The sequence below is a fragment of the Apteryx mantelli genome, chromosome 6 (genome assembly GCF_036417845.1).
Source record: "Apteryx mantelli isolate bAptMan1 chromosome 6, bAptMan1.hap1, whole genome shotgun sequence".
Taxonomy (NCBI): Eukaryota; Metazoa; Chordata; class Aves; order Apterygiformes; family Apterygidae; genus Apteryx; species Apteryx mantelli.
Window position 1 is genome coordinate 19,267,069 of NC_089983.1, and position 72,089 is coordinate 19,339,157.

General features: G+C 38.9%; 2 protein-coding genes across 6 annotated transcripts in view; one reads left to right on the forward strand and one right to left on the reverse strand.

The window, feature by feature from the left end:
• The first annotated feature begins 10,192 nt into the window (after window positions 1-10,192).
• Window positions 10,193-57,445, forward strand: HIBCH (3-hydroxyisobutyryl-CoA hydrolase). The gene is made up of 14 exons (XM_067298946.1): window positions 10,193-10,266; window positions 11,405-11,447; window positions 12,180-12,320; window positions 13,751-13,835; window positions 14,761-14,841; window positions 16,757-16,809; window positions 34,391-34,469; window positions 38,965-39,110; window positions 40,140-40,226; window positions 41,821-41,879; window positions 42,668-42,749; window positions 48,993-49,112; window positions 50,281-50,314; window positions 55,318-57,445. Exons 1-14 carry the CDS (start codon window positions 10,235-10,237, stop codon window positions 55,431-55,433), a joined length of 1,158 nt encoding a protein of 385 aa, XP_067155047.1. The 5' UTR covers window positions 10,193-10,234; the 3' UTR covers window positions 55,434-57,445.
• A 3,186-nt stretch (window positions 57,446-60,631) lies between these two features.
• The window catches only part of LOC106492437 (uncharacterized), a 12,200-nt gene continuing 742 nt past the window's right edge, over window positions 60,632-72,089 (reverse strand). The window contains exons 1-6 of one of the 5 annotated variants that reach the window (XR_010884545.1): window positions 71,950-72,010; window positions 70,877-71,071; window positions 67,373-67,400; window positions 65,074-65,140; window positions 64,311-64,387; window positions 60,632-60,802 (exon numbers count right to left, since the gene is read on the reverse strand). Coding sequence is in view for 2 of the 5 variants with exons in the window: in XM_067298947.1 (XP_067155048.1) it covers window positions 60,657-60,802; window positions 65,074-65,140; window positions 67,373-67,400; window positions 70,877-71,071 (436 nt within the window). In the remaining 3 variants the exon portion in view is untranslated. Of the gene's footprint in view, window positions 60,803-64,310; window positions 64,388-65,073; window positions 65,141-67,372; window positions 67,401-70,876; window positions 71,072-71,663; window positions 71,710-71,842; window positions 71,928-71,949; window positions 72,011-72,089 lie in introns of those variants that run through there. The other 4 variants (XR_010884546.1, XR_010884544.1, XM_067298948.1 and 1 more) reach the window with 4 other exon arrangements.

Consider the following 72,089-nt stretch of genomic DNA (forward strand, 5'->3'; position numbering starts at 1 on the left):
AGTGGTGCCCAGCGACAGGACGCGAGGCAATGGGCACAAACTGAAACACAGACAATTCCATCTGAACATGAGGAAAAACTTCTTCACTGTGAGGGTGACAGAGCACTGGAACAGGTTGCCCAGAGAGGTTGTGGAGTCTCCTTCTCTGGAGATATTTAAAACTCGCCTGGACGTGATCCTGTGCAACGTGCTCTAGGTGACCCTGCTTGAGCAGGGGGGTTGGACTAGATGATCTCCAGAGGTCCCTTCCAAGCTCAACCATTCTGTGATTCTGTGATTGTAGAGGCTAGTTGAGAATCAGGCTTCCTGACACCTGCAACACCTTCAGACAACACTCTCAGAAATAAGACTCTTAATCTTGAAAATTCTCAGATAAGCTGGATCATTTATAATTTCCTTTGTTCAAAACGAAAATGTTTACGGACATGAATGCATTGTACATGACATACAGGTTACCTATATACCCTCCACGTCTCTTATACTTTCTAAATTAATAATATAAGCATAAAATACCACTTCAAATAGTAATAATGGAGAAAAATTTTAAAGACCTTAAACTGCAACGTATTTTAGTATCTTTGACCTAACAGCACTGAATTTTAAATAAATTTAGTATCACTAAAATAAATTGCAATTGGTTTACAAATCCTGTTTTATCTTACACACCTTTAGATTTATTAGCTAAACAAAACTGGTAAACCTTTGGACTCTGAGCTGGGTGGAGGTGATCTCCTTGCAACAATAGGGGCTGAACAAATGGAGCACATTTATACATGAGAAGCTTAAAAGGAGGAAATAGTTATTGGAAAGCTGACTACTAATTACTGAGGCCTATCTGAGAAAAGGAGAGCGGTGGAAAGTGAAATACAGTTTCAGCTTCTGGAGAGTTGAATTTACATTTTTGCTATTTTCAGGCCTGCACTTTACAAACATAGCTGAGTTATTATTTTTATGAGGTAGGTCAATATTGCATACATTTTCCTTTTTAGACAGATGAAAAATAAGGTGTGAAAAATTATAGCACAAGAAAGGTGATGGTTATACAGCATGGGTCATCAACATCTCTGATATAAAATTTGCAGGTAGTTAAGCTAAAGTGACATCTTCTAGAGAGGATGTTTTCCTTCACCTTTTAAAAATAACTCAACAGATTCCTCAGAGATTTGCCTCCGATTGTTATTATGCAGTGACAATACTTTGTCGCAGTCATTTTGTAGTGAAGAATTATGTTACCTACAAGCATTATGACCTCTTACTGTGAATAAGCATCAAGAGCAAATGACTTACTGCAAAAGAGAACTGACTGTTTGTGCAAATACCCTACAAACTTGCATAAATTTGCATACTGGATGACCTTAAAGAATTCTGGGCTTTTTAATTCTGTAAATACTAGGCTTATTCACTCTTAAGTGAAGAAGGTGAGAAACTCTTAGATTGGTGGGAAATTTCCTCAGAAGAAGAAAGAATTGATAAACTCCTGAGGAAGGGAGAGAGGGGCCGAGTGAGTGCATGCTTAATACAGCATGGATTTGTTTCTCCATTGCTAAAAGACGTTCTCATTTCCTTCTGCAGAGTTGGTTAACAGCTGACAGATGGCAGCATTACAAGCTTGTATGTGGAGAACTGGTCAAATTATTTATTTAGAAATAAAAAAAGCATGCATTCTTTCTAATATAGGTAAAAGACTGTGATTGGATATCTGTTTTTAACAGTTTATAGACCAGATTGTCTTTTCTTTTTTTTCATTTTTTTTAAAGGAAGGGGAAAATATATTCCATGTGTTGATTTGTAAAACAACACAAATATTCACAGCATGTGTTTTCTGAATCCTCTTCCTCTGGATCCCAGAATCCTAGGTCATTGTGCTATATGGCATTTTATGATATATGAGCTGCAAACGTATAAACAAACAATACTTACCCTTTTGTTCAGTAACAGATCTCATTTAGGCAATGACAAAATGCCAAACAAGATGCCGTTTGTAATCACTGGTATATAGCATCTAACTATTTCAACCCTAGTGAGTTAATCCTGATAATACGAGAACAGCAGGTGTTACTCTCTTCACTTCATAGATGTGAAAACTAAAGCAGAATAGTGAAATGGCTTGCCTAAACCCAAATAACTGAGGTTAATTAATTTATGGCTATAATGTGTCTATGAATCTCAGCGGCTAATCTATCTTAATAGCCTATTTACTAGCTTCTAGATTACATGAAACCAGGTGTTACTGTGAACTTTTTGCTTTTTCTTGTAGATTAATTAAAACTTTCAAGTAATGCAATGAGTCTTAAAAATAAGACTATCAACAAATACTTGTCTTTTCCATGGAGCGGCTTAAGAAGCTAAAAATTTACTTCTCAATGTCTGCCTTCTCTGACGATTTAAAGAGTGCTGATAATTGTATCTGTCTATTGTAATTCAGATGGTAGACTGTTGTATCTGCAAAATTCAGCTGGCTTCTACTAGGAAGAAACTAGTCTGTTGTGACTGTTCCAAAAGTCTCACAAGGCTCCAAGGATGCTTGTGGTGGCCCAGGAAAGGTAAAACACAGTCCAAATATGTTTCATGATTCTCTTGCTCAGTTATGGAAAAAAAATATTTCCATTAAAGTTTCAGATTGAAAATGAAAATTTTTTTTAATTAATCTTTTTGCAAAAAGTCTCTGCTTCCCTAGAAAATTGTTTAATTTTATCAGAAAACAAATAAAAGGCATTTTTTCTTGGCGTTGGCCAGAATTTTCTCCTCTTTTGTTTGAAAATTTTAGGCTGAAAGTATCAATAAAATCAGTCCTTAAAGTGTGTTAATTTTGCTCCCCAAAATGTCCCCAACTAATTCTACATGCTGCTACCTCTCCTGGGTGGAAGTGCAGCCTTTAATTCTATCTTTGCAGGTCCCAGATTGAAAACCTGCTGTTAACTCCTGCAGTTAACCATACAATACAGCAGCTTCTCACCCCCTGAGCCTGTGCTCTTAGCAACAGTTTTATAAGGTAGAGTCTGCATATTTCTTGGCAGACAGAGGTGTGTCAAAGTATGACTAAATCACACTGTGTAGCATGTTATTTCTGAAATAATTACATATTCCCATATACTGCTCTTAGCAATGCGAACATCCATCCCAGCCACCAAGTATTCTCTTCCTCTCACCTCCATTGCAAGCAGTTTGTTTATGAACCAGGATGATCATATTTCTTTAAAAAAATAGCTTCCCTTCTGGCATGCTACACATCCTTTCCACGAGGTTAATAATTATGCATAGTTGTAGAGAGCTGGCAAATCAGGTTGCATTGAAACTAGTATTTGCGCACAATAACCCCACAGTGGAGGCTGGTAATTTAGTCTTAGAACAAAATATATCTGCAGGAATGAATGATATATGCCTACTTTTTAATGGCTTCAAGACTTCTATTTTTTCTGCTGATCTATTTTATTCCTCATTTTTAAATTCTCCAGTCTGCTCTGCTCTGTTCTTTCCATCATTTGTGGCATCAGATGAGATATCTTTCCCCTAAGCAATGTTCTTCAGATGCATTATTTTATATAACAATTTTAGTTGTACTCTGGAATTAAAAAAATAGAAAGAAATTTTAAAAAATATTGTTAATATTGACTTTTTAAATCAAATGTAGAACTTTTCAAGTGAAAAAGGTGTCAGATGAGTAACTTAGAAAGGTTTGAATACACACACATTCACTTAATAAGATACTGACTGTCAAGCTGTCAGCCAGACTGCCCTGCTGGAGAGACTCACTTTGATTTAGAGCAACAAACTCTTAGAAGAAACATCTGAGACACTTTCTGTACTCATCAAATTCCTGGACTGTCAAAAAGCTACTAATTAGCATCAGCACTTTTGTGCTTAGATCATCACAATTTTGATTGAAACCAAATAAGTTATTTAGTTGTTCACTAGCAACTATGACCCTTGAGAAGAAACTGCCTATGGGACAACTCAATACCAAAGCACACAATGTTCCAACTGAACAGCAGATGTAACAGTGAGGTCAATAAGAATTTTACATACAAAACAGAATTTAAAAAAATTGTATTTTCTAAAATAGATTTTAAATTATTCTAAATGTTTTTTTCCTGCTTCTTGAGTAATATAATTCCATCACAACTGATCATATGAGGAAAAATCCAGGCTAACAGTAGTTGGCAAGAGAAGCATATAATCTGCATTTAAAATTTAACATACAATCATTGATATAAAAGGTGTCATAAGCACTGCCTTTAAAGTTAACTGAACCCATGCTAAATGCAGGATAGAATTCTAAGTGGGCCAGTAGTGCTTCAAAAAAATGCTACTGACAAAGGAATTACTGCAATGTTTTGAAGGAAATGAGTTGCGTGACATGAACTTACTATTTAGAATATTTTTCCTCCTCTGTGTGGGTATGCAATTCCAGTAGATTATAATTACGAGTTACACAAGAATTGGTGGAAGGTTATAAGGATATATTTAAAATATTAATCATCAAAGTCATTCAGAAATAAGACTTTTAAAACATCAAGGTAATTAGTTCCATTAAGGTTATATCTCCATTGATTCTCTTTCTCTAGCTCTTGATAACATAAGTCCATCAACTGATCTTTGTTTGTCATGTGCAAATGTGTTAGAGTTATTCATAATTTCCTTTGTTTCTGAGCTAATCAGTGGAAGAATTATGCCTACATTTTTCATTCTACTTTGGGCAAAATCTCCCGAACTACAGCAAATGACAAGCTTTGGTTGGAGGTATTGAAGTCAGCGAGCCCAGTCCTCTACTGTATTGAATCTGTGCAGTCAAGGTCTGTTTGATGGGCCTGGAATACCACCATGTCCTGCCTGGAAAGTAAGTTGCCTTTTGATAGGATTGTGCACCCAAACGTGCACTTCATTTCCATGACAGCAACTTACTTCACAGGGCACCAACCATACAAAATCAGGCTTGAGGCTCCTAGTCACTAGGAGTAGATTAAGATGCCCTGTGGAATATTTTTGAAAAATCTGCTATACTTTGAAAGTGTCATTTCTTGAAATTCATTAGTTGCCTGTTACATATTGTTTTCACCTCTTCAAGTCATTACAGACTACATCTTGATATAAGATTCTGCATCAGTAATATTTTTTTGGCAAGTCTGACATTGGTGAGAAATCTAGTTGTAATAAATGTATCAGCAGAGTTCTGGATTGAGAAGAATTCATGTGACTAACCCAAAGTTAGGAAAAAATTGATTAGGATTATGTATTGTAAAAGCTTTACTCTAGATAAATCAAACTGAGTCTAAACCCAAAAGCTGTTCTGTACCCTTGGTTCTTGTAGTCTACTTGTGATATTTCTTAAGAAACAGTGATACCATTTTGCACTGTATACCACTGGTCTTACAAGCTCTGCTTTGCTATACTAGTTTCACTATTTTCGTGTAATACAAACAAAGAATCTCAAATAACATCCTGTTAACATAAATAATCTTGAATTTAATTCCTTACAGAACCACAAATTTGGAGTAAATCTTGAATCAACTGATACTCTGATAGTGCTATTTCCAGAGGTCCAGCAGGGATGATATTTTGAAATACAGACCCACAGTGTGTGAAAAACACATGCCTTTTTCTCTCCCTACCTGCAGGCAGCTCTGACTCCCACCGATCAAGCCCATACATTGTAAGCAGAACAGGAGACACGATGACACGGAGGGATGCACAACAAATACCACTCGCCGGGCAGGCTCCTGAAGCCTCGCAGGCAAGCTGCCCTGAGTGAGGGGTGCAGGCTGCCACTGCATCATCACTTGGACTACCAGGGGAAAAAAAACAGTTTCTTTTTTTCCAGACCTGAGAAACTCAACCTTAAGAACTAATTATATACCCAAAGGCACCCTCTGCAATAAGAGACTCTTGCTTTTTCTTTTTTTTCCTGGTCTACTAGAAGTAACTGTCCTACCAACAGAAAATTCACTTTCCTTGGGCCCCATTCCCACACACACTCCCTACAGCTATTTCCACCCACGCTACAGCTCTTTTTAACTGTGTTCAAAAAGCAGAAAGAGAGAAAAATGTGCTGCTGCTGCTGCTGCTGCTCCTCCTCAGGTGGGCGGGTTGGGAGCTGGTCAGTTTTCTGCAGCATTTCTCAGTGCCGGGTTGCGTGGGAGGCTGCGAGCGGGAGGGGAAGGGAAGGGAAGGCAGCAGCCCTCTCAGGAAGGGAGGCATAGCTGAGCAAGTGGGAGGCAAATCGCCCCTTCCCACCTGCGTATGTATAATTACATGCAAATGAAAAACTACCACAATAGACCTGCAAATAGAGCTTTCAAAGCTCTGATTGCAAAAGGCACTGAACGCCTTCAGTCTCAAATCCACGCTCAGGGATGACCAGCTCTCCAGGAAGATGGCATTTTTCTTCTGCTAACAAGAAGAGACATGTGGGGTGTGAAGGAGGGAGGGAAGAGGGTGCTCCTTACAGTAACGCGTTGGTACGTAGGTGGAGAGTGGTTTGAAGGGAGGAGTGACAGATTGCTTCTGGCAGCGGAGAAAAAAGACGTAGGAGGAAGTTTGACCGGGGTACCGCCTAACCTCAGGGTGCCAGCAGGGCTGCTGCAGGGAGGGCGAGTGCGCCAGTGGGGATGGTGAGGGGAGCAACGCACTGGTGGAGGACCCTCCCTGCCGAGGAGCCGCTCTCCAGCAGCGGCAGCCACCCGGCAGCATCTGCTGCAGCATGCAGCCACCTCTACATCTTCTCCTGCTTCCTCTGAGGCCAAACCAAAATGGAAACTACTTCATCCGCATGGTTTCATTATGGCTTCGCTTTCATCTTTTTCCAAACTTTTCTATTTCCCCACTGATAAGATGCAGATTAATTGGTTTAAAAAAAAAAAGTTTTTTTTTTTTCTCTCTCACACTCCTCCTTGCTATAGGAGAAATTCACTACTCAACACCATTAGCTATGGCCCCCATCCCAAATCTCTGACTTCAAATGGTATATGGATGCATTATCTAAAAAGTATCTGACTAAAAGCCCTGGGGAATGCAGTCTGTTCCCATGGGATTAGCCACAGTACAGACAAAAGCAAAAACTTGCTTCTCCACATTGTACATACTCTTATGTTTCAGTCCTTCCCTAGCTGGTCTATTTTTAGAGGGTGGAAGGACAGATTAGTTTTCTGCTTATTTAAATCTATTCCTACTGTCACTGAAGCCAATGGAAGATTATCCATTGCAGATCTGAGCCTTTAGTACTTGGTGTCCATGCTGAAGCAACCAAATTTGAGCCTGTGTCATCTGTGGAGGTGTTTTATAGTATTGTCAATTGGGATTGGCCCGGGAAGAAAAAAAAAAAATCAATTTGAAGGCCTCTTGTCAGTACAGTAATAACCAGTTATCTGGAATGAAATGAAAGTCTTGCCATTCTGTTCCTCAGGCCTTCATGCAAACTTGTTTTTCTTTGCCTTCATACACTGCAGGGATGCACTTCCTTACCCACACTATCCACACCTGGAGAAATCAGATGCTAGCTCTTAGACCAGTGGAGGAAAAGGTTAAACTTGCAGCAAGCCAAGACACAGGAGCACAGGACAGCATTAACTGCTTGTACCGTTATTATCTTGTCTTGGTGAACTATACTAGGAGCCTTTAGAGGCAAGTGAGAGAGATACAAATTAATCATTAATTAGGGGCATACATAAATAGGTGGCATACAGCATGCAGCTGCTCTTGGAATCCCTCTTGTGAGCAAGAGCTCCCACATCCCAATGCTGAAGTTACATTTTTTCTGGAAGAAAAAACAAAAACAAAACCCAAAACATCTGTTCAACTCTAAAGTCCTCCTACAGTCTGCAATTTATTTTCTCTTTACAAACCTGCTGAACAGACTGTCAGGAAATTTCTCCAAGGGGGAGGAATTACAACCTGCCTATCCTTCTGGCTGCTGCAGTTGTATTCCCTGAATTCCTGACTTGTTTACTAGGGATGCTGCTCACCCCAAAATATCCAGTCTCCTGCAGCCATCTTTGCTTATAGCAATATCATCCATAAACTCACAGGTTAAAGGTCATGTCACTCAGTTTATTCTTATGTAACTTGATTATTTTCATTCTTTTTCCTATTTCTACATGTATGAGTCTTTTATTTGCTTTCTAAAATCATTTTCACTTTGATATTTCTCTCTGCAGAAAAGGAGTTTTGCAGAAGGACTATTAAAAACAAAGATGTTAGCTGAGTTACTGTTTGGACCTGGCTTTGGACTGGCTTGCACTCACTAAATGGGAGGTCTGTGAGGAAATTGTAGTTTTCTACCACCTATAAAAAAAAAAAAAAGTCTATTCACAGGTAAGTGCAAACCATCACTGTCATGTTTGAAAATAAAGTAGAACACTAGGCCTAAGAAAGATGGTTCTTCTGTCACGATCCCTTCTTCCTGAATCCAGTGGAAAAAGAAAGGGAAAGAAAGAAAATAAAGAAAACATTATGTGTGCATTCAGTGCCAGCACCTTGGAAAGAAATCAGTAGCTGTTTCAAGAGAATGCTTTGTGTTACAGCATTGTTTGCAAGTGAGCAGGCTCCAGATCAGACACAGCTGGGAGATGAGAAAGAAAGGCTCTACATCATTATTTACGCTGAAGGCAGTGGGGGAAAATTCAACAAAAATCAGGATAAGTAAAAGGTGAATCAGAGCACTGACTTCTGTTCCGGACTCCAGACTCAAACATCCAGTGCAATCATGTCCCGGTCACAGCCATGCCCTTGGTGTGCAGGAGGGAGCCCCGAAAGGGTTTTCAGGATTTCCAAGGAGCCTCCTCCTGCTCTTACCAGAGGCTAGTCTCCAAGCACCAACGACTTAATTTCTACAATGACACTAGCAAAAAATTTCACCTATGCAAAGGTACTGTTCCTATTTGTCTGTGAATTGTACAGAGACTTTCAGATATAAGGCATAAAGTACAAAAATGTTATCTGCGTATCAAACTCCCCATAACCTGGTTATGCCTGAATGAGAGACGCAGAGCCATCTCATCATCGAAAACTATAATTTTTAAAATATGAATCTAAATAAGGGTTCAGATTTTGTCCACCATGGTAATTTGGTGTCATTTAGGCTGATTTAGATTTAACTGTATGGTATTTTCTGTAAAACAGCATATGCAGTTGCATATGCTCAAGGTGACATTAACAGGCTGCATCTTTGACGATCGTGTAATCCATGACAAAAAGTTAGATTAGTCTGAATGGCCTAATGAATTCTGCAATTAATTAGCTTTCAGTAGGCAGTCTCCCAATGCCTGCAAAAGCACTTCAGGTCAGTGCTCTCCATCATTTTTGTTCACCAGGCACAAGACTGAAAACCTCGACTGCATAATGCAGAAATGCTCCATGTCTTTTTTTGTGTCCATTTGGTTTGATTAAGATGTTTACCCTGAAAGTTATTGCAACGGAAATGCCAGTAGAGAGGACACTGTTGTGAGCAGGGGCCCAAACCATTTCTCAAAATGAAGAGCAAGGTCGCCCTCTGGGGACTTCTCTAGCAGCGTTTGAGAGCTGGGATTTTTTGTCTCAGTGATATAATTTTGCTGTAAGGTTCTATTTATTTTTTTAATATGAATGTGAATCAAGAACAGCCAGCGTTGAACTTGCTACATCAAAAGATGTCAAAGTTACATTTCTACTTAATGCACTGCATTTTCCTTTACTCCATGGTTCATCACACTTCCCACTATCAACCTCATGCTGGTATGTATCAGCCTAAAAATCTGCCAAAGAACAGTCTGCTGTAGTTACTAAAATATAAGTGAACTTATTATTCTGGGCTATCAGGACGGTGTCCGTGCATTTCTCAAACGTCTCGTATACAGGGCTGCTGAGAACTTCACGTTAACAGCGGGACAGAAGAAAACATCCAACCTGCGTCATGACTACAGCCCTACACTTGACTGAAAACGGAATTATAGCTGACTGTTGATACGGTAAAACTTTTGAAACCGGTTAGTTAGTAACGTCCCTGCCCGGCTGCAGGCAGAGGAACGACCTCGCGCCCGCAGCGGCCGTTGGGGCGGGGGGGGAGGGGCCGATCCCGCCCCGCCCCCAGCGCAGTCCCCCGCCGAGCCGGCGGGCGGCGCTCGCCGCTGTAGCGACCGTTGGGAGGGGGGGAGGGGAAGAGGCGACGCTCTGGCGTCGGTGCCGCTCTCCGCGGCTTCCGCCCCGCCGCTTCCGGTGCCGGGCCGCACGGCGGTGACGTCGTTGGAGGGGGCCGGTGGCCGCCATGGCGGCGCGGGTGCTGCGGCGGCTCCCCAGGTAACGCGGAGCGGCAGCGCCGGCGCCGGCGCCCTGCCCTCGCCCCGAGCAGCGTCCTCGGGCCCTTCCCGGTGCGGGACCACCTTCCGCGGCGCCCCGGGAGGCCACGCTCGCGTTGCCAGCTTGGGCTGAGCACACGCGCGCTGCCTGCAGAGAGCATTCGCGGTGCTGTGCCCGGACATCGAGATAGGAGCGGCTTGTTCGCAGTAGTCTAACCAAGGCTCGGGTGCTAGAAACTAACCCATAAGTTGTTACAAAATACAGCTTGGGCCTAGATTTCTGCACCTGGACCCCGTTCTAAGACAAGGCCTATATTTAAAGATTGGCGTGCATAGGACACCAGGGCATTAGCATGAGCTACAACTGCAGTATGTCAATTAACCGTACAGCAACAACAGCAAAACCCACCCTACACACTCAAGTAGCTGAAGGATAAAGTTGCATGTTAACATTGACATAACCCTGCCATCTGAGGTCTAAGGTCCAACAAATGCCATTTTTTTGTCTTCCTCAATAAGTAGAGTATCATGACAGAAATAGCTATCTATTATTTAAATTAACATGTTCACAATACTGTTTTTACAGACAGTGCAGCATGACTAGGTATGAAATCCTCCTTTCAGCTACACAGGTATAGGCTGTATTCAAGCTGTTAGATGAACCTCCTGAAATTTACATGTATGCCTGGAGGTGAGAGCAGGTTTGGGAGTTTTAGAACATCGTAAATTTTTGATAGAAACCATTTTTTAAAATATTAGCATTTCAAGGTCCAAAAAGTGACTGTAAGTCTTTAAAAGACATACACTGCTAGTGTTGTACATATCCCCCAGACTCTTACTTTGGCATACTAGAGCCGGGACCTCCTTCTAACTTGAAATTATTTAAATACATTTGGCATTGGTACCTGCCATCTATTTACTACTTGTATGCAAAGAAGTTTCTGACTGTTTTGATACCAAAATAGAACTGTAATTGTAGTTTATTTTTAAAAAAAGTGTAGAATGTAAAACAATTGTGTTTAAAACTTTCTGACAAAGCTTTGCTTAATTCAGTGGGTTTTTTTGTATTTTGTGTGTTGTGGTAATGGATAGCTGTTTTATGCCTTTAACTGTCTTTAAACATAGTGTTTCTTTTTCAGACTGAAGCCACTCAACAGATTGCAAGTAATATTGCAACATTTGGTAAGAACAGCATCTTGTTTGACCGAGTCAGAAGCTGTTGGGACTCCAGCTCCCCTGAGATGGAGAACACATAAAACCTCCAATGTGTCTATTCATAACGAGTCTGAATTCTATCATTTATTGCTCGGGCATAGTGTTGCCCATGCCTTTGAGCACTTTGCTATAAGTTTTTCTTATACTATAAATTAATGCTGAATTATAACCTACTTTTGCAGTTAGTTTTATGTTATCTTCCTTATATTCCTTAAATATCATTCAACTTTGAGTTTGAAATTAATTATGGAAATAGTTTAGTGATTTGTTCTCTACTGTGAGAAGTTACTTATAGACAAAGCTGTTTGTATGTTTGGGTTTGCAGCATCAAACTGCAAGTAGGGATATACAGAACTATCTGTTATAAACGTTGTGGGTACCTTCGGAATGTCAGTCTTAAGAGACCATGGTTTTTTTTTTTTTTATGATCTCAAATATCATCTAAGAACATATGCCTCAAAAGCTTGTCTGATGTTTATTACTTTGAAGGACTAATGTAATGTGGTTTCAAAAGAACCATTTGAGAAATACAAATACATCTTGAAGTGGAGTGGGAAAGCCTTAGTGTAAAAGTCCAAAACACACATTTTATAAAGTTAAATGGTTTTGGGAATGTATAAACACTCTTGTAAGCATTTTACTTAAGATATCTAACTAACATCATTTGCTTTATTTATTTGTTAATTTCTGCATATACAGAAAATGTCTAAGCATACAGATTCTACAGCTGAAGTACTGTTGGAAAGGAGAGGAGGTGCAGGAATAATAACTTTGAATAGACCCAAGGCTCTCAATGCACTAAATCTTTCTATGATCCGACAGATTTATCCACAAATAAAGGTTAGTAGGTCTTCTCTTACCCAGCCAACACACATACATTATCTACAAGTAATATTAAAATTCAGTCTGACATTTTTTTAGTCTGCTGATTTAAGGAATTAAGTCTGCGTGAGCACATTGGTCAATGAGTTCAGATTTATAGGATAGAAAGGAATAGACAGTTTCAAGCAAATTTAAAGGAGGAGAACATATGTCCAGGAAATAAGCTGTCTCACAAAAAGTGACATTTATCCTCTGGGTAGATAAGAGACCCACATTAACACCACAACTGAACTAAAGGCAAGCAGCACTCACCATTTTTACATTCCTTTTGACAGCATCCATCTGGTCAGTTAGCATGCACGTATTCTGAGCTCTACAGCAGTGTGACCACTTGGTTGGATGCATGTTTCATGGGGAGGTTGGGTGCCTGAGGCAAAGGATATAAATCATTAGAGTACAAGATGCTGTTAGTTTCATTCCTTAAAGAACAACTTTATGGAGTCACAGGCCTTGTTTCTACAGGGTACTAAAGTATGTGAAATTTTAAGTGTGCAAACAGTCCTTTTTAATTTAATGTTATTATCATATGCATACATTCAAACTTATTAAATATCAGTATTTGTTGGATAGTTGCCTGCCTTTTGGTATTTTGGTTGCAAGATTATGCAATCTTTGAAGAATATTTAAAGAAATAAATACTTAATTAGCAGTACTGGGCTTTATTTGAAAAAAGCCATAAAGCCATAAAAACTTGTAGGTATAGTTTCTGGTACATAGAAATATCTTATCTCTTCTTTATCTGGATGCACTTACTTGATTAAGTGACAGAAATATAAGTATAGTTTAAGGGAAAAAACTCCTATATAAGGCATCTTTTTTTTTTTCTTGATACTGTTGCATCACTGCTGAAGTCTTGTATCAGTATATTTAGTTCAGAAAAAAATCTAGCCTTTCTACCTGGCAAAAACATCTGCAGGCACTGATTCTAGTCACTTTGACAAAATCTATCAATTACTTGAATGCTGTTTTTCCTGCCTTGCATCTTAGATTCACACAGCTTTCATCATCTGGCCTGAAACATAGTTAATAGATTTTCCATATTCCCAGCTTTCTGCCCCAGCATTGAGCTCCCATGGACGTTATAGGGCCCTGTTTTAAAGGGAGCTACCTTTCATCAGGGACTGGGAGCACCATATAGGCATTCTTCTGAAACACAAGGCAGCTCTGCTGATCCCTGATGTCAAGGTTGAATAGGAGCGATGAAGTCAGGGTGTCAGTCAGAAATTCCCAAACACATGCATCTCAGACTAGTTTGTTTGTAACTGAAGTTTAAGTATGGTGCGATTTGCTTTTTTGAAGAGGTGAAAGAAGAATTATAGGCAGTATATGGAGAAAGAATTTGTTGCACAGACTTTAGTCTTATGTGGAAATGTTTTACTTCTTTTTAGACTTGGGAGCAAGATCCTGAAACTTTTCTAATAATTATAAAGGGAACGGGAGGAAAAGCTTTTTGTGCTGGGGGTGACATCAGAGGTAAGGACTGTAATTATTTAAGTATTTGACATAGCTTTCCCAGTTATCTATTTAGTATTGATTGATTTCCTTTATTTAGCGTGACTCAGGTGAATGGGGCTTGCTGCACAATAGTAAAATATTAGTTACACTGACTTCTTATGACACCTTGATGTGCAGATTATATACAAGTTACTTGTCATGAGACAGCAGGTAGAATGTTGTATAAAAGAGCAAAAATTGATTTGTTTATGAATAGCTGGGTAATGGGAACCAGCCATCCCAGGGAAGAGCAGATTCTTGCCTCCACCTTACCTTCCCAGATTTTCGTTACTGACAGCTTCTTTGCATGAAATTTGAAGGGTCCCAATAGGCAGCTCTAGTACTATTGAATAATTTTATCTGTTGTTTAACTCTGAGCTGTTTAGATACAGAGCTGACCACAGTGATCCATGTATTCATGATTATTCCGTAGCTATGAACTGTAGTAAATCTCCAAACTTGGAAAGCGAGCAGTTTTAAATCCTAGGCAAACAAGTAGCCCAGGTTATTGTTAAATTACATCCTGCTCTTTCTGGCTTCTCATTTTTAGTATTCAAAGTCTTCAGTATAATCATTTGTAAATAGCTATTCCAGATCTTGATAGAGACTGTTTTAACCAAGACTACCAGCCAGTGGGAAGGGGTCCATGAGAGTAGAAAATGAACTGCACCTTCACAAGAAATAAGTATATGACAAAGTCTCCAACATGATGAAAGTGACTCGAATTTGGAACTTTGCTGTCGTGTTTGATAAAGCTGTTTGCTCACATAAAATACAATAGGATTAAGTTAGTGTTTGACTGCAGTAGGGAAAAAAATTGTTATCATGCGATACTGATTTTCATACTTTTTTTTTTTCCCCCTGTTAAGCTTATGGTTATCTTTAGCATTTTAATTTCTCTTAGCCATCACAGATGCAGGAAAAGTTGGAGATAGACTGGCACAAGATTTCTTCAGAGAAGAATATCGCCTGAACAATGCCATTGGTATGTTTAATAACAAATTCTAAAGCAGTATGTTTTTCATAATAGTGACTTTCAGCGTGAATTCACTTTCTCTCTTCGCTAATCTATAAAAGATTGAAATAATGAAATAGAAGTAGTAATTTTTTTGACCAAGTTCAATATTAGGAATGTAACATATCTCATTTTTGTACCTTGCATGCAGTATTTGTTTCTTGTGTTTAACATATTATGATAGCTACCTCCTCCCATCCCAGGATTCTTGGTAGTTGCATTTCAGTTATGGGTGAAGTAAATCTTAGATACAGCCAATACTGTTATGCCCTAAGTATTGTTGATCCACTTCAAGACATGAGATAAAAATAAATGCATGCAGAAGGCAGTAATATTCAGTCAGATAGCAGAAGACCAAATTATGTTAAAGCTGGGGAAAAGGATATAAATTATTATTCTTTAGGGTGAAAGTCAAGAGTTGAATATTTTGGTCAGAAGACACTTCTCAGAACACTGAATACAGTTCAGGTTTTAGGCATTCACCTGAAGTATCTAGTATTAGTCACTATAGGAGAAGAGGTGAAGATGTTGCATAACAACCCAGAAATTGTGAGAAGAGCATAGAATAAGAGCAATTTCTGAAAAGTTATGTTTCCTTGGTTTGGCAGAGTTCACAGTTTTAGCATGTTTGTTATGTACCTTTCTTGCCTTCAGCAATGAAAATACTTTAAGTTTTCATGTACTTGAAAAAACTTAGTATTAGCGTGGCAAACATTACAAGGGTACGTGCCTTAAAAGCTTTCGAAGTGATTAGGGTATTTAACATTTCTAATGCATATAATTAATTACAAGGCATAAGTTCCAGAAAAATTTGATATGCTTGTATTCATTTAGGATTAAGATTTTTGTGAAAAAGATTAATTTATATTTTGTATTTTACAACTTTAAATTTACAGAGGAGCTGCTTGCACTGCATTTACTATTGGAAAGGCATGCCTCTGTGGAAATTTGGTACAAAGACTAGCATCCAGAGCCCGTGCACTAGTTCATATGTTCATGTAGGAGAGTAAAGTTAAAAAGTGCAATGCTTCTGTTTTCTAACTACTAATTTAGTCAGCATGAAGGATTTAACTGTGTTTTAAAATAGTTTATTTTTTTAAGCAAGGTTCTATAGTTGCTGTAGAAATCCTAACAACATTATTACAGCAGATACCAGTATCAGCAATTTGTTTGGAATTGAAGTCTGACTTGAAAATACTGAATAAGAGGCAGTGGTTTCATTCAGGGTAAACTTCTGAATCTTTCCTTGAACAGTAATTGAAAGCATCAGGTCTCCAGTTTCATACCTCCTAAAAGCTCCAAGAGCTAAAGTTGACAGATATAACTAGTACTTTAAGATATTACCATCTCTACCTGTCTGCCCTGTCCCTCTCTCAGCCCTGTGAAGTGTAACAGAGGTGGCAAGACAGAACATGTTCACATTGCAGTAGTTCATGGTCACATTTTGGCTGAAACCTGCTAATGAATCTGGTTTTGTACTAAAGTACTGGAGTGCTGGTTAACACACTCTGTGCTGTTAATCCAGGCTGTGAGATAGGGGGAAAGGGAAACTGTTGTGTCTGACATACTACAAAGTTATTTATAATAGCAAGATGTGGCTGGGTTGTCAGGTACTCACATAGCAAACACCCTGCCATTTGACAGTTTAATGTTTGCTTAAGATGCTCTAGGAATGCAGTAAGTCAGTAACTAATCTTTCTTTCCATTGGTTAGGAATTACTTGAAGTACCTTCTTGATAGGTTGATATTTTATTTTCCTCTTCATTTTCCTGTTTCTTTCATAGAAGTTGTTCTGTTGAAATAAGACCTGGGGAAGTGTGCCATATATACAGTTAGTCACAGTCCACTCTTTTCAAAAATGTGCAATTGTTTGCATTTCTTCTAGGCACTTGCAAGAAGCCATATGTGGCACTTATTGATGGCATTACAATGGGAGGGGTAAGTAAAGTACCCTGGTGTGATGTCTGATATCGTTTGTCTTAAAGTAATATATTATTCTGTATTCCAGTTGAATGAAGTGCACACATGGTATTTCAGACATTCTAATTCAATAACAAACATCTTAACCTGAACTTTCTCTATGTAGCTTGTTAGAGTAGATTGCTGCTCTTTTACTGCTTCTGCTGTTCTTTGATAGCTAGCACAACTACTGCCAGATCCTCAGAGGAAGCAGTCTGGAGAAAAACAGCAGGATCCTGTCACTTTAGCAAACACCATTCGGAGAGTTTTTAAGACTTAAGCGTCAGCTTGTAGATGATAAAGAGCTGACAATAATTTTGCACTCAAAGTGTATAAAGAAATAGAACTATAATAGTACAATTAAGGGGGAGTCTGAAAATGGAAAAGTCTCATTCTAAGCTGTAGTTTGACAGAAGTTCAATCTTGATTAAACGTTCAAAACACGAGTTCTATGTTTTTCTATCAAATGATCTAGAAATGCATCTACTGTCTCACCTCTACAGTATTCCTAGAACACAAGTAAGAAAATCCTTCCCCTCCCTGCCCCAGGCCACAATTTATTTCTAAAGATAAGACTAAAGAAAACTCCATTACATTGCTCACTGGTAATTGTTGTTTTAGCAATTGGATCTAAATACCATGAGTAGGTAGTTAGATGGCAGTACCATGCTTTTCTTCATACTGACATGTTTGTTCTCTTCAGTTTGACATCTGTTGGATATGTTTATGTCATAGCAGGGAATCATATATGATACAATCATTTTGAGTTATTCTGAGCAATGAGTTTGACAGTGAAGTCTGTTTGCATGCCATATTGTCATTGAGCTTTATGGGTGATCACGAGTATTCCTGCACTGCTAATTAGGACTGCTTCAAAACTGCTCTTAAACAGGTACTCTCCTTTCACCACTGAAAGCAAAGATTTAAAGGAACTATGTAATACAGAACATCAATAGTTATGGTGGAAAGCTGCTTAAAGGCTTGTGCTGTCAGCTTGTTCAGTCAGTGGAGCTTTTAAGATTTGTCTTTAGTTTGAACATATCTGCTTATGATATGAAGTTGATGGTATTTATTGCCAGACTTACACAGCCTGAATATATGAGAATGAATTTCTTACCTCTTAGCTAGGACATTTGAAACATGACATAGATGTTAAGATGTTATGCAGATAATCAGAAATTTAGAGGACCTTCTGCTCTAGAACCTGGTGATTAGAGATGTATGGTATCCTGCTGGGAGAGATGAGGTCAGGCTAGTTGATCAGATGAGTCATCTCCAAGATACCACCTCTCCTGAGAGCTACTCTTCAATTTTTTTTTTTTTTTTAAACCCCTTTTCTACACCCTGGCTTCTGTTCTACCCCATTCCTTCTTAATTTTTTAAGGGATAATACTGTCAAGTGTTTGCATTAGGCAAAGTTTAGCACAAGTAGAGACATGGGCATGCAAGACCTCTAAAGCTTTATAAAAAGTGCTTTCCTCCTGCCTAATACCAGTATTTTCTATTTCAGTGCAACAGTCTATAACAGTATGTTTAGAGAAGTATTTTGCTTTTTCTTGCCTTGTGCTTTCTGAAAAGAAAAAAAATGCAACAAGCATATGGCTCCAAAGCCTCTATGCTTTAGCAGTCATTAAATGCTGTCATTTGGAGAGAAAGCATGCTGTATTCAGACTTCTGTGTTGCTCACTCTTTGGCTGGGTCTGATAGGCAGGGTTTTGTTTCTTTTGTGTTGCACTTAAATCCTTGTGGTGCCATCAAGGCCCCAGGCTGAGGCTATTGTTGTCTTTCATGTCAGTACAATATGAGCACATAGTCTATTCACATTAAGTTCGTCAAAGACAAGATGAAAGAAGTGGAACACTACATGGTCCTTCACTTGTCCTGACTGTTCCCTTTCCATCTTTCCTTGCATATTGTTTTGTCTATTTTGGCTATAAGCTTTTCAGCTTGTGATCAAAACACTAGGCAACAGCTCTCTTCCCCTTTGCTTCTCCCCTACCAAGCCTCAAAGATCTCAGCTAGACAGCCTTTTCCCCTCCACTCCAATCCAGTATACACAAATTACTTGTTTCTTGCACAAAGGGGACTAGCCTTACAGTTCTTTTTGCGGAAAAGACTTTTATCAAAGATACAAGTCCTGGAAATTTGTGGATAAGAGATAGGGAGTCCATTTATTGCATGGAGTTTTGAATAATGGCATTAGTTGCTATGAAAGAGCAAAACTACCCGAAAGCTGATGCATTTTTAAAGGCTCTATAGATTGTGCATTATGATTGTAGCCTTAGCAGGAATAGAAGTTCGTCCTTTGAAAGGACATTTTTTTTTTTGATTAAAAAAGAGCATAGTGGAGTCAAATGATCAGGATTGCTAAGATTGTTAGTTCCCTTTCTTTTAAAGGGAACATGAAGCTTTTAAGAGACAGCATTTAGTGTGAAGCATAAGATACCTAAAAACATGTGCATTTCACTGAATCCTTTGCAGATTTTAGTGGCAATTAGGGTTTGAATGACAACCTACTTGCTTATCCTCAGTTTGATGTTACTAGTGGCAGTTATCCTCATTTCAGGGAGGGGAGTAGATTTTGACTGAGCAAGTATGTAATTTAATTTAGGGGAAGCAGCAGCTAAGTCTTGAGTTGCAGACCACTTAATTTTTTTTAATAGATTTTCTTGATTGCTCTTTAATTTGGACTTGTTACAGCTACAGTTTACTCTGAAATGATGTCCCTCCTACAAGAGTGCATGTTTTCAATCAATATACATTTTTTCATTTGCAATACATGGAAGCATATACTGATGGTTTAACTATTGAGGGCAACAGCAGTATTTTTCAATGCTGATTATTTTTTGTGCATGTGATTTGTGTTAGTTTTGACCTGTCTTCTACCCTTTTCCTTTCAATCTCCTCTTCCCCTGTTTGTAAGATTAGTTTGATTCCTTTGATTGGACCAGAGGATGATCCAGTGAGTAAGATGAGAAAGTGGGTTAGCTCCCAAAGTTATTCTTCCCTCTCTTTCCCTACCCTTTTGTTTGTACCACCTACTGTGGTACAAATAGGTTCACTGCAGTGAGATTTTATAGACTGAAACCCACCAAAATAGACCTTGAACTTGCCATGGTCATACTGTTATTTTGTTCTGCTTGCTGTGTGTATATACTCTATGCCATTGTAATTATTCACTAGAACTGCATTCATATGCAGGAGTCATTCTATTCACAATATAATTAGATGCTTTCTTTTAGATCAGTCTTTGAGATGCTAGGGACCTACAATTGGATCATTTTTCATCTATTTCATATGTCAAGATCTCACTATCTTAGTCCCTAGAAGTGAATAGGAGCCACAAGCATTTGTCACTTATGAACCACAATGAAAGACTTCCCACCCCTCCTTTTGGTACAAAAATCCTTAGCTTTAGAAGTATTTTAAGCTTGGGCTTAAAGATCAGGGGCCACCTATTACATGCTGCAATTTTGCTTTTTGCTTTAGACCATTTATCTGTGAATAAAAATAGAAGCAGGTCTGTTTCTGTGGTGTTTGAAGTATCAAAATGAGGAAGCCTGAACACAGCTTAAAAATTGAGGTACTCCTTTACAGCACTCTGCATATGGAGTGTACTGTTGTTCTAATTTGAAATCAGTTAAAAGTCAAATAGTGCATTAGAAACTCAGTTATACATTTAGGTAGTAAACATTGCTACCAGTGCACAAGCGTCTTAGGTTTTTGATGATAAAACTTGGAATTTTATCCAAAAAATGAACTAGTTTTGTTTCAGCATTATTGCCTAGAGGTTGGTAGATGGCTTTCTTGAGAACTTAATTAGCCAATAGATGGGGTTGTGGAGCTTGTTTTCCACAGCTGCTGTTCCTATAGATCTTCAATTTTTGATGAACTAGGTAAATGTGAATCCCCCCGCCCATCTTTTTTCATTTATTCAGCTTCATGGCAATAGGTTCAAACAACAGGAATGTCTGATGAAGCAGGGATGATGGCATGCCATTAAAGAACAGTGGAATAAGTTAAAAATACCTGTTTTAAAGGATACACACTGGGCATATACCATCATGTTACTGAAAAACAGTTTTCAGATTATTTCAGTTGACTGCTGTCCATAGCTATTTTATTTCCTTGAAAATGAAATATCCAACTAGTAGACAAGAAATGCAGTGTATTTAAACATACAGTTTTATTATCTGTAAAGTAGGTACAAACTGAACTTGTGCTTCTTGATTCTTGGAAGTTTCAACTTAATCTTTTCCCCAGTTATTTGCAATTGAAGTGTTGCTTTATAAGGTCAGTCTAAATCCATGTTTTTAAATATTTAGGGTTTTGGCACAAAATGAATTACTGTGTTGGATACTTTATCTAGCAGACTGACCCTTGGAAAGGTCAAAAAAATTATTTTTAACCTCTGAGTGGATTAGCTGTCTACCTTATGAGCTATGGTACAACAGAAATTACAGCTACAAGTACACTTTTAACTTTTGCTTGTATCTTACATGTTGAAAGCCAAGCCAAATAAAGTGAGATTTGAATGGTGGCTTTCAGATGACTGGGCTTAGAGTTCAAGGGGAATATTTGAAAGCAAATGCTTAGTTTTCAGCTAAGAAAGTTGAGTAAGAGGTAATTGTGATGGTAGAAGTATTTGATGATATTTTCAAACTGGTGATGGCTTAAGCGTAAAAGACCGCTTTAAGTAACATATACACTTTTGGTAAATGCTTTTGCTAAGTACTTGATGCTTGATTAATGAAGTAAGATTTCATGTTGCACTGGTATTGGTATTCCCAAGTTGGGTATGGTCCAGCATTTCTGAGAAAAGAGAGACTAATACAGCTATCTGCACATTTAAAATGTTAAGTAAAAGCATGCAGCTATTTTAGTGCAGCCTAGAATGAATGTTCTGATAACAGCTTAGCGTGATACATATGCTGTTTGAAAACTGTTAGTGTCAGTACAAGATTTGGCTATTGCTTGCTGGGAGATATTAACAGGACAAAAAACCTCATCTACTTTTCATTAGTTTACTGAAAATGTTGCTAACCCATAACCTACAGGGATTAGTTTTATGATCTCTGGGGGAATTGGTCCCTTTATTGAGGCATTTCAGTTTGATTATGCAATCTCAGCATTGTTTTGTCTGTATGGAAGTGACTTAGTTGTATCTGTTTAGTAGTCATTTGTATTAAAAGAATTCTTCATCTTTAGAGCTCACTGGGCTAACTTTATATAAAGCATACTTAAACTTTACTGGCATACTGTCATATCAGAAGTTTGTCATGTTCAGGAGCCAAAGGCCATTAACGTGCTTAGGGAGGAATCTGACAAGGCACATGCAAAGCACTCTCTTCCTCACTATGCTCTTCTAGAGCACGCACCGTTTAGAAGCTTCCTGAGCTAGCAGTTTTTCAGAATCCTAGTGTTAAATAGCCACCAGCAGTCTTGTTTATCTTTGTATTTATTTAGTCTTTTTTGACATTAAGTAGGTTTGGTCTCCAGAGAGCAACTGTGGCAATCTCAGCTTCACAGTTGAATTATGTGCTTTGTGAAAGCCTATTTGCTGCTGTTTATCAGGCCAATTGCTTAGTATTATTGAATGCATGTGTGTAATTATTAATTAGGCCAAAACAGGCCCTGAAATAGTTATATTGGTGAGTAAAGGCTGTTCTACAAAATTAGGTATTCTTGTCTTTGGAAAGCTAGATACAGGATTTAAACCCTTAGTCTGACCTGTTACACAGTATAACAATTACTAAGTTTCTGTTAGCAAGTTACTGATTTATGAGAGTAGTTATGTTACACTTCTTACTTTAACTATTAATACTTTGAGTTTTAGGATGAGAAAATATCTTCCTGCAGGGCAAGTAGATTTAAACTTAATACTGTGAATGTGTTACATTTTCAGTATAGAAATGGAGTTTGGTACAGTTGCCAGCTCTCTTAAATCCTTTGTACAGACCTGTTCTTAGCATTACTCTGAGAATCTTATCATCTAATCTTCATGTTTAGAAAAAGTAATAGGAAGTTGCGACTTGCATGTAACTCATAATTTAAAAAGATAATGTTCTCCTAACCTTATTCCCTCCCCTGCCCCCAAGTTTTTAGGGTCCGGTTTGTGAGAGCGATAGCAGTATGCAGTGCTGACTGCTTTATTCTCTCCTCAGTAGACAATCACCTGAGGGATACTTAACTGAATTTCAGAAGACAACCGGTTAACTGGGTCTTTGGGTTCATCAATAGCTTTTTATTAGTTTTAGGCATTTAAACTTGACACACTTAGCAGTATGGTTGCTTAGAGAAAAGCTTTTACTTAAACTGGGAGTCTAAATTTAAGTTACTTATATAGAGCAACCCTAAGGCGACTATTAGAGTAGAATTGTTTAAATTACTATTTGAGTCTGTTCCAGTCACTTGGGTAAACAGTCAAGTCTGTTAAGCTGTAGACTATACAGAAGCATAGAGCTGAAAGGAACCTCTAGATTATTCTTCTACCTTTGAAGTAGAATTAGTTATAGCTAAATGATCCTCAGCAGAGTTTCACCTAATCAGTTCTCAGAACTCTCCCACATCAGGAATTCCAGTGTTTCCAAGTGTCCTGCTCCAGTGCTTAATTATTCTTACAAGTTAAAATTCCCTAATGGCTAATCTAAGTCTTTAGTATGTGTAATCAATATATTCCTGTCTTAATCACAGCATAGTAAGAGTATTTCAAGATACTTTCATTTCTTTCTCCTAGCCATCTCTTTTTAACAGGGACAAGGGTAGTTATTCAGCCTTTACCATAGGTTACATTTAAGTTTCTTGGCCTTCTTGTAATCTTCTGGACTCTTTCCAGTTTATGTGCTTTCCAGTTCATTACCAGAGACCAGATAATTTTTCAGCTGGGGCCTCATCAGCACCAAGCAGAGCAGAATGATTATCCTCCCCACCCATACATTACAGACAATATTCTGTCACAACTAGCTCATGCAAACAGCAGCCTCCCAAAGTATCAACTGCTGTGAAGCCACCTCTTCTGGTTGGTCTTAAACCTACTACTTTTGCCTCTTTCTCCTTACATAATGTAAATTTTTATCACAGTACATTTCATCCCTTACCTTTTACCAGTTCTCAGTCCTTCTTCCTGGAACAGAACTCGTATGTCAAAGAGTCAGTCATGCTGAGCAACCCTTTTTAACAGGGACCACCTAAAGAAAATAACACCCAATTTCTCCAGAAACCCTGACAATCACTTTGGCTGGTGTTGCCTTTTATAGCTGCACCACACCAGGCTGATGAGGCTTCCCAGATGTAGAGAATCTAGGCTGAGTGGGTGCATTTTAGTCCTTTTGGGCCTGTTGGTAGAGAGTCTGCTGTATCACAATATCTTAAGTAGCTCTTTTTGCAGCAGCATCGCATGATTAAATTTTATTAAATTCATGGTTGCTCTAACTCCTGAAAATCTCTAGGCATTTGTTCCATTGAAAACATACTTGTAATCTCTGTGTTTGATTTTGTTTTCTTAATGTGTAGTTCTTTTCATTTCATTAGTTTCTATTTCTTTTTGCACTGTTTCTCCAAAGTGAGACGGTTTTGAGTTCTGATCTTGCCCTTCAAAGTGTTTGCCTTCCAAAAATGTAATCTGGAAATTACATAAATCCTTATCATTTCATCATCCAAGTAGCTAATGAAAATCTCAAATAAAAGTGTATTAATGATTGGTTTCTGTGTGACCTCAACTGAGGTGCTCTTTTAGTTTGATAGTGAACTGCTGGTAACTCTTCTTTTAATACATTTTCAGGTGATTGTGCCCTCCATTTCTTAGTGATACCATCTAGGCTCTGTTTCTTTAGTTCGCTTGTGAGAACAAATTATGCTGCATAGTGGGGAAGCATCAGAAACTTTGCAGTCCAGAATTTAAAACATTTTCAGAGTGCTACTTATTAAGTGACAACATTTTAATTTAAATCATAGGATTATTTAGAGGTTTCAGAGAGTAAGATGCAGGCAAATTTCTGAACCTGCTCTACAGTTTCTCCATGAATTGGAAAAAAATTCTCCTGTACATCTGCCCATCCTTCCCTTCTGAACTACAGATTCAGAATTACTCCTTTTTTTTTTTTTCGGTGTTGTAGTAGAAAGAGTGAACTGAGTACCTACTTTTTAGCTCTTTTTTCCTGTGTTGGTGACATTTGATTTGATCAGCAAAAGATTCTAGTAGCTTATAAAGACTTTCATTGTAAATACCCAGATCTCTTCCTGATGTGTAGATTTTTTTAGGCAGAAATTTGCTTAGCCGAAGTTTGTATCTTTGCTCTGTAATTATTCTCTGGTATCATTTAAAGTCCATTTGTCTTGGTGAGGACTTCAGAAGAGTTTGATTTTGGGAAGAATCATATCTGTCCTAAAAATTCAGTGGTCAACAACCTTAATCTGCTCACTACTATAAACAGCTTCCTGTGGTGTAAAAGTGGCAGAGAAGGCTCTGCCCTTGCTCTCTCTGCGCCATTTGCAGGTATGGCTATCTAGCCACACATTGTGCAAACACGAACAAATTCTTTTGTTCTGAGCAAACAGCCTGGCATTAGCACTGTGTATCTTTTGCAGACTAGTGAATCAAAATCACAGTGTACATAAAACTTGATGTTTGCCTGTTGTTTTCCATTAAAGGTATTTGAATAAAAGTTGTGAGTCTGTGTCTAAAACCAAGGCTTGTAAACCACCAAATATTGGAATTTCAGTATGCAAATGTTTAGCTGAAGTGACCGAAGAGTGGAAGAGGAAGGTGGGAAGTGTTAAGACAACGGATTGCTTTACTTCAGCATGATCTCACTTGGACTATGAACTGTTAATAGAGAATCTTTAGAGAAAGAAGCCAGACAAGTATTACGAGCTACTTCCATTGCAGCTGCTATGTAAATGTTTACTTGCAAGTTAGGCATCTTTTGATATTCTCAGGCACATAAAATACAACAGGCAAAACAATAAACAAAGCTCCCCCACTTCTCTTCATATTATAATATGTCTTGTCATCTGCTTTTTGCATTTGCTTTTAGAATGTATTAATTTAAGTCATGTACGTACAGCTTTTATACAGAGGCAGAGAGACCAGAGTTTGAGATGTATTCAAAGCTAGAAAATATCAGAAGTAACCATATCTGTAAAAACCTCAATTTTTTGCCCACCTGTAATACAATCTTTAATTAGAACAGTATGCTTTTATGAAGTCCATTCGTGGATATTACAGATCAAACAGCTATTTATTTATTGTTTGCATGGTGCACAAACAATAAATGCATCCTATTTAAATTTTGCTTATTATTATTAATAATATACATATCAAGTTTTTCATGAACTTCTTTGAGTGGCTTATAACTGTAGCACCTAAATGTTCATGAAAAATAATTATTTTTCTTAGCATAGCACTTCTATCATGTAATGGACTTTATTCTTTTAACCCTTTTTATGGCTAGGAAACTGGAACTCATAGATGTCATTGTTAAATATGCTCACTACTTCTTGGCCTGATTCAGCTTTTCCTTCCTTTTTATTAAATACCTCAGGCTTTTTTTCAGTCATCACTCACTGAAGCTCAAACATCCTTGGTTTTGTTTTAATTTATGCTCTAAAATCTGTCCTTGCACAAAAGTAATTGTCATACTAAATCTAGATAAGCTGCTTTCTGATTCTCTCCCCCTCCCTCCCTCCCTTTTCCCCCCTTCTCTCCCTGTCTCCTCTCAAAACTCATGCATGTGTACCACATAGAAGCTATGCCTCAAAGCTGAAGGTAGCTTTTACTGTAAAAATAGAATACAGATTTTGCAAATAGTTATCTATCTATTGTACTTAGAAACCAGTCTTTGTTAGACTGACTTGTATACCACTTCGCTTTTGTAATACAAGATGTTGAAAACAATGTTGAAGCAAGACGAAAAAAGGATTCACTCTTTACTGATCTTGCAGTGTATTTACCATCTGGCATGTTGGTCTGCCTGCTAAGCTCCTGCATATGATCCTAGGGAGAAATACCACACTTCATTTTGTAGTTAATCGGACTATAATATAAACAGCTCTTAACATCTATTAAAAAAAAAACCTGCTGAATGTTCTAGGATTTGTGTGTGATGTTTTTCCCCAAAGGGCTCATCATAAAGCACCATCTTGAGAACAAGTATTTTAAAACAGAGGTTTGACAACTGTACTGATAGAGTAAATAAAACTTCTCTCCCCTCACTCTATAACATTTCTCCCCTCTGAAACTACAATGACTGTCTTGTTTGATGTAGAGTATGAAAAGACATGGATACCACTATTTTCCACCTAGAAAAGAAAGATGGACTTCCTGTACATAAATCACACAGATGTTGGTATTATATAATGGTACTGCACTTACTTATTATATTAGAATCACAGATTACATGTTCTTTGCATTCCTGCACAAAGCAATGAGAAAGAGAGAGACCACCTCATAGAGCAAATATCAATTGTCTACTCAGACTGAAGTTGAGGTTTTAAGCTGTGCTTTCTAGATTATTTTTTATGAAGCTTGTATGTATTTAAAAGAGGTTTTATTTGTGGCTTCATGGAAAGCTTTTCTATCCCTGCACAGCTGTGTGTCATTGCAGAGATTGTGCAGGCTTCCTTGCAGATTTGTTCTTTCTGTCTAACACCAAATTCTGTCTTGCTAAGAGTCCCACTATTTTTCTCTAATTCTGTGCCTCCGTGTAGATGTCTGTATTGAGAGTTTTCTCATCCCATTATTTCCTTCTCCATCCCTTTATTAGAGATCAAGGAAAAAAGTTCTGAAGAGAATTATCTTTGCCTACATCCTCCATCCTCTCATATTCCTGTTAATTTTTCTCATTTCCAGGAGAATGTGAATACTCATTTTCTCCTTGGGTTTTAATATTTAGCTGTCTCCTTTCTTCTACTTTTTATGCATTCTTTTCCCTAAGAAATAAAACATCATGACAGAATCCCCTCAGTTCACCCCTGTCATCCCAAGTAACTATGCCTCTGTTTAAATAAAGTTCTGTAGCATGTGCCTGTATTTAAGAACAAGAATTTTCTCTTCAGTTTTTAGAGAAAAACTTAAAAGCCTAGTTATGTGTTGATGCACCTTGCTGAAACCTCTGCCCCCGCCTGCATTCCCTGCACACATTAAGATGTGGTGAGATGGACATGTATTGCCTTAGTAGCTAGATTTTTAGGTGTTACACAGGGACAAAGAGCCAGAGCTGGTCTCCCAGCGTTTGATTTTCTTTTCCTGTTCATACTTGTGGATGCAGGTGCTCTTTCTCATTTCCTAAACTTCATCTATATTTTGTTTTGTCCAAAGTTCTCCCTCTTGCCTTCCCTGTCCTCTCCTCCTCTCCCATAAGAACAGATTGGAGGACACGAAAAAAGGGAAGTTCTTTAGGCTTACTGGTCTCCCTGTAGTGCCAAATGCTGCAGGGAAAAAATGGGAAATAAATTTTACAGTTCAGCTGAATTCAGAAAGCTGCAGAGAACTGTCCATAGAGCATTTTTTTAGCTTTATATAAGCATTATTTTGAAAGGCAGCAAATGTGTCATACAATAAATGGCAGAAACCAGTCAATATTGTTTTGAGAATTTGATTCACTGTTGGTACTTTATATTGTCAATAATCTGATCATGTCAAAAATTGTACTGGAATGGAATAATAAAAAAAAATACCATTTACTATGTTTTTCTTAACATACATGACCAGTTATGTAAGCATGTTGGGGAGAAAGAATGTTTTCAAATTTAGCATTAGAAAAAAGAATGTCACTAGCTAGTAAAATAATAAAATTAATTAATTTTTGCTTTAGGCTTTTCAGATCTAAATCCCCCTTTACTTTTTTTCTTTCTGTTGCACCAGACATCTGTGTCTGACAAAGGTTTTGCTTCCTCTGACATGAAAGAATATTTTTTAACAGATATAGCTGACTGTTGATGCCAGGAAGCTTTGTAGACTTACTAAAGATAAATCTTAGAAAGTAATGTACAGTGGTGAAAAAGGAGCAAGGAAAATGTTTCTAATTCTGAAAATAAGTTATTCCAGAAAACTCTCGAGCATTCAGAAGCTATTCTTGGTAAGATATTTTTGTGTCATGGTTGTCCAGCAGTGGTGTATGTAGACCAGACTGGACCATGAGACCACACTGTCCAACGTGTGTCTTTTTTGGAAAGGGGCAATGTGAAACTGCAGGCAATCAGATATTCAGAAATCAGGGCCTTTTTAGTATTATGCTTGAATCTATGGCCAAGATAAAAGTAAACTTTTGAAAATATATGACTGGAATGTCCTGTGTCATCGGTTTGTGCCACGAAGCATCAGGATATTCAAGTGTTGGTTATTAACCATGGCACAAGCTTTCTTGCATTTTTGGCATTAGGCATTTAAGGAAAATAAGACTAAAAAGTTAGTTATTATTGCAGATAGTATATCTCAAGTCCGTTGGTTCTTATTCTCTAGGTCTGTAGAAATTTGGACTGAGAAGCTCTAATACATAATTAGCATTGCTGAAATCTCAAGAACATTTTTTCTAAGCCTTCCATGTGAAAATTATTATTTTATATAGGAAAATACCAGCCTAAATGACTGAAAATTTTCCGCCAAAAGCTCTGTTCTTTAATGATTTTTTTTTTAATTGTATAATGTTGATTTATATGTCATCAGTCAAATAATGTGATATTCTTAGTCGGGATTGATCCATGGTGCTATATAGATCTGGTACACTAATTCATCTTGTCTGTTAGTATCTACGGATAACATTGGAGTGTGCTCTCTGGACTGGTCCATAGTATTAAGGATGAAAAGTCTAAGATTAATATTGATTCTGTTTAAGATTTGCTGGTGTCTGGATGCAGGAGGTAATGCTCTTACACCAGTGACAGAACTTTTGGTCCAACATAACTGTAAGTCCCTGGTGCTGCCTGAAACAATTGGCTCATTTGCTTCGCCTTTTGAACTAATGCTTTTGAAAACTTGTCCACAGAAGAAGATTGCTGCACGTTGGCTTTTTTTACACATCCATGTTCAGCCGTGTAACCAGTAAGGGTAACTTTTGTTGTGTTATGCCGGGTTTGTTTGCTTCATTGCCACACCTCTTTTGTGGTTCAAGCCCTGCCAGGAACCCTATACTCATTCAGTTTCTTGCCAGTATTAAGGTAAATGGTCTTGATTGATTAAAAAACAAGCCTTCTTCACCATGAAAATATACTACCTGGGGAAAAGTCTGAAGGAAGAAACTAGCTTTACTATGTATTTGAAGTTCATGAAACACAGGATTCTGACATTGCAGGATATAGTGCATTTTAATAAAGACATTATAGCATTTAGACCTGTATATGGAAATGCTGGGACTATTTAGTGATTGTAGCTGTTTTAATAGTGCAAAGGGCCTCCTAGGTGGGACTCTGACTGTGTAAGATTTCACAGTTCAAAAAAAAAGTCATATGCAGAAATGAAAGACATTTAGACTTCTGACTGAAGGTGCTTGTTCTTTACACAGAATACTATTACATTAATATGCAGCTATCTCTGTATTGGATGGAGATGGTTAAACACATACAGTGTGCTAAAAAAACATTTGGGAAGTTGCAAATAATCATACAAAACCATTTGGTCATCAGTTTAATAATTTGCTTTGTACCCTTAAACATGTAACTCATCTTTCTTTCCTAATTTTATGTTAGTGTTGCATTATTTAGGAATGATCTTCAAAGTAGTAAGGATATACTTGTGCCATTTGCTTTACAATATATAGGAAGAAAATACAGTTGTAGTCAGTCTTTTAAATGTACTTTGGAAATTAAGCTCTTATCTATACTACAAAATTTGAAGGCTATGTAGGAAAAAAATCCAGTTATGGTTTAAGTGCTTGAGAAAGTGAAATCTGATTTAATTAAAATTACCTTTTTCAACTTTTTTACTATTAAAAACTCTACAGTTATTTTTATCATTCTACACCCCCCCCCCCCCAAACTTGGAAGAGAACCTCTCTTCATGGAGTTAGCACTCCATCTTCATTACTTAATACTCAGGCTGAAAGTTTGAGACTTTCTTTGTATACAAACTTCTGATTGTGTAGAAAAAAGCCAGAAAATTGCTTTATGATGAACATTATTTGCATTCTAAGATATAAAATGAAAAAAAAATTAAGCATCAGAACAAGCAAAGGGGGCTTTTTATTTCAAGTTTTCTGTATAAAAAGCTGGTTGTTATTGCTGAACATGCATAAAAATAACAGCAAAGTATCTTACTTTATCTTGCTGTAGAAAAAGCTTTAACCAGGGCAATGAAAATACACTGTTGTGATCTAATACAGAGTTGAAGATATGTTGACGTTATGTTTCCACTTTATTTAAGAACTACAGAGCTTTTTTATGAGGCAATGGAATTTTGTCACATAACTTTACATTTACAAGAGAACTAAATAGAGGGCCACTGCCTTTTCTGCTGCTCAAGTGAGATCTACAACCTTTGACCAGAGCATTTGGGTATAGTCCTCAAATGAAAGGGCTGAAGGACACATAAGGGATGAGACATAAGATTGTTCCATAGGCAAATGAGTTTCAGATATTTGTTCAAAACTCATTTTCCTCCTTAAATCTTTAGTACTTCATGTGTACAGATTTGGCTTAGTCTCTGGATATAAAATCAAGTATGACAACCAAAAATCTGAAATGTCTATTTCTCAGAAAATTAAACTGGTATATTTAAAACTTAATGTATTTATATTAAAAATTGATATATGTGGGTATTCATTTTACAGAAAAAAACTGAAGATATTTTCAAATCTAATCATGTATCACCCTAATGGAATAAGCAGTGATAATGATTTCATGCTGGGCAGAATTTTAAGAGGCCAGAGGAGAACACATGAGGATGGATGCCATTTTTATTAGAAATAACTTTTTAAAATTTTAATACAAAAACCACCCAAAGATATCTGTTGATAAGCAAAATGAAAAGATGTTCTACTTTCTCCCTAAAAGCCTATCAAACATAATGCTGGTCAATGGAGGCATCACCCAGTTAATGCCACTGTTTCTGATGGAGAGTATGAAATATTGTGAAGACACTTTTGACAACTAGTAATCTTAGTAGGGTAGGGCACTATCTTTCTAATATCTAAAAATTAGAAATGTTACTTAAAAATCTGTCACAGAATCACAGAATGGTTGAGGTTGGAAGGGACCTCTGGAGATCATCTAGTCCAACCCCCCTGCTCAAGCAGGGTCACCTAGAGCACATTGCACAGCATTGCATCCAGGCGCGTTTTGAATATCTCCAGAGAAGGAGACTCCACCGCCTCTCTGGGCAACCTGTTCCAGTGCTCTGTCACCCTCACAGTGAAGAAGTTTTTCCTCATGTTCAGATGGAAGTGTCTGTGTTTCAGTTTGTGCCCATTGCCTCGCGTTCTGTCGCTCGGCACCACTGAAAAGAGTCTGGTCCCATCCTCTCGACACCCTCCCTTCAGATACTTGTACACGTTGATAAGATCTCCTCTCAGCCTTCTCTTCTCCAGGCTAAACAGGCCCAGCTCTCTCAGCCTTTCCTCATAAGAGAGATGCTCCAGTCCCCTAATCGTCTCTGTAGCCCTTCGCTGGACTTGCTCCAGTAGTGCCACATCCCTCTTGTACTGGGGAGCCCAGAACTGGACGCAGTACTCCAGATGTGGCCTCACCAGGGCTGAGTAGAGGGGGAGAATCACCTCCCTCGACCTGCTGGCAACACTCTTCCTGATGCACCCCAGCATACCATTGGCCTTCTTGGCCACAAGGGCACATTGCTGCCTCATGCTTAACTTGGTGTCCACCAGCACTCCCAGGTCCTTCTCGGCAGAGCTGCTTTCCAGCAGGTCAACCCCCAACCTGTACTGGTGCATGGGGTTATTCCTCCCCAGGTGCAGGACCCTGCACTTGCCTTTGTTGAACTTCAGGAGGTTCCTCTCCGCCCAGCTCTCCAGCCTGTCCAGGTCTCTTTGAATGGCAGCACAGCCCTCTGGCGTATCCGCCACTCCTCCCAGGTTTGTATCGTCAGCAAACTTGCTGAGGGTGCACTCTGTGCCTTCATCCAGGTCATTGATGAAGAAGTTGAACAAGACTGGACCCAGTCCTGACCCTTGGGGGACACCGCTAGCTGCAGGCCTCCAACTAGACTCTGCACCGCTGATCACAACCCTCTGAGCTCTGCCATTCAGCCAGTTCTCCATCCACCTCACTGTCCACTCATCTTAGCCTGCGCTTCCTGAGCTTGTCTGTGAGGATGTTATGGGAGACAGTGTCAAAAGCCTTGCTGAAGTCAAGGTAGACAATATCCACTGCTCTCCCCTCATCTACCCAGCCAGTCATTCCATCATAGAAGGCTGTCAGATTAGTTAAGCATGATCCATCTTCACTAGACATTGACTTATTTTCAGCAAAGTTTCTAAAATGTATTTAGTTTAAATAGGAGAATGGAATGGATAGGAGAACTAAGCAAATGAACATTTAACAGTTAGGAAAGGAAGTAAGCTGAAGCAGTGGAAAGGAAGAGAAAGAAAATATTTATACAGAGCGGCTTCTTGTGAAATATTCAATAGAGGGTATTTGTAACCAGCTAGGCTCTAACACACATTTTTATTGTTATGTATCATGTAGATAAGCTTTAAAAAGTGAGGCTCTTTTTCCCATATGTTATGGTTGTGCCTAGTAATCCAAATACTCTTGCTCAAAGTGACCTAAGTAGCAATAATTTTGTCAGATAACCCTTTCTCTTCACATCCATCAGTTTGCCTATTAAACATTCAGTTTGTGTGAAATAAAAAAATGTTTTTTTTTCTTGGCCCTTGCTGCTGTTCACTGCTTAAAAAATATCAGAAAACATGATATGCAAAAATAGGAGAAGTTCTGGTCTTGAAGAAAGTGTCTCCTCAGGAAAGATTGCTACAAAAGAGGGCTAGAAACCTAGCAAGGTGGATTCCATTTCTGACTTGGAGAGCCAGAGTTGCCAGGTTAAGTAAAACTGACTTTCAAACCACATACCTTGAATTTTAATGAATAAAGCTGAAGGCTTTTCCTTTTTTAATACTTTTATATTGATATAGCTGGTAATTATCACATTATAAGAATAGTTTAATATTCTTTTGAAAATATAATTACAACTTCATGGAATTCATGTATAATCTGTAGGTATTAGTTTTTTTCTGTTGGCGGCTGGATGTACAAAAGTCATAGACAAAATGACATTAGCAAGATGTTGTCACCTCCCTTAGTAGTTTAAAGGAGAAAGTGGAGTCACTTGTTCCTGTCCTTGCTTTCACTAATGGGCTTTTTGAAGTTAATCTCTGTATGACTCTGCAAATTGTTAAAGCATTGAATTCTTTTAATCAAATCATAAAGGTAGTATGATGCTTTATTAGTGTTTGAACCATAAAAGGCCTTTTAATGTTTTTGAGAGGTGTGCATGATAAATCTAATATTGTTTAATTTCAGAGTGAAGCAGGAGGTGTGTTATTTAGGATTATGGTTATGAATATTTTTACTTGCCATTTTATAACAGTTTCTTTGGTTTGTGCTCCACTCATAGGGAGTTGGCCTCTCAGTTCATGGACATTTCCGAGTTGCTACAGAAAAGACACTTTTTGCAATGCCAGAAACAGCAATAGGTAAGTATTCAACATATTATCACGTGTTAATGTGTTTCAAGTTCCATTGTTCGTTTAATTGGGATAAGATGTGTTTGCCTGAAAGTAGTGGAGGTAATGAAGTATTTTAAAATGGAATTAGAGATGACCATATATTAAAATTATTTTCTATTAAATTAATAGTTTCTTGTCTCTGTATTCTGGGAAGTTGATCATTGAGATTCTCAAACCAGGGCTTACTGTCTATACTTACTGACATAAAGACTATCAGGATACAATTTTTTTCAAAATGGAAATCAATGCGAGGAACTAGCAGTCTTTGCTACAGTTTAGACTGATAAAGTCTGGGGACTGCAGTGCAAGTGTGCAAACCCACTTTCCATTTTGAACTCATTCTGTTACGAGACAAATTAACTGTACTGCAAGCTGATAAGCAACATTAAGGAGACAAATGTTGATAAATTACAACTTTACCCTGTAGGTTATTAATGTAGACCCCCTGAAGTTGTGCACAGATTGTGTGCAGGCAAGATCAGAGGTGTTTTTTGTTTTTTTGTTTTTAAACAGCAACATTTACCTTGTGCTTTCTAATGTTTGATCCTAGAACTCCTTTGTCAACTCTCAGAGAGCTATGATAGAAAATGTTATGTCTCTGAGCTATATAAAGATAGTGGTATGTCTCAAGAAAAGTCAGAGTATAGTGAACCCTCCTATGAAATCATTCACGTTTCCCTTGTAGATGATCATGGTACCAGTGTGATATGCCACATTGGTCTTACTATTGTCTGTAAAAGGCATATATACTCCTCTTTGCAACCATTAATTTTTTTCTCCATGCCCAGAGCCCTCCTCCCTAGTTGCTGACAATGTTTGAGGAGTGCTCAAAACCTATAATATATCCTGCATTTTTCTCCTTCAAATTTTCTAGTTTCTACATCTTTTAAAGGCAAAGCAACTGAAGGATTGTTCCAGTTGTTCCAATCTTTAGGTCCTTTAAATGGGAGAATGAGGCAGGTCTGTATCACGTGGCTTTGTTGAACATATTTATTCAGAATAGAGAACCTTACCTTGTGCTTAGAATAACCCATATGTACCTATGATGGGTTCTATCTTGGTATCACTTCAAAGAATTAATAGTGAGAAGTAGTGACCATTATTTCCTAGTAAGGAATTTCCAAACAGTCTTATAATATTAAGACTAAGAAATCATAGAACAAAATTAGGAAGCAGTGCTGAAAAGAGATAGAAGTTACAATATTCTGCTTTGTTGAGAATGTTTTTAATATAACCATGTCATTACAGCTGAAGTTAATGCATGCTCAGCTAATGATTAGATTTTGGTAGTATCTGTTAATGCTTAGCAGATACAATGTTTTTCATATTTTTAAAAGATATTTTACACATTTTATCTGTTTATTGATATCCAGTCTGTACGAAGCATTTCGTAAGACTCATTCTGAAATTCTTAATATACTAAATGAACTGTGAGGGTCCAGCAAACCCCCCACAATTCTCCCCCCCCCATAACCAAGTTCATTAGCATTATAACTCCTGAAAAAATTATAGAGCAGTTTCCTGCTAGCAGATAGTGTCATGTAATTTTTCTGAACAAGTAAGTTTAGGATGAGGGGGAAAAAAAAAATCTATTGTGGTCTTCCAAGTGTGTGTCTCTGCTAAAGGACAACTTAGTAATAGTTCAAGTGTTAATGCTACATGAATTTGCTAAACTTGTGAGATTCATAATCAGTTGTTCTACAACAAAAGTGAAACTAAATTTTTTTTTAAAATGTAAACTGAGAAATTGATTCACATGTAAAATTATTCTAACAATAAAGATAGTTGTTTTCTTGTTCAATGGTAAGGATTTGGATAATCCTATGTTACCAAAGATGATGTATTTTACATACATTTCTTATGTTTACAGGGACTTGTTTAAACAAAAATAAACTGTGAAGATATCTGGAGGAAAAGCTTAGAAATTGCTTAGGGAAGAAAGTAATTAAACCCTTTCAGGATCAATTAGAAGCCAAAACACTGAAATCTATCTGGATTTAAGGGCTTAGCTGTGTTTTGATCTCTATGATGTACATTTAAAACATCTAGTTGTCTAGCTATTGTATTAATTGATCTTTTTCATATGTTCACTTATTTCGGTAGGCATCGCACCTTTTCTGTGAAAACAAAACATTCATTCAGCTGCTGTGTTTTCATGCAGTTATTTATGCACTTACTTATACACCACCATAAATACAGAGTGATGTATGTATGCCACTTTGCAAGTAAAAATAGAAGACGGAGTTCCAGTTTGTAGGAGTTTAAAACTAACATAGATCAGATAAAACATAGAAAAGCATCTCATACGTAGGAGGGTGTGGAAAGACCATGGATTGGAAGACCAAAATCTAAAAGTATGTTGTAAGAAGTGAACCGTAAGGTGCAGTTATAATAATAATTGACACTTTTTTGTATAGCCCTCTAAACTTTCAGGTTTCTATAAATCATTTACTATAAAATCTCCAGCTACCTCTGCAAGATAAGGTAGAAATGTAGCAGTAGTACCTTTATCTTACACTGGGCAACAGCAGAGACAGTTTTACAATTGGGACCAGCGTGAAGCTTATTCCATCTGTCACAGAATTTAGACTGCAAGTCACAGTTCCAGACACACGCTTTTAAGCTTGGTCAGTCCAACAGACATTCAGGTCTTTGCTTATTTAAGCAGGGATTTGAGAAATAATTGGTAAACACTGCCAAAAGGAAAAATTTTCAAGTATGTGAAATACGATAAGAGAAAGATGATAAGAGAAACTAGGTATCAAGTAGAAAGATGTGGGAAGCCATACTGAGAGAATTAAGAGGAATTTATGGAACAGGAGCAGGAGGAGGAATATTGTAAGAGGAAAGGAAGACAAGGACCTTCAATAGGAGATGGTAGAAGCTATAGTGGACTTGCTTATGCAGCAGAGTAAGTTTAAAGTGGATTAGCTGCACCTTCATTTACCCTATTTGTAAGATTCTTAAGATTTAAAGGACCTTCGTTCAGTTTAGTTTTATTTACCTCTATAAATCAAACTAAGTGAAACTAATCAACTTTGTAGTTTATATAGAATTTATTTTCTTGTGTATTGCCCTGTGGAAGGGCCCTATAAAATACCAACATGAAGATTGCTATTTAGAATCTGAGGGAGCTTACTGGAGGATAGGGAGAGAAGTACTTTAGCATCAGTATTTAAATTACAGCAAAGAAGAAAAGGTTGTTAAAATTGCAGCCCGGGTGGACAGGGAGAATAATGTAATTGTCATTTTTGCTTTGGAGAGCATTTGTAAGAGAAGTTTCATTTTGAAATGAGAGGATTTGTTGCAGGAGTAGGAAATCCAGGAGGAGACAGATGAATAGAAACATAAAACTAAAAGACAGTCTTGGCATCAACATTATGTATACGATGGCTCAAACTGAGAAGGTGCAATGTGCAGTAAACTGTGCAGCAAGTGACTACAGATGAAAAAGAGGGTAAGTGATGAGCTGGGGATAATGCAGCTTAGAGCTTTTGAAAGGTGCTAACAAGACTTTCAGCATTTTAGAAGAGCTGTATGTCTCAGCAGCCTATGGGATAAGGAATAAATCAGTTAATGGCAACACACACATCAGTTGGAATGAGAATAGAATAGTACAACTATAACTGGTAGGAAGTGGCTCCTAAAAACACTTGCATGTGTATGAGAGGCAGCAGAACTTAGGGAGAATCAAAAGGGAGGCAGAGGAGGAGAGGCTAAGAGATGACTGAGAACATAAGGCAGTGATGAACTTTTAGGGGTTACAGAGAGGAGGAAAACACTGAAGAGAAGCTGTTTTAAGGAAACCTTTCCTTGATTACATCCAAAGGAGAGGAATATTCAGAGGACACTAATTACCCACATCTTAAAACATTTTAGTGAACGTTTATATAACATATACAATGACTCTTTTGTGACCTAAGGCAACTACTTGTAAGTGAAACACTGCTGATTCATTAATGAACCCTCAGACCAAATATTTGTTCAAGCTTTGCTGTGCCAGAGGTACGTGCAATTTCATCATTTGAGATTATTATCATAATAGAAGATTTCAGAGAAAAAGCAGCTTCCATTTTGAATTTGCACAAATTATTTCACAGTTCTTTGTGTCAGTTCTGTTATTTGCTGGGAGCATGCATGTATTCTTCAGACATCTGAAAATGTTTCAAGAAGAGGTTATAGGCAAATAGATTGTTGGAATGATCGTTGTTGTCTGGCATACATTGGTAAATTATGTGCCAGTGGAAAGGATATAATTTGGAAGGTGTTTTTCAAGAGTTTGCTTTTAGAAAGGATTTAGATGATGGAGAAATGTCAAACTAAGTCAAGGAGAAACTTCAGGCAAGAGACCCACGCATAAGTCATGGAGACAAAAGTGAGACAAGAATAAATAGCTACTGAGTTACATTTATGATTAGGATAACAGATTCTCCCTTCACTTGTTTTGTTTTGTTCGTTACAGGCCTTTTTCCTGATGTAGGTGGAGGATATTTCTTGCCAAGACTTTCAGGAAAGATTGGCTATTACCTTGCACTAACAGGATTTAGGCTAAAAGGAAGAGATGTGCAAAAAGCAGGCATCGCTACACATTTTGTAGAATCAGAAAAGGTAAACTGCTAGCCAGTATGAGTGAGGGCTTAGCCTACTACCGTAGTGACAAGCTGAGTTGTTTCAGCACACCAATATACACTTACCAGCCTACCTGTATGCAGATGCACAGGTATCTTAGCTGCCCTGTGTTGTGGATGGGGACCATAAGGTGCTCTCGTGCTGTCATTATGACACCTGCCAGCTAGTGACAGCTTGGCAGAAGGAGCCAGTGATGCTCTGTTAAGATGATTCCACCGTTTATAAACAAGGCACAATTGAAGTTACTTGATGAAAAATTGCATGCTCTGGCTTCACCCTATCTTGCCACTCTACCATGTCTTTTGTTTGTTTTGTGAACACAATTTAGGCAACAGCGTCTGAAAGGAGAGGTTATTTATACAACTGCAAAATTTCTAGTTTAGATAATACCCTGTTAATATGTTCTTTATCATTCTCTGTAACAGCTATCCTATCTGTTTCTTGTAGTGGCTGGAGGAGAAGGTAGAATTAGCCTATTTGATAAAACCAGAGGGGACAGTGTTCTTGTACCATGAAGGAGAGGCAGCCTTCCTTCTCTAAAGACCAGGCTTAATGACACTGTGAACAACATTACAGAGTTAACAACTGATGCTACATTTCCAGATTTGGGGGGCAGTGCAAGAGGCAGTGACTGTCACTGTTTCTGCGCTACTGGAGCTGGTTAGACATGTAGGTTAACAAATACTGTTTGAGCATCGTGCAGTTGCCAGGCTCTTGCTGTTTTTTCTTGGACTATCGTAGGCTGGCTTTGCTGTTCTTTGCTGTTCACTGCAGGCATAATTAAACCAGATGTTTCAATACATCTGAAAAGTGAACTCCTGCTCCTTCTATTGCCTGCTTGGTACCCCTTATATCTGGCCAAAAAGTCTTTTTTGTCTGTAATAGTTCTTTATATAGTTTTAGTATCCAAATATATATATAAAACTATATAAAATATAGTAGCAAAACATATTAATAATAATCCAAGTGCATTGTTTTACCTATTTTTAATTATTATTTTTTTAATAGCTACCTGCCTTAGAGGAAGGCTTGATTGCACTTAAATCTCCTTCAACAGAAAGTATTGCAGACTTACTGAACTCTTACCATGTGAAGGTAATCTGGTTAATTACTGTCCCAAACTGAAATCAAGGAGAATTGTTAATTAAGAATGTGTAAATACAGGTTTTTTTTTCATGTTACTGATCATTTGTTTTATGGTTACAAAAGTAATGGATTTCCAACTTATCCGAACTCAATAAAATACTGATTTGTAGCACTAATGCCTACAGTGTCAAAATAAAATGTAGAGGTCTATTTCTTTCTTTACTTTCTACCTTTTATTCATTTTGAACTCCCCAAAGCTCTCTCCTTCTCTGTGTGTATATATATAAATTCTCAGCCAGTAGCATGATGATGCTAAAAGTACAAAACTATGTATCGCTGGTTACTATAGTCATTCACCCTGAGTATTATTCCCCAGTTGTTTGGTTTTAAAATGAGCAGTGTCTACTTGAGTTATTTGTTTTAGAATTACTAAGTTCTCATATGAAGATTAATTAGAAAAATAAATGGGGTAAGCTAATTTACAGAGTGGTACTGATTATTTTGACAAAATGGAAAGCTACAAAATAGGACTGATTATATGTTGCAGTATACTGCTTTACAAGATGACTTTTAATGGAAAAGGAAGCTGCATATTTTTGGTTAGAGCTGGAATAACAGGGAACCTATTTCTCAGCTTCAGCTGCTGCTAGCAAAACATCTTTTTATGTCCTAACCCCCTTAATGCCAGCAGGTCTAAAACATTTGTCATACTTTCCACTTAAATCCATCAAATCTTTCGGTTTTTTTAGTTGTCCATCAAGATCAGGAGTCAGTGAAAAACGGTTAATACAAAAATGTTATATACTTAATGGCACTGTGTAAATGTTGCCTATTTAATTGTAAGAGTAAATATTGCATTAGTATTAAAGGAAACTAGAAGGAGAAATAAAAAACCCTAAGCCGCAGCATTTGTCTGCAAATCAAGGTGGATTATAAATTATAACTTATATGTTAGAAATATTCGAAAACACTATAACTGTGAATCAAAATTAGACTCTTGAAATTAATATATAAATCCAAAAAACCAAGAAAACACAAAAATAGGAAATATTGCTAAGAATAAGATTCTAAACAAAAAGCACATGTTCTAGATAATTTTAAACTAAATAAATGGATATAAATGGAGTGAGGGAAAAAAGAGATTCATTCTTTCTGTTCTGTCCTTTTTTTCCCATATATAGAAAACTATGGTTATAATTAAGAAAAAAAGAGAATCAGATGTGTTCTGTATTGGAAGTCTATTTCCCTTCCTTTTACATTCTCAGGTTTTCTGGGATTTATCTACAGCAGCTTTCTAAGTGTATTTGATGCAGAGATGTATTGATAGAACAGTTGTGATTTACGTACAAGATACCGCTCAAATACACACACAGTCTAGCTCGAAGGCTGTGCTGCATCATGAGATGACTCCTTTAACATTCAAAACATGAAATGACAAATTCACTTATGCATGCTGTAAAATTGTATATCGTTAAAAATGGTGGTCTTATGAACATCAAATGATGTACCTGTGATATTTCTGCAAATCACTGAAATTTTTCAGTGCTGACTTTTCAGATGGTCGAAAATAACGAAGTAAAATACATATTTGCTTTTTAAATAGAGCAAAATTGATCAAGAAAAGCAGTTTGTACTTGATGAACATATGGAGAAGATTAACAGGTATTCTGGAATTTTTCTTCTTTTTTATTCTTTTGAAGAGAAAATGTGAAGTTAAATCCAATAACAATATCAGCGCCCAACAGATAAAGTGATAGAAATGATGTTGAAGGTAGTCCTTTAAACATTTCTTTTTAGGGTGCTTTACTTGAAACTTATTAGATGTTACACTTATCACGGTATTAATTCAGCATTTTGCCTGATTCGTACATCGTTCTTACAAGCAACCGCCCTATAGCACATTAAAAGAAACATTTTCTATGGAAATTGGACAGAGAATTTTGTGAGACTAACTGGCCAGGAAATACCATGTAGTGCATTTGTGCTCGTTGTGAGGCCATTTCTATGATTAGTTTGGGGCTTATGTGTATCAGAAAGAAAAGGGGAGAAAGAGATAGGAGCAGTAAGAAGCTGAAAATTGCAAAGAACGGCAGTAACTAGAGGTGAAAGGTGTAGACGTCAAACCGGTAAAGTGGAGCTGATAGCACAGGATTTGGTGTGTAATAAAAACCTAGATAAAACAGATGGCAGTAATTAAACAAAGATTTTGGATAAATATCAACTTTAAGTGAGGTATATTAGAATGTTACAGCACTGTAAATAGAGAGAAGATGCCCATCAACTGAGTTACTTAAAATTGAACAGCAGAGAATATATTGCTGAGAATAAAGCAAATAATCAGGCTAAGCTCTGTTTCTAATTTCTGCACGTTACCAGCATTTTGTAGGGAAGAGGAAGGCTGAAGCAATTCATTCATTTTTTAATAAAAGATTTCTTTCTTTTTGTTTTAGTCTTTTTTCAGCAAATAACATGGAAGAAATAGTTAAAAAATTAAAGCAAGATGGTTCTGCTTTTGCCATTAAACAGCTAGAGGTAATGTCGTCTTTGTTATTTTTGTTAAAGGTGTTAAGCCTGATTCTGTACTTTCTTACCATGGGGCAGTCTGTAGTCATCTTATTTAATGTAACTGCGGCTCTGGGTAACACCAGTAGGACACTGGATGAGATCCTCAGGTTCTCACCTGTAGTCCTGTAGGATTGTCAGCAGTTCTACTTAGACATGAGTATTCATCTGTACACGTGAAACCACACAGAATGTAAATACTGGCATGCATTGCATAAAATTACAATCTACTGAACTGGAAAAAGGCTCCTTTTATAGCTTCTCATTTTGTTGCCGTGGGTTGGAATAAAAAAGTGCCAGAACAATGTTGTTGGTTTTCCTCCCCTTCAGAAATCTCTTTTGCGTAAATAGCAAGCAGTTTATCATCAGGAAGCTTTTTTAAATTATTTTTTTAATGTGTCACTGAGTGTTGGATGTAGCCACTACTCACAAAAATACAGTAATATTGCAATAATTCAGCTGCACACTTCAGCCTCATTACTAAAGCAAGAAGCAACTTTTGGTCATATACATTTATAGAAAATCTTTTTATTTTCTCTCTTTTTCTTTTGAAGTATCTGCACTCAGGTGGCTTATAAATGTTTGGTTTGGGGCCATTCAAAGATTATTTACAATCAGATGGAACACAAGCATTTCTCCAAAAAATTAATTCTAATTCAACTTTGGTTAGAGCTTATGGAAGAAAATCCTGCCCTTGTACTAAAATAAAATACATCTAACATCTTCAGACTTTCATTTGAGCAGAAGGAATATAACTATAATATGTTATCATTAACACTAGGCATTCTGTACTGGTACTGTCAGGATGGTACTGGAGCAATAAGTGTTGTAATATCATCAAATAATTACTTGGGGTAACTCAGATACAATTATGTTCTCAAAGACTGCTTGAGAGTTCCAGGGGATTTGTGAGTAACAAAGCATTCAGTCATTAATTACAAACTGTTTTAAAAAAAAAAAAAAGAGAGAGAGAGAGAGAACAAGAAGAAAAATTATTTCCGAGAAAGGCAGTTTTTACATTACCTTTGTGCCAACCAGTATGTCCAGTACTTCACAAAAAGTATAAAATATATATATTACAAAAACAAAATTAAATAAAATGGAAGGCTTAATTTTTCCACTTGTGTTCAAGTGCCATTAAAGAAATCAGTTAAACAAGCTAGTCCAAGGATAATCATTTTAGATGATATGAGACCTGAATTCTACCAGACTTTCATCATGATTTTTCTCCAAGTCATAATGTATGATTCAGTTCACTTTTTCCCTATGTTATAGATGGTAGGGAGGGTAGTTATATTAAGGTTTATGAAACAGTTTGATAGCAATGCAAGTGGCAGTCACTTAGGCTGGCTCTCATCTCTTTATAATATTGAATTAGAAGATAGTATTTTATTTTTAGATTTTTATTTGTAGATTTTACAATATCATTGCAGAATGATATGTAACTTTATATTGATTATTTTAGTGGAAGTTGCAAACAATCAAGAATTATTTGCAGATAGCTTTTCCTAAGTTAATTTTACACAATGTTATGACACTGTAAAACGTAATCAATCAGACATAATGGAATTGTTCTAAATAGAGTATAGCCTATAAAGGATGGTTTGTCTCTTCAAAATACAGTTTCTATTACAAAAGCTGTAAGAATTCTGGAAATGCTTTGTTACACAAGTATGGTAACTGGATAGTTTGCTCTGCCAAAATTGCTCCAATTAGCCAAACTTGCTCTACTTCCTTCTCCCATCTGCAGCCCCATAACACAGATCTCCCATATAAATAAATGATTACATGTTGTTGGCCTTTGTGGTTTAGAAGGTACACTTGTTCCGTATTTTTAAGTTAGAAGCAGATAACATGGTTTAAAGTTATAATGTTGAGTAATTGAAAGGTTTTTTTAAATTCTGAACAAAAAAATGCATTATTTTTATTGCTTCTTCAGTTTGTTTAGTTCATGGATTTAACAGAACTTTATAGCAGATTGTTTCCTTTGTATGATTAGTTAATCAATGACTTTATCCTTGGAGTTGACAGAAATTCCTAAGCAAATCTCTATTGGCTGTTCTGTACCAGAGTTGAGATTATGTTAACATAAGACCCTTCTGTCTGTACAGAAATCTGCAAATTTTGCAAAACCATTTTGTAGCAGGTGCAAGGCTTATCATGAATAAGTACATCACATTAAGTCAAATTACTAATAGCACACAGTCTGTGCTAAGCAGCAAGTGGTTGTAGGATCAGATACTTAATTTCCTCTTTTGGTTTTGTGGATCTTTTACACAGAAGAAACATACATTTGGGGAAAAAATAAGTTAAAAAGGATTCAGGTACAAATCTGTGATTGCAGGTGTTTATTCTTACTCTTGTTTCTCTGTTCTGTATATTTGTTATGGTATGTATTAGTAAGCTTATTGAATAGGCCCTAACAGAAAGTCTAATACAAAATACCCTGTTTTGAAGGCCTCATACCTTGAATGTGCAGATACTTCTAATGTTAATAAAATGGAAATAGTAGTTCAACTATAATCCAAGTATACTGTGAGCCATGCTATCCTAGGTCTCCTGTTCTGTCTGATCCACAGTACTTCTGCTTTGTAATTTCAAAACATGCCCACCTGGCAGACTTTCACCTATTTGAGATCCTATAATGGTTTGCATAAATAAAGAGACTGTAAAGTTGTTAAAATTATATTCAAGTATAACAATGTTTTGCATCACATTTTGAACCCAGCTACAAATAGGTAGAAAACTGGACTACTAACACTTATGCTTTTTGAACTCTTAATACACTTTTAAAAACCTTTCACTTTATAGCATTAATTTACTGTTTTGAGGAGTTACACAAGCCAAAAACTTTAATCAGAATGACAGAATTATCACTTTTTGTTGGATGAAGTAAGCAAGTAGAGTCAAAACCTGAAAAGCACAAGATATGGTTTTCACATGACAGTGCTTTCTTACAGCTTTCTGGCAGGACCATGCACCTTCTGAGCATTGTTATGTCAGGATTTGATCACTTTCTTCATTGTTACTGAGTGATGTCCAGTGCTGTGTGCAGGACATGGCAGAGACTGCAAGAATTAGGAGATACTTTGTCCAGATCAGCTGGTCAGGTTGGGATGCAGACACCAACTCCTGAAACTTTAAGTGGGTATGCAGCAGTTGGTGAGACAGATCAAAGGGATGAAGCTGAAAGGTTTCTTGCACGTGCTGAATTAAAGTAACAAAATTTCAGAATGCTTCTTAATAGATCAGCAAAAGACTGATATCCCTCTCCTTAAACAACTTGCCTGTGACATCTTGGCTAGATGTTCACATTTTGTCAAAGCTTACCCAGAGGCATACTGGTTTGGTGCAGACAAACAAATGCTTTGATATTTCAGAAAGTGAGCGATGAGTGTCTCCATCTACTGCAAGGGAAGTATACATTGGACCTCTGGGCGTTTGCTTGTTTTATTTAAAGCAAGCCTCTCTCAAGGACCCTCAGCACGTGAGGTTCAGGTCAGAAGCTTTTATGGGCCTTGGAGACAAAAGATGCAGCAGTTGTTCCAGCTCTCATCCTTGTAAGGGACTTGATTCTGTCACCTTCTGGTAGTCTCTTACTGGAATTTAGCTGTATTGGAAATTCAACTTGTAGATTTCAGGATCATTACACTGAAATCAAGATGGTCTCAAAAATACTGGAATAGGTGTCAAATACTTCTGTGAAGCCTTCTTTGCATTTTAGCATTCACGTTCCTAGTTCAGCCTATTCCATCTACTTTTCAGGCTTGTTTCCTAGTACTGATCTCTTCCTCCTCTTTGTAGAGAAAGTTTATTTATAGATACGCTGGTGACTCATTTTTCTACATTACACCTACCCATTTTCTTTCCTTGTTCCTCTTCCTTCAACTTGATCTATGGCAATGCCTCCTCCACCTTCTGCCTCATTGATATGTCAAGATAAGGCAGCTGCTAGATGCTTTAGATTAGTTAAGTGCTGTTTTCAGATCTCTCCTGTTTCAGTGCTTTCTTTGCCCAGAACTAACATTTCACCTAGAGAACTATCTACTTGCACTGTTCATGGCATTTAGCCTGGTCTGAGGGAAGACTTTCTGATCCAGACAGTAGAACGTGAAACTCAAAGGAGAAAAAGTCAGGTTCAAAGGTAAGGACAGCAAAAGCAATTCAGGGAAGAAAGGGATCCAATCAGGAAATCGCTACACTTCTGCAGACCTGCACTCTGGCATAATTAAAGAGTCATAGCTAGTTTATCTGCTCAGTTGAAGCTAGTTATTAGAGACCTCACCAGAACTGGCAACAACAGAAGTTGAGAATTTAAGGCAGCGTTAATTCTTTCTAAACCAGTTTCTGTCTCAAGCAAGATGGTCAACGTGTCAAACAGAATGACAGAACCAATAATTTTGCTTTTAATTTACGATTGCACAGGCTGCTGCTTGTATAGCGATTGCATGTTTTCTGGCTTAAATAGGCAAAATGGGTCACTGCTGTATCAGCTGGTGGCTGGAGAGGGATGAGGAGTAATTGGGAGCCAAAAATAAAATGTCGATGACTGGAAACCTGCCATTTTAGTCTGTGGGTTAGGAGTCTAATGTCTGCAATGGAAATAATGCAAAGAGGTAAATCTTACCGTCTGCCACTTTTCAGTAGGGTGCTAAAGATGTCCCAATTAACAGGAGATGTCTATTGTACTGTGAATAACACGGAGCTTTTATTTGGGCTTACTGGGAAAAATAGTCATGTTTGAAGTAATAAAACAAACATCAGTGGCTAAGAATTTAGCTCTTTTCCCCCTCGACCCTGAGAGCTTTAGAGCTCAGTTCTGTTTTCTTAACTAGGTTCTTGTCTTTCTCCCCCTCTCCCCCTACTGTTTGCTGGCATGCTATTAATTGAAGGATAGTCATGAGAACCAGATTTACAGTATTTATTTGCATGCCTTAAACAGTTCCTGTCTGTTGCATAGTATTTATAGTCTGTAGCTTTGTCAAAAGAAGGCAGGCAAGACCTCCAGACTTCCTATCAGCAGAGCAAAGCAGGGCTAGATTACTGCAGTGTCTGTTGATCCCAGACAAGAAGCATGTTTTGACAAGCATTTAGGTTGGATTTCTTTTAAATTAAATTCCTGACTCCTCCACCCCCTAAAATTTACTTCTTGGTACACTATCCGGTCTTTGCAGATGTGCATAAAGCAAATACTTCAGAAAGTTTTTGGCTAGTCAGTATTATGACCTTGCTATTCTGACTGTTGTGCCAAATACACCTTAAATGCTGTACCATATTGATGTCAGCTACAATATCAATAACGTTTAAGAACAATTCAGATATTATATTCTAAGGTATCTTAATTGCTTGTGCCTGCAGTCTTATAAATGTGCAATAGCACTCATTATGCTGAGACAGTGGTAAACACTACTCACTCTGCTGTGTTCAGAAAGTCCACTGAATATAAAAATTATTCTAGTTTTGCACTCCAGTCCCAGTGCATACTTCCAGCATGGTGCCTTGTGGACAAGCAGAGGTACCATGAAACACTGTAGCCTGACTATATAAAGCAAGCTGGGATCTTCTCCCTGATCTCCTAGATCAGAGACTTGCTCTGTTTTGAAAGAGGAGCTGCAGAGGACACAGATGCCGCTTCTTAAAGCTATGGTATGCCAGCACTATTTCCCCCTCCCCACACACTTAGCAAGAATGATCCATTAGAAACTGGCAGCATTTTACACCAGACCACACCTCATCATATTTTTTATTGGGAGAATGGGAGGGGTTTTAGATTCACCTCTCTCTCTTTTTTTTTTTTTTTTTTCCCCCCAAAGTCACTTCCATATTACAAGTTTACACTGACTTTTGCTTCTGTAACACTCACCTACCACTTTTCAAAAAAATGTTTGGGAGTGATTTTCAAGCCACATTAGATTCTCTGGCTAGCAGTAATTCAATCAAATGGTGTGACCTTAAGAGTTCTAGGCCAGGCTTTCCTCAAGTGGTGGCCAGCATCCCAAAGACCTTGCTGATAAAGGCTTATGCAGGAAGTTCATTCAGGGTAACATTACACTAGAGGTAGCACAGAAGCAGGAGGGATAGAAATCTCACGGATGAGCTCAGGGAGAAGAGTGCCATAATTTACTTTACAAAGTTTAAAACGCAAAACAAAAAAGACTTACAAACATGTCTGAATTGAAGAGGAAAAAAAGTAAATTTCAATGTCTTCCCCAGACTATTAATAAGATGTCACCTACATCCTTAAAGATGACCCTCAGGCAGCTCAGAGAAGGAGCTTCCATGAGCTTACAGGATGTCTTGACGATGGAATACAGACTGAGCCAAGCCTGCATGGTAAGTGAGGAGCTGCGCATTGGCTTTGCCCCGCCGGGGCCCGTGTGTCAGAGTCTTTTATAAATTACATCAAGGACTATTTTCAGTATCTTGTTGGCGCATTTGTTGCTTTCTTTTTTCCAGTTTCATATCTTTATATGCAACTCTAAGGAGAAGATTTTATTGATAGGCAGATGGGAATGGTACAATGCTTTTCTTAAGGAAACTATGATAATGTTACAGTATAGAAAGAGTTTTATTTGAGCCCTGATTCTAAAACTCTGGAGTTCTTGCACAGATTTCCTATTTAAGTTATTTAGTCTCTTAGTGCCTCGGTTCCTGTCAGTGAGATGGGAACAGTTTTATAACCCTGTCTTTCAGGAGTGTGGTGATAGATTTCTTAAAAAGAGAGACTTGAGTATTATTTATAGTAAAGGGTGAGTACTTGGATAACACATGAGAAATTGATCCTTCTAGCAGAACAGTGTTACTAACGGGATTATTTGAACAAATTCCTCATAAAGCTTTCCCTTGGAAGCCTTATTAGTTCTGTCACATTTTAAAATAAAATTTTTTTGCATCTGATTGCGTGAATGCTGATGTTTAATGTAAATACTTAAAAAAAAAATGCAGGCAAGAACATGGTGTGTCTGATTCTGGTATGTCGTAATGCCTGACAGTATCCTTGCCACCTCTCTCCTGAAACTAATATTGTCGCTCCATTGCAAGTGAAACATCCTTAGGGATTTAAATGTTATATTTGCCCTTTATCAAAAATAACTTTATGTTTCTGGGATTCTGTTTAACTGCAAGGTATGCCAAATATGCAGAATACATCACAAAATTCCTGAAGGGGGTGGCTCTTTCCCTAAATAATTTCCAGTCCTATTGTATACCCTGTAGCCCATCATGCAAAACTCTGAGATGTAACAGAAAGAGGGTTTGCACTGTGTGAAAATTATCTGATCAACTCCGGTGCAAGAGGCACAAGTTGCAACAGTTGTGGCTGCATTTAAGCAAGAGGATATAGAGCTCTTTAGTAAGTGAAGCGAAGGTAGGACTAGATGAACAGTGTAAGTGGGATTTGACAGAATCCTGAGAACTTCAAGCAGAATAAGTGGGATAGCCCCTAGGGAAAGATGGGATAAATTGCATCTATTATGTTACTGCTTATTTCTTTATCTTTCAGAGAGGCCATGACTTCTATGAAGGCGTTCGAGCAGGTAAGAGTGCATACCAGAAAGGTCACTGTCTACCTCTGTAGATAAGGAAAGTTTATGCAGCAACAGCCCAGGGAACAGTTCTAAGCTTGCTACCAGTTTTTGCTTTTTAGATTCTTGTATGGCAAAGGTTATCATCTGCGCTAACAGAGCACAACAGCTCTGTTGTTTCCTTTGTTTAATCTCAGTGTCCTTATGTTTCTTTTACCCACCTGGTAACAAGACAGTGAAAAGGTTGCACCAGTTCATTAAAAAAATTCAAAATATATTTAATACTGACAGTAGCAAAGTTGAAGAGCAACTACATCATTTGTGCATTCATAGCTGGCTTAGCCAGCTATAAAATGGTTTAAGAAATCAAGCCTCCAAGTCAATAACAAGTGTTTGCATAGCAGATTGTTAGAACAGAGCCTACTTTTGACCATGTCCAAAGTATCTCTGAATAAAGCTATCTTACTAAAAAACTATATATGTAAGTTTATTGCTACATTCAACAGCACTGATCAAGACGGATAATGGGAGAAGCAGAACAGCAGGTTGGGGGGTTCGTCTAGCAAACAGATTCTGTCCTCGACACTGCTGCTGATTCACTGTGCAGTTTGTCAGAGCCAACCACTTTCACATCTCTGTTGGGAACTGTAGTAGTTATTTATGTTCTGTTCAGCACCCAATGAAACAAAACCAGAGACATTACCTTTTCCAAGGAGCTTATAGTACAGGACATCTGGAAGAATAACACTTGGGGGCAGGGTGAGACTTGGCTGTTATCCATATATATAGATATATATATATAGCTCAAGTATGTATTATCAGTTCTCCCTCACTTTTTATCTCTGCCTTTGTAAAGTATTTTAAAATCCACTTGAGCAGTGGATAGTACTGTTTGAGCACTCACCATTACTAATACTATTATAAAGATGGCCCAAGGATCACAGATGCAAAGGTTTTGTACAATATGGAGAAAGTTTCTGATTTTAAATAGTCTTTAGTACTTATTAATAAAGACTCCTTTGAAGTTAACCCACAGTCAGTCTGTTGAGAAGTACATGCTTTTTATTGCGCTAGAAATGGGTAGTGGAGAGAAAGATATTTTTAAAAGATGCTGTTCCTAGGATATGTTCTATACCACCATATAAACTTTCACATCTGCCTAAAGGTCGCTATATGGGAAGTGACAAACCTCAAAGGCTCAGAGTCAGATGAGCACCAAATCTAGTTCTCATTTGTAATGCACAAAGTCATTAAACCATCTGTGAATGAGGCAGAGGCCAAAAACAAATTACTTGTCACACTGTGACAAGTAAACCACACAAACTGCTTATAAAGAAAAAAGCTGCGAGAAACAACAGCTGGGAAGCTTTCCTTTTGCATAGGGTAACGTAGCAAAGGCTTAACTGTGTCAGGAAAGGGAGAGAAAAAAGATGAAGCTGCACCGAGAAGATTGCTAATAGCAGTGTGCATACTTCGTTCTTCAGTCACTTTTGTTCTCTGCTTACTGCATATATCTTGTTCTGGGATTAGTCTTCTTGAAGTCTGTTACTTTTTCAGTAAGGTACTTATTTTGTTTAAGAGCGGTGCAGAATCTGACAAAAGATAATTAAAAAAAATTAGGTTTAATCCATTGAAAATGATGAGCCAGGTGCTGAGCATCCTGTCTTTGCCTGTCTTTAATAGGAAGTAAGATTGCTAAGCACTCCACAACCATACTGAATAAAATGTTAGTTTAAGAAGTAGGGGTTTTTTTTGTTTGGTGTTTTTTGGGGTGTTTTTTGTTGTTTTTTTTTTTCTTTAAGTTTCAAGCATTTAAGAGTCAGCTGTTGTCCCTGCCTACCACAAGAGGATCTCAAGACATACAAGATTTTTTTTGACAAAATAAAGTTAGGATATAATTATCAAATATTAGTTGTTAAAGACTGTCTTTCAGCAGCAATGGCCTTAGGTCAACTAATGATTATAATAACAACTTTTATCTGCTTCAGACCGTAACTTTAATAGGTATGTTAGGAAAGTAGTTCATTTAAGAGTGACCCATGAAGTTTTTAACCTACTGTGACTTGAGGTCAAGTTTTGTTTTTCTTTTAGCCAGACAGTAAGACCTGCTGGCAAAGTCTTTCCCTGTTGCGATTCTTGTGGTTGGAGCTATTAAAAGCTAAAACCCCTAAAGCATGAAATACCCAGATCATACTTTAACCAAGGCATGGAGTCTTCCCATAAAATGGTAAATAGGCTCTTTGAACACTTCAGTAGCTATATTTCATCTTGATTTATAGAATAATGCACAAGCTCTAAGAAATGCATAGCTCTGGGTAAATGCCAACAACTGGTGTTTTTGCACACTCATTGCATAATAAAAGAGGTCATTTTTTTGGAGTCAATGCTCAAACATATACAGGTTGTCTGCAATCTCAGCAGTACGAGGGGAAAAAAATCTGTTAAATTAGCTTGTTAACTGCCTAACCATTTGTGCAAGAACATTTATTTTAAATGGAACTGTTAAGGCATGCTAGGTATGCCTATTGCTGAACCTGCAAAGCCCGTATTTGTGTATACCCGAGTGGTGTATTGCTTCTGCTCTCTCTCCTGCAGAGCTAGCAGCTGGCGGATGTGAGCCTTATCCTGGACGCACAAAACCCCTGTAGTCATCAAGCAGGCAGACAGATTTCATTGCAACTCTTAGAGAATTTCAGGTGCTTAGAAATACCAGTGTTTTGGTTGTGCTGAATGAAGGTTTGCCCAGCACCAGAACCTGTGAAAGTCTGGCAAACTCATTCCTGCTGAACAGAGGGATGGCTTCTTAGTTAACAAACAGACACAAGAACAAGCCCTAAACACAATGTCTATATTCAATTACTTTTTTAACAAACTTCTCTTAACCTACCTTAGAGAGTCTTCAGAATTTTTGTTCCATTCTTGTACTGAACAAGCTATTTCCATCCCAAGCTGCAGAAACACAAAATACATGGAAGTTATTCCAGAAAGGGGATGCTTTCAGGATCCTATTGAAAAATTAAATATTTTAACTTAGATAATATTAAACATTTTTTGTAATTGCAAGGGGTAAACTGCTAAGTTTGCAATAGCTACTGCTAAAGAAAACAAACTTAGATAATAGGAAGAAGGGCCCTAGTATCTGCTGTCTTTCAGAAATCTGGTGTTCAAAGTAGCTAATTGGCTTTCATCTAGTTATAAACTGCAGAAAAAAAAGCAAGAAAAGATCATATATTTTCAGGATGAAGCTCAGCTTTAAGATGCTGATATCATCATGGTTGAAACTAACCTGAGAAGAGCTGTGCACTTTAAGCATAATGCCTTCTAACTAAATACTTTATAAAGCCTCTTGTGCATGTAAAGCCTCAAGTATCTTGAGGGACAAACTGGAGTCTGCAGCTCTTAGACTTGTGCATCCAGGTCACATTTAGTTTTGGCGTGGTAGCTGCTTGCAAGTGTTTGTGCTAAATTCTGACCTGACCATTTATGGTATTTAACTCCCTGTTCTTTCTTTCTAGTCTAAATCAGTATTAGCCAGAAGCTTGAACAGTTTGTTACAACAGCAGACTGGTATTTCTGGATAATATTTGAGGTCTTCATTTTTTTAGGCATTCTTCAAATGTTGGTTGATAGAGGAAAAAAAAATTCTTTTCACTTAAGAAGTTTTCAAGTCACATTTGACCACATACTGTCACAATGCCACTCTTAAGATCTTTAGGTGGGCATTCTTTCTACTGAACTTTAAATGCAGCTCCTGTGTGTATTTCTTAATATAGATGTTTCTAGTTTAGTCATCAAGAATGAAATCTGCTTAGACAGAGCAGATATAGCAACTTACCAAAAGGCAGCTCCAGTTCTTCAAAACATGTAGTCTGCATGAGCCTTTTCTGTCCTCGTGCCTTTAGAAGCATCATATTCATGACTGTTTGCTAGCAGAGGGAGCCAAGGGGGGCAGCCTGCCCTTCCTCCCCTATATGCCATGGGCCGTGTTGGCCAGAAGCTCTCCCAGGCCACAGGTGCATCTCCAAAGGGGAAGCTGATACCACACATCTGAAGGGAATGTGTCTTGAGGAGGGGAACTAGTACATCTAGAAAGCTACAATTACTGTAGCCATTTTTTAAAAATTATAATAAAAAAAATCACTAAATGATTTTATTTTTGAAAAGTGCTCTGAAGGGCTTTGGAATTCCTTTCAGACTGTCATTTTTTACACACATACAAACTCTGTTGTCTTACTGTTTGCTAGTACAGCAATTCCTGCTGACATGCCTTCAGCATGCCTTGTGATGCAAGGAATGCTGTTTGAGAACTATTTTCTTGTTACACTTTTACATATAATTCATTCACTGATGATTTTTATTTTCAGGAAGTGTTTCCCTGTATACAGTGCAGAGTATACATAGTAAGAGTGTACAGATCTTCACAGTTACATCTACACAGATCTGCAGCAGTATTTGATTTTCTCACAAAGATACTTTGTTATATGCTTTCCCCATTAGTTATTTCGTGATTAGTTTATATGATGTGTTTAAATTAGCCGCAGGAATTTAACACCTGCTTTGAGTCATCTCCTGTGCTCTACGAGAGTCAGATTTTGCACAGAGATGTAATAGCCCTTGCCCAAAAGAAGCATCGTGTATGCTGTTTCCCATTTCAAATGACAAAGCAGAAGACAGGCAAGAGGAGTAGGTCTGACAGGAAACCATTAATTTAAGGCTTATTCTTCCCTTCAAAGTCTGGGTACCTAATAGTGCCTGGAAACCTTTAATGGTATTGGCTATTTCTGAAGTGATATGGCATTCATCAGGCAACTCCCAGATACATCTCCGCACAGGTCACAACTCAAGAACTATTAGAGTAAAAAATGTAAGCATTCCTAAAACTATCATCTCCAGAGCATATTGATTTTTCTCCCCGCTTGTGTTCACTGTAGTCTCCTATCTTGATGCAATCTGAAATCATCTTAATTGGAGAAAGTTTACAAGTAACTTTTGTGTTTTTGTACTTCTCCTGATAGTACTGATTGACAAAGACCAGTCCCCAAGATGGAAGCCAGCTGCTTTAGAGGAAGTCACTGATGAATTCGTGGATGATTGCTTTAAGCCATTGGGAAACAACGATCTCAAGCTGTAAAGCCCAAGCCTATTGACATCTTATACATCTGCTTAATTTTAGGACATACAAATTAATAGTAGTGTGATAAGACTCTTTTCCTAGCCTATCTGTGATTCATATGTCTAATTTTTTGCATTCAGGAGCATTCTCTTGTTTATGCTACCATAATGAGAAAAAAATCATGACTGGTTAATAAGGGAAAAAGACTTCAAGGAAAATTGTTATTCTTACTGCTAGTACACAATGATTACCATTTAATTTTTGGCATTGACTCTGAGTTTAGGAGGAACCTTTGAGGGAAGCAGTATGGTTAAAGGGTGATGTAGCAGGCGGGAAGTCAAGAGCCCTTGGTATTCTTGGCTCTGTCACTGATCTATTAATTTGGGGTTGTGCCTCAGATTCCTCTCTATACAATGAACAGGAAATGTACTTAAGGCTGTAAAACAGTCAGAGCTACAAAGGAAAATGCAAGACATGCTAAATTCATGGTGTTAAGTAATATTTTAAATAAAAGGTCAGACTGACACATTAGTCTGACAAGAAGAAATTGTTCTATTGATTTAATGTTTGGTCTTGCTGTGTGATGTAGACACTGTTTCAAATGTCATAATAACACCAGAGCCTACAGCACTGTTCTATTTAACAGGGATTGGCTTGTAAAACCAAATTTTTTTATATGCCATTGAGTTTGATTAAACTTTATAATGAGTTTTTCTCAAAAATTGCTAAGGAGTTTTTCCTTGTGTCACAGTGGTGAATTAGTAAACTGTCTCAGAACTGCTTCCGAACACCAAGCAGCACATTCACTGCTGCTGTTAGTGATTCTCTAAAGATTTTAAGGTAGAGGTGAACCTAGCCCCTACTACTGCACGTGGCTGGAGTTTAGCTATACTGACAAGCCTGGTTGCACTTTTGTTGTGTCCATGAACATCCTGAATAGGAAGTTTCGCTGTCTGCAGGGTAGAAAATTTGTGAAAAGGAGGGGGAACACAGCAATATGTACTGATGACACAGGGCAAAACATGATGACAAGGCAAAACATAAACTGTCTGCTGCTCCATGGATCCTCTAGTCCTTTTACGCAACGTATCCTAACAAATGTATGTGTTAGGAGAAAAGGTGAGATTAAGATGGATACTCAAGCCCTTAAGTTGTTCTGCCAGCTACAACTCTTCTCTGTTCCTGTTTCCCATTCAGGTTTTACTAAGCTTTCTGCTTCTTAGCTGTACACTGGGTGCCAAAGAGATAATTTAGGCCATTACAAATATGATATCTTATATATTACAATATATTTGTATATATTACAATATATACAAAAATCCCTCCTTCCTCTCGCTTCCCAATTGATAAGGGAAGTCAGCTATTTAACATTGGTTCTGTAAGAAACATAAACTTCCGTTTCTTTTTTTTTAATATTTGTATGTTTTAGATTCTTAAACAATGGCTATTCTTAATCTATTTAGAAAAATTCTGTTCATTCCATTATTATTGTGCAAACAAAGTAATAATCTTCAGCTATTGTATTTAACTGAAAAACACAACAGTCCCCAGGGAATAACAATAGTGCCTTCTCTGCTTGAAAAGGACCCACCCTATTTTAGCAAGAGTATACTTCTCAATTAATAAACTCTGATTTGTGTGTTCAGTTGCTTCCAAAATTTATGTGGAGAGGATTTTATTCTGAGCTCATGGTAACAAGATCCTGTCTGATATGTGAATTTTTTTGTCAAATAAAGATCTTAAAAGCAGATGATCAGTTTAATTTTATTCAGTCCAAAAGAAAGTATTTTCCACAAAAATATTGTAAAAATATATTGTAGTATGTTTCATTTGGAAATACCAATGTATCTTACTCCAGAAATGTTAATTTTACAAAGTTGTGCTGCAGTTAATGTGTTTTGAACCATTATTAGAATATCAAGTCAGTCACACTCTATCCACTCAGACTACACATATGATGTTCTGTGGAGAAAGTACAAAGCTAATGTATTTTTAAACTCCTACACCACAGTAAATGATTTTGCAAAGTATGCCAGTCCCATACTGGAGTGCTTTTATTACACAAAATCAAATCAAAGAATCAGTGGCAACTTAGCTGGAAAGCCACTCTTCCATTTTTGTAAGACTAAAGCATAGTTAATGTAATGAGCAGACAGATGTAATTTTATTTATGTAAAGAAACCTTTATTATAAAAGGTACTACTAGTACTAGTACTGTGCCTACTAAAATACAGCAGAGCTCTCTTCTGGGAAGAGAACTCCTTAGATCTCTCACTATATTGTAGTATTGAACTTTTTTTTCCCTTTTTAATTAGGGGTAGGTGCATTATTTGCTGACAGTGTCTTGTAAAAGTCAGATTATTTTCCCGGTGTGCAGCTGCCTCTTTTCTACTCTCCCTGATGTTCCTGAGCTTGTTTTCCATTTGCTGTGTGCTTTCCGTGAAGTGCCAGTGGCATACGAAGTGTCAGGAAGCAGCTGGCGTAGCACCTTCGGCCCTGCTGAAGCTGCTGCAATCTTTGCGCATTAACGGCGGGAGACGAGCTGGAGGCTGCAGGTAAGCGGCTGCCTTGGGCAGGAGCAGCAGCGCCCGAGCGCTGGTCGCTGGCGCCTGCGGGCGCCTCCCGGGCAAGTGGTGCGGCCGCCCTGCCGCAGCTAGTCCAGCTGCAAGCGCACGGTGAGGCGTGCTTACTTATATCTGACAAGTGTTGGCTATAGAGGTTGGTCCATATTCTTTTTTTTTTAATTAGTGTCTTCAGCAGTGTTAACTTTCTTGAGCTAACACTAATGTTAGGGAAAGGTTGGTCCTTTTTTTAAGCTTTCTTTTAGCTAAATGTGAAGAAGAGAGTCTATTTTTAAACACACTGCTTAGGCAGTGTCAAATTAATACGGACTGATTCGATCGAAGTTTTGCTTTTGCTTTTTAATTCACCTGTGTGTATGGTGTGGAAATTTTTTGGGGGGTTTTGTTTTTTTAAGCTGTGACAAATGTAGGGTACACTTTAATGCTTTGTATATTTTAGAGCTTCAAGGAACATCACTGCTAGCAGGAGGAGTTAAATGGGCCATAACAGCTTAGGCCAACTTCAGGTGTGATTTCAAAGAAGACAACATTGCAACAGAAGCAGATTTTTTTTTTTTCTTTTTCAGCAAAAGCTTGCGAACATAGTATCAGTATCAGGGCCTAGTCTGGTCAGTGTGAATTAAAGGCAGTCTTGTGCTATGTTACGAAGTATTTTTCACCACTTACTCTTGATATATCCAATTCCTGGAATAGATGAATTTCAAATAAAGTTTCTGAGTCACACAGTTTGCAAAACAGCCATGTTCCCTCTCAGTTCATAGACTAGCTTATGTCTGAGAATAAGCTAAAAATAACAACTCAGATGGTCTTCTTTCTGCTTGTTTACCATTGCTTGAAAAACCATGCTTTGTATCAGTTACTAGGACTATGAATACCTTTTAAAAATAGTAACAGTTTTCTCCAGTATGGAAAGCATTTTTTTTATAAAATGAAAACATAAAATGGAAAGCCCTCGGAGCTGGGAAAGAATTACATGCCTCTTTAACTGGCCTTAACAGAAAGAGAAACAAACAGGAGCTAAAAGCAAGCTTCTACAAGGCTTTCACTTTGTATAGTATGTCAGCAAAACAGTAGCTTTTAAGATGACATATGATTAATTCCTCTCATCTCTTTCTTAATATATCAAACCCCACTTATGAGTACAGTCAGGTCAGGCTTCATATCCTGACGAAGCAGGGCACAGTGTGTCTAAACAAGATAAAATCCCTGAAGAATTCAGCCCTTTAGCTTTGGGCCTAAGGCTTATTCAGGAATTCATGTGCTGCTTACGCATTAGGTTTCTGTAGCTCATACTTGTGTCATCGTACACAGTTTTACTAAGAGGGAAGTGGTGAGGCCTGTCACCGAAGCTGAACGATGGTCTACCGTCCCGGCGTCCCAAGTTAGAGTGAAATTTCAGTGTAATGCAGCCATGGTTCCTATGAAGTAAATGGTCCTGAAACATTGGTCCACCCATGAAGGTTCATTTCACTAGTCAGTTTAGGCAGCTTTTACACATATATCTGGGTTACAGTAAAAAAAAAAAAAAAAAAGAAAAAAGACCCCCTACCCCCAAAAAACACCAGCTTTGGTCTGAAGACAGTGATCAGATGGAATTAAACGCTCTTACTGCAGGATTTTACTGAATAGCCTTTGTGCATTTTCAGAAGCCAGAGCATCTGTTAATTATAATGCACTGTTTATCAATATTGTAATGTTTCTCATTGGTTTGCTTAGGAATGGAAGTTGAATAGTAACATAGTCCATATGGTTCTCTGAATACTTCTTGGTTTTATAAAATACTTTGTAGTATCTTCATTATTTTGCAGTTTACAGATTTAGACAGATCTAGAATCAAAGTAAGATTTATGACAGCAGTTATCTTTGCTACACACAGACCCTTGTTTCACTTTAGCAAAACACAGACAAATTTTCCAAGCATACAGTTCTCTTTTCACGCGCACCCAAGTAGGTTTATGATGATCATATGTATTTTTTTTTCCATACATTAAAATAATCCGTGCTTTACCCTTAAGCATCTCTGGAGCCTCTGCAAAAATGTGGCGGTGCTTGTATGCTTGCAGGGCAGCTGTTTTCTTCTCATCCTCTTTTTTTAACACTAAATTCTGATCACACTCAGCACACACAAAGACAGAATATACTCAACATACGGCTGATAACAAATGACACGGTTATAGGTTCTACTGTAACCCAATTAATTTCTTAGTAATACAGATTAAAAGGCATTTTATTTCTGCCTCCCTTGTAGACACATTCATATAGTGGCATTATGTTCAAATCATAGCTGATTTTACTTTATTTGCACTAGCACCAAACACAGACTGCTTAACAGATGGGACACTCACTGTGAATACGGTCCTTGCCAGTCAGGGCTCAGGGCTCACATCGCTTTCAATAAAAGGGATGTCGCTGTATTTGCTTTCAGTCACTGCCCACTGTTTCACAGCCTGATCAAGGATCTCCCGGGAGAGCCGGTGTGCATAGTCCAGCACTATGGAGCTTGATGGACCTTTCTCATCCAGCTTCACTGCAATCAGTGACGATTTCTCCCCAGTGCATCCTTCATTACCTTCCCCGATCCTCTCATCCTGGATAGCATTTGAACCTGAAAAGGCTTCCTTGGATTTGATGCATCCCATGGTACATTTAAAAAATGCAGCTACAAAATGTAGTTCAACAGCATGTTTTGATAACTTGGAAATGGTTTCCTTGTTTGGTGCTCAGTGTAGCTGATTCTTGCCAGTGGTCCAGTTATTCTGAAAGAACAGAACGTCTCCCTTGGTGCTTCTTTGCATCTGAAGAAATCTGTCAAAATAATTTTTCATATAAATTCAATATAAGATGCTTGCTATTCTCAGTGAGCTCAAAGGAAAATTAAATTCACTACAGAAGCTTGCAGAAGCAACTCTAATACCTCTATGCTTTGTGTGCATAAAATGTTTTTATCAGTAACATTCATCTACTACAATTATTAGACAGAGCTTGATTTACCAAACAGCCCTTGAATCTAATTCCCAATATGTGATACAGGTTAGTGAAGCATCTAAGAATTTAAAGGTCTAAGGAAAAAACATCAGTTTCTTCCAAACAGACTGACACACTTCTATTTCCTTGACTCTGCAAACAAATACCAGTTAACTCCAGTTCTGCTGCTGCTAAGAAAAGAAAACAGAAGAAAAAGAAGGAAAAAAGCTAACATGACCCTTGTGGCTGTTCTGCACCCTTTGGGCAGGAGTGACACTAATTATCAGTGTCATTCTGCTGTTGCTCATGAAAGCTTGAAAATGCAGTCACTAGCAGGTATTCATGAGAAACAAGGGCCACTTTGGATGGGGAAATGCTATTTAAAATGCAAAGTGACTTGTTCACTTCCAAGAACACGTGCTATACAAAGCACATGCTGACATATAACCTCCAGACTTGGTTCACAAGAACTTGCTAGTAGAAATCTCACTTTAATTTTTCTTTTTAAACACCTGAGCGGGTCCTTTTGTCAAGCTCCTCAAGCATCAGATTTGGCCACCCCCAAATTCTAGGTTTTGTTTTCTAGCCTGCAAAGCTGTTTCTCAGGCTACTCCCTCTATACAGGCAAAGCAAAATCTCATGATATGTCTGATTTTGCTTGGCATGAGCTTACCCATGTATCAGAGTTAATAGAAAGCCAGCCAAAATAAAGCCTGGGCTACACAGAAACCAACTGTTCCCTACAGCTTCACCCAATGACCTTGTGCTAAGGTCAGCCAAAGTTAAACATTTTTTGTAAATAGCCTTTAAAAAACATAATCATGGCTAAGACACGTTAAGCCTTGTTTGTTTTTTATATTGAGGGAAATAGGGACTACAATCCAGTAACCTGATTGTAGGCAAATATTTACAGAGAAAATCCCATTGGCAGACACATGATGCTTCACAGGTAGGCTGGGGCTTCCCCAGCCCAGTCAGCTGAACCATGAGAATCAGGTTCATGGTGATATTCTTCTCTTCTCTTTCTGCTAATGCATCAAAACATCACTACCTGTTCAGAAAACAGTTTGTGAAACTGGAGTCCCCGCACTTGGAAGTGAGGTGGTGTTCCTGGCAAGAGGTCAACCCTAAGGGTGATTTGAAACCATGAAACTGTGCTGATATTTTCATAGAGCTTTCTTCAGCTTTGTATCAGAGCATTTCAGCATTTTAGAGAAACTCTTGTAATTTATTTTAATAAAGCTCAGTAAATTTCTTTTGTCCATAACCACATGCTGCACCATGTGCCTGTGCATTTTTAAGACTAAGCAGTATAGTTACCAAGCCTGTAACACAAACCTTGCTACTAGCATCTGTAGTTTTACCCAACACAGAGAAGAGAGAAGCTATCAATGAGATTTTTGTTTTAAGAACTTGCTATTAAACAAGTAAAAGGCAGGATTGCCTTAACTGCACAAGAAGCAATATATTATATATATATATTTTTTATATATATATATATATATATAAAAATAACCCTGTGAAGGTTTGTACCATGTCTATCAGCTACATGCATTGATGAAACTTAAAATGCTTCCACAGCATGCTCAGAGGCCAGTGGCCATGGAGATTAAGTGCTGCTTTCACTTTTTGGAAGCAACTCAGAATTTGTATCTGGATAATACCTTTTATACAGTAATGTCTTGTGCATATCTAATTTCAATATTTACCATTAACAAAACATTAATAAGAATAATTTCCACTTGCTGGTCTGAACAGGTATGTAGCTCAAAGTATCTAATATGATAAAGAATCACTACTAGCATATAATCCAGCATCACTGATACCTGAAAGGTGCAATCTTCACCCAGTCAAAGTAATACACATACTTCACTGCGTGGTACGCAGGTGTGCTGTCTAATCCCTTGTCAGTGGTGGCACTTAAAAGTTTTAGATTAGACCTTACGGCCTCTTTATACTTAGCCAGAACTTCAAGTATTACAGATTTAAACCCCAGATTCCCTTAACCACTGAACACTATTGATTTGGATTGTTTATCTATGTTTGGAGCCAAGTTCTTCTGTAAGTTACTCCCCTTTTTTGTGCTGTTTAAAGGATGTCTGTTAAATGGTGACCCATTTTGTTTAGTATTTTATCATTGTTTTAAGACGTTTCTGTCCTACAACTGGAGATTTCCTTTCCTCTTCTGTTAGGGCACACCAGCAGCTGAGTTAGCGTGTAGCACAACGCAGGAGTGGTTGTGAGTACAGGGAGGATGGATGTGTCCTAGAGCAGATGTGGAGAAATCTGTTTGGTCAGCGTCTCCCTCTCCAGGATTGGCCTCTCTTCCCACCTTCCTTTCTCCACCTTTTCATTTGTGCTAAATCAAGTGCTTTTGCGACTGTCCTGCACAGAGGGTGGGGGGGGGGGAGGGGTGAAAATCCCCAAGACAGCAAGGTGTGCAAAACAACTAAGTTGTTCCAAATGGCTTACTAGTTGAGCTTAAAAGGCAAAGTTAACAACTCCAGTTTAAATTTTTGATTGTTGTTCATTCCATTATTTATGGTGTGCAGTATGTGTTTTATGGTTTGTCTACTTGTGTTAATAACTGTCGTCACATAAATGACGTTGCTGTCTATCTTCTGACTGTTCCCTGTTTTTTTGACAACCACTGCTTGCACATTCGTGGTGAAGCACTGTTTAAATCCTCTCCATGTAACTCTCATCGCCAGAGTGCTAACAGGGATTTTAACATCTCTAGCTTTCCTCACAAAGTTCACATCCTCAGAGGAAAAAAACCCATTCATTTTAGTCCTGCAGACAATGTTTCATTCTGTAATTACTCAAGGCAAAATTGTTTGGTGGGAGCCAGTTTTGTGCAGTGTCCAAGTTCAAATCTCTTACCAGTTGTGTGACAGAAACCATGGCATAGACGGTTCAAGGCTCAGGCCAAAACCTCTGCAAATGTAGTTCCTCACATGACAAGCACAGTGTTAACCAGGGCACAGGACAGTACCATCACAAACCTTAACATATGAGTCTCTTTTTGAAGACCAGTTTTAAAATAAGTGAAATGTTAATTTAGTTCATCTTAAAAACCACAAGGTCATAGTTGTACTCACTTTCATTGGACTTAGAGTCAATATGCTTTTAAATACTTCGTTTAACTTCAATACTATAAACATCATGCATTATTTTAAAAAGGATCCTCAAAACAATTTATTCCTTTCCATATCCCTGGACTTCGAAGTTCCTGAGGGCAAGTTCAGGTGCATTTCACTTACTGAATTATTTACTACACATAAATATGTATTCTGGTGGTACAAGGAGAGAAAATATTAAGGGAGTCATATCATGTAGCTGAACTCACCTTCCATGAAAGGGCTAAACAGTATCTTTGCCAGACTTGCTAAGTGTTTCCTTCCAAGGAAGGAGCATTTCTAATCGCTGACAGAAACAAAAGAATAGTGAAAAAGATGCCTGCAATTCAGTATTATACAATATACAGAAAAGAAGCATCAATAGCAAAACTTTAGTTTTATTTAGATAAATAAGACTTTTTAAAGTATTAAAATCATCAGTAAGAAATAATTACAAAAGGATAAATGCGAGCCATTCAAAAATAACATAATGACCACTGAAGCAATCTTAAGGAGCTGTATTTAGTCAATAGACTAGCTAAGCATCTAAGAAATTTTAGAGTGTTTAGAGTGTTTTGTAGTCCTCTCTGGAATACTTCTTCATGTGATGAAGACAGGCATAAAAGAGTTTTCCTGTCATGCAAAAAACCTAGCTATCATAGGCAAGTAAGTTCCTACTACAATTTAAATGGTTTCCATCCCTAAGACCTTTGAAAAATCTCCTTGTAATTCAATATATACTGGAAGGAATCACTTTGTGTGACACCTTCTGTTATAGCAGTCACCTGATTAAAAATAAGTCTTACTTTTCAAAATAGCCTAGAGTAGCTTTGCCCAACTGAATACAGTGCACAGTTGCTGCTGTCACAGAGCCGGGCTCCTTGCTCTCCAAGCTATTCAGCTCATATTCGACTCCTTGTTGCCCTCCTCTAGCCAGTGAGGCTTTTAGTTTTTCCCTTGGTCTCCACGAGAGAAGGTCACTATGCTACTTACCAATAATAATAACAAATTGTCCCCGTTGTCCCCAGGACAGCGCAGAGACAGCTTCACGACTGGGGCTCTGTAAAGGGAACCAATAAATAAAACTTAGCGCTGATGATGACGTAGAAGTTATGTAGCATCACAAAGTTAGCTGACGCCATAGCGCCAGCCTTGCAGACTTCTGCTTGCCTCTTCACCCACAATGTTTGACTTTGTCAGGGCTAGAAGGATGATGCAGCACTTAAGAAATTAGACTGAATGGCAGGCTGCAACAATTTGTGTATAAAATCTAGCCCCAGGCACACAGTGGATCTGCTGCTTGAGCAAATGGCCCCTGTCCTGTATGTAGGATTACGACCTCCTTCCCCAGTTAAGGACTATTTCAGCAAGAACATAGGAAGTGTATTATGCCAGGATCTGAAGTTCCTCATCTTTTGCCTAAATTTAACACTTCTCTCCTATTTCCCCCTCTCCCTCTCAGAGTTTCTGCTGAGAACTGGACCTTCATCATCCACCACATAAGGCACTTCCCTTAGGAAGAACGGTCAGATAATCGCAGTGCCGTCATTATCATGGGAATAATAAATACTACTCTTCTGTAACAAAGAGATTCAACCTCATAGCCAGGTCCTCTTGCCGAGATGGCCATTTTTAAAATTTTTCCTATCCACCACATTTCACATATAATCGCTTGCTTTCTTAGACTACTCCGAAAGAGCAACAGCATAGTTTTTCAAGGGCTAATGGAGAAAGATAAGCATACAGTTTGTTACAGAAATTGATGATGCAGAACAGGGATAGAAAACTTTTAGAACTGTTCTGCACAAATTCTCCCCACTTCTGCTGGGAAAATTAAGGAACTGGGCCTCCAAAGCTACCTACAAAATATACATTACAGAGATATTTAACAAATGATCATGCATACTAGTTAGGCACGTGGCTGAAGATAGAGAATTTCTTGGCCTTTCAGAAATAGCTTACGGTCATTTGTTTTCTTCTAAAAGAAACTGCATTTGATATAGAAATTACAAAGGAAACAAAATTTTCCCACGTTTCCCCTGAGATTACAGACATTTCTCAATTTCGATGGAGAATACACCAGACAATCACATTGCAAGGAAATTCAGACCCATTCATATAGGAATGCAGGTGACTCAACTGATGTAGCAGAAGAGTTAAACCTAACAGCATTTTAGGCGTCCAGACCTCTGAACTGCACCTAATAGCATTCAATATTTATGTCCATTGTTACGCAATGGAGAGAGACAGAAACCCAGAACATCCCAAGTCTGCCTTTCCTCTCCCTGACAAGGTGGGATGTTATTTATGAGGATACATCGTATTATGCTCACGTGTCTTCTGCAGTTTTGAACGAAGAAGTGACATATAAATGGCAAAGGAACGCACTGTTCCTTCAGCACAGGGCACTGCCTCCACCACTAACATAAGTGGCTTCGTCAGTGCAAAGCAGCCCCAGGCAGGGGCCTTCAAAACACGGCAGCCCAGCACCTCCATGTTTCTGCATCTTGCAGCACCCGTGGTCTGCAGACCCTGTGCAGCAGACACGTTTGAGTAATATTTGCTATGAAGTGTCTTTCTAACTGCAGAAAAAGCGAGTTTTAAAAAGCTAGGCTTATTCTAAGACAAGCATGGTTCCCAAGGTCCAGCTACCTCAGGAAATCATTGACATGCTCAAATACACGGCAAGAAAGAGGAAATGGGAACTCTCCCTCATGACGGGGACGTCGTCTCCATTGTTCTGCTCCTGCCATCAACAGGTAACAACTGCAGACAGGACAGGGCTGGATGCAGGAAACGCAAACCACCGCTGTGCAGGATTCGTGTGTAACTGAAGGCTTCCTAGCTATCCGTCTTACTGCACACGCTGGAATTGTAAAGACTTCTTCTCTTCCCATGGCTAGCACTGATACACCTTTTCAGGCTTCTGAGCCAGTTTGTAACTCAACGAGGCACTTAACTAGGAACAACATAAGAACAGAGTGAGCTTCTTTTCTCTTACTCCCACCTTCTAGCTTATTTACAAAGGCTTTTTGAAAAGTAAAGGACAGCTGTTGTTGCAAGCAAAGGCGAACCTTTAGGTTAAAACACCTGTAGTTCATAACACAAGCAATAATACCAGTATGTGCAATTCTCAGCAGTCAGAAGGTTAGATTTCTTCTAGGAAAAACTCTTGTTAAAAGTAAAGAACGTTGTGTGCTTGGTAGCTATATAATTTATGAAAGTAAAACTGTATCCTAGTCAACCTGTCCTGAAATCCTCCCTCCTCCCTTCAGTACAGTGCTTTACTTACCAGAAGTGCATTCAGCTTGGACAGCAGCCTGAAAGAAAGAGGTGAAAAGGATGTTGAAAATATCTTACAGGTCCTGCTCGCATTTTCCTTAGCTTGGACAAGCAGTTGCAGATACTACTATTCCTGTCAGAATTTGGAGAAAGTATGTCCAGCTTATTAATCCTGGTTGATTTTTCAATGCCTGATATTCTTTTTTCAGTGCCTTGGAATACAAGTACACAGCGTTTGTCACCCGGGCGGTCTCTTTTCCAGACCAGGGACAATGGAAAACCATTGACTTAACTTGCTCTCAGGTGAACAGTGATGGGATGCCTCATGCTTACGAAAACCAGTTTTCTCAGTGAGCAAGACTGGAGCAATGGAGGTTCCTCAGTCAGGCCTCGGAGATGGGCTGTACAAGAAAAGGCACGACGAACTTAAGCAGATGCAGAGCGGCTCAGACATCATCTGCACGAAGCTTGGCTAAAGTGGAAGCCACTCAACTACACAGACAGTCCTTGGCTTAGAGGGAGAGAAGCTAATGGTCCTGGGGGCAGATCTGAAACTCTCAGACCTCAGATCCAAATCCCAAATAATGCTCAAAACTGGTGACTGAACAGGGACAAAAAATGACAAATGGACACGAGGTGTTTAGCTTTTTCCTTATGTTGCATAACATGGAAAGCTACTGGTTCAATACATTGTTCAGCAAAGTCCTCATTTATCAGTCTATCTGCTAATCTATAACCTAAAGAAAACTCCTACAAACATTTGCCTCAGGATGCCACTTGCTGCTTCTTATCTTGAGGATCACACCCCTAGGAACAGCTAAGGTCAGGGCAAAGCTCCAGGTGAACGTGTGCGTGAGGGACAGGGAGTGTGCCGGGCAGCTGTGGCTCAGTCCTTCTGGGGCTACCTCCACCAAGCAGCAGGGTCCCACCCTGAGCAGCTACGCACATGGTACACACCAGCAACGTCTATCAGAGATACTAGCTGAGTCCCAGACCGAGATGTCTGCCCACTTTAAAGCACAGCACTGGGTCCAAACACAGCAGCCTGGTGGTATATGACTGTGCTGTGACACTTTTGGATATTGAATTTACCTGAACTAAAGTAGAAATTGGTATTTTCCTAGATACAGCACAAAAGTTCCATCCCAATAATTCAGCTATGGAGTTACGGCATACCTTTAACAGTCTGCATCCAGAAACATATTAAAATATCTAGCTGCTTATACTTAGGCCAAAACTTTGGATCTACCCTTGTTTATAAAGTACATTACTGTCCTCCACAGGTGCCAACCAAAGACAGGCTTGTGTAGACAATACACAAGGATGCAAAAGTCTTCATAAGCAAGAAAGCCCCTCCTTAAGGGGTCTGGATATCCTGGTAAGTCTGCCAGTAAGAACTGACAAATAAAAGTGAGAGCAGGTGAAACAGTGGATCAATATGCCAGAAATTGCCAGAAAAATCAACTGTGAACATATGGCGCTGCAAATCACAAGGCATAAGGTATCCTGCTTTGCTTTATGATAACCTTAGGAAGGCAAAGACCTCATTAGATTAACACAAGCAAAACAGAGTCAAAAGGAGGGAGATGGAAACAATGTGCATATGATCAACCAGAAAAGAGGAGCAGAGAAGCAGCACACAACTGCACTCTGTTCCTTAATCTCCCTATACAGAAGCCAATTGTAAAGATGAGAATCAGAATTACGAATGCAACATAAAACCCTTTTTTCCAAGTCTCGCACAGGACTGGGCAAGAAAATACAGCACCGCGTTTTAAAGTCGCACCGACATTACGAGAGGAATGGCGGAAACGAGTCCGGCAGCAGGAGACCGGAGCCAGCAGTTACGGACCCGGCCATCAGGCCAGGATGGGAACAGAGACAAGTTGGGCAGCCCTTTCAGCAGCCTGCCTCACGGCTCTCCCCCGGCAAGTACCTGTTTTCTTCAATTTCATTACAACCTGCCAGTTTCCATATGCGCAGTTACAGCCTTCGCACCTCAGCAGAAGAGAAGGCAGGCAAGCGCGTGCCAGCTGGGCTGCGTGGCCCCACAAAACCCACACCGTCCCGTGAAGCACGAGCAGTGCAACAGCCTACCCAGCTCCTTCTGGGACAAGTACAAACCAAAACCACTCTTAAAGAAAGAATTACCTTAGCAAAACACAATGTGCAGAAGAAATCTAATTTATACATATTTGAAGGTTAAAAAAATGTCATTTTGTTAAGACTATAGTATAAATCCCTGTATTTTTCCTTTCTTTTTCATTTTAATTGTTATATTTAGACCTTTAATTTAGACTCCTACTTTCTGAGCTATGAAAAAGTATGAAATGTTTTTAAATGTTTAAAATGTTACTCTTGTTTTGATTTTTGGCACGGTAATGATCTTAATTTGCTTACCTTATACTAACAAGTTTTAGCAGAAATTTAGAAATTTTAAAACGCGGTAGACCAAAGATAGTACCCTTCTCTTTATCAGTTTGTGACAAAGCTTGTAAAAGTTATTCATGGCAGAACACAGGCAGAGAAGAAATGTTTTCACTGTCTTGGCTAACACATATGCTCGTCTTATGTCTTTCTCCTGGCAGAAATATTTCCATAGGACAAATCATGCTATTTTGCTTTCCCCTCCACATCACACACACGCACAACTCAGCTGGAGGATAAAGGCCCCTGTCCTGCCGTGAGCCCCGAATGTGCTCAGGCACACAGTGTGCAAATACTAGCAAGATTTTTTTTTAAAAAAGGTTACTCCAACAGTAGTGGTGGGCTCAACTGTTAAATTTCCATGCAAATCAGTCGTGTTTCTTCTGAATATATGTGTGCGGAAAGGAACAACACATTTGAAAAGAATATAATATTCTTGCAATCCACAGCCAAGTATTCTTGGAAAGAAAGTGGGGGTAGGAGGACTCCCCATTTTTTCAGCATGGCTACTTAGTGTGTTTGATAGTATTCAAAAGAGTAACTTATTCCCTGATCATCTACTGATAAATTCAAATTTAGAAGAAAAAAAATGAAATGGAAATCAGACACACACACGCAGACTCCCCTAGAATAAACTTGTGTTTACGACTTCAAAGTTTACCAAAACTCTGCACAGATTCAGCTGCAAGCAGCTTTGTATAGTATCATCTATTTTCAGATTGTCGCACTAGAGTCCAACTCAAGCAGTGCCTCTGAAAAGCAGTTTTGAAAAAGCCTTTGCTGTTAACAACCCCCCAAATCCCAATGGAGGAAGGCAGGAGGAATAAAGCTTCCTAGCTGTCCGTCCTGACAAACTCCACCTCAAAACCCCATGGTTCCTGCCTTCTCCTACAGCACAAGTGAGGGGCTGGGAAGGGCAGTGGAGCCTGTGGCCAGGTCCTGGGCCCTGCAGGGAAACGCGCTGCGGTTGCCCGGTGGGAGCACACCAGGCCGCGGATGGCGAGGAAGGCCAGAGCCGCAGTGCCCCGAGTGCTTTGTGCGGGACGGGGGCACGGCTGGACACAAGCAGAAACCGCGTCTGACGTACCAGCGCCGCAGGGGTGTGCGAGGGCAACGAGCATGTTTTAGGCGTGATCCCACAAGCAGGTGTTGCAGGGGGCCTCGGTCGATGAAGCCGAAGCTCCTGAGGCGGGTCGGGCGGGCGGGAAGGCAGGTCTTCCCCCGAGAGGAGCCGTAGCGTCGAGGCCTTGTTCTACGGACACCACGTTCTTCAAATTCCTTCCTTTTTGTAAATGACAAAACACGAAACCATGTAAGAACATATTCCGCGGCTAATTCTGCTGAGCTGCCCACAGAAGCCCCCGAAGCGCCCTGCACCGCGACAGGCTCGCGAAGGGCAGGGCGAGATGCTCCCGCGGCACCGCCCCGCGAGCCGCCAGCAGCCTCCCGGCGGCGGGAGCCCGCGGCTCCGTGCCACCGCGGCGGCCCCGCTCCCGAGCCGCGGCGCGGGGCCGGATCCCGCCCGCGGCGGCCCCGCTCCCGCCGCCGCAGCGCCGGGAGCCGCCCCGCTCCCGCGGCAGCGCCCGGCGGCAGCCGCGGCCACAGCAGGACCCGCTGCCGCGGGGGGCGGCGGGGCGGAGCGCGCCGGCCCCGGCACCAGGTGCGGCCCCGGCCCCGCGGCCGCCCCCGCCTCCGTCCCGCCCGGTGCCGGGGCGACCGGCGGCCGCGGCAGCCCGCTGGGGGCCGGGGCCGGCGGGGCGGGGGCCGCTCCCGGCGCGGGCAGCTCTGCGGCCGCCTCCGGAAGGCGGCTACGGGGCGCGCTCCCACAGGTGCCGGGGCGCGGGGACCCCCCGCCCGGCCCCGCCGCCGCTCACGCCGCTCCGGGCAGCTGCTCCCAGGCACCGCGGCCGCTCCGCTCCGCTCCGCGCCGGGGGCGCCCGCCCCCGCCACAGCCCCGGCCCCGGCCCCCAGCGGCGGCCGCGGCTGCCAGCGCGGGATGAGCCGGGGCGGCGCCGCCCGCCGCCCGTGGAGCCCCGCCGCCGCCGGCGCTCACCGCGGGGCTCCGCCGCGCCGGAGGGAGCAGCCGCGCCCTGCCGCAGCCGCGACCCGGCCCGGCCCGGCGCGGCGGAGACCCTCCGCCCGCCCGCAGCGCCGCCGCACCTGCCGCCCCGCCCGCCGCGAGCTGCCGCGGCCGCGCCGGGGAGCGCCGCCCCCGGACCGGGCCCCGGCCCCGGCCCCCCGCGCCGCGGCCGGGGCGGCGGGACCGAGCCGCGCCCGCGCGGGGGCTCGGGCGGCTGCGC

Bases quoted from the DNA above. Each gene is read 5' to 3' on its own strand.
- HIBCH (XM_067298946.1), top strand. From the start codon at position 10,235: ATGGCGGCGCGGGTGCTGCGGCGGCTCCCCAG. The intron at 16,810-34,390 runs GTAAGTAAAGTA...CTCCACTCATAG, and splicing joins ATGGCATTACAATGGGAGGG to GGAGTTGGCCTCTCAGTTCA. The intron at 42,750-48,992 runs GTAATGTCGTCT...TGTCTTCCCCAG, and splicing joins TTGCCATTAAACAGCTAGAG to ACTATTAATAAGATGTCACC.